Consider the following 72,089-nt stretch of genomic DNA (forward strand, 5'->3'; position numbering starts at 1 on the left):
TATATACATACATATATATATATATATATATAATTTATTTATTTATTATTTTATTTATTTATGTATTATTTTTTCCCAAAGGAGAGAGCCCAGTGGACTTCATTTTGGAGCAGGGTGGAATCAAGGAATCAAGGGGAGGATGTGCATTACTGGTCACTTTTTAATTGAATCTGGGCAATTTATGCCCTTTCCCAGGCCTCCGTTTCCTCATTTGTAGACAAGGGATCTCTCAGACATTATCACAAATGGATCTTGTACAGATAGGAAGCTGGTGGAGAGGGGTTGGTAAGTTGCAGGGTCTTGCCTTTGCTGTAGGGTCCTGGCTTAGCTATAGGAGAGACAGGGAGGTGTGAAGGCAGAACAGTCTGGAAGGGCTCTGAGAACTTCCTAGGGCCAGATTTGATTATGTTGTTGAGTAATAAAAAATATAAATCCAAAGTCACCCTTCTTTTGATGCACCCATACAGGACAAATCATATCTTGTTTCAAAATAACAGATGTTAAAATTTAGGAGGCTGAGTGTTTGGGCTTATGTGTTAATAACTTGAGGATCAATCATGTTTTTAAAAAATTGCTTATCATGGCCTATTTATTAAATATTGCAATTATTTCTATCTATCTATCTATCTATCTATCATCTAATCTTTCTAACCATGCCTGAGACACTTGGCAAACTGAGAAATCCCTACTGCTACCTTTTAATATGCAAGTTTGAGCTTATGAAGTGCAAGGAAAGTCAATTTTCTATCTGTCTTTAGTGCTACATTCAGACTCTGAAAGCCGCCATTGAAAAAAACCTTTCAGTAAATATTTGAAATATTCTAAAACTGACATTCTAAATGATATTCTGATACCACTTCAATAATGTTTTATAAAATTCAGAGGAAAAATAGAATTAAGTAAATTTGAACTTTCCCTTTTCTGAGGCAGTTAAAGGCCATACTATTTGCATATTCTAATGTAGGATCACTGTAGCTCAAGGTACAAAGCTTCAGAAGAAACTGTCCCTAGCAGGCCAACAGAGCAGGGGCCATTAACCTTCGGCCTTTCATCTGTGTAAGACAAAAATCAAAGTCTCTTCTTTTCAAAGTGGCTTCTGTGTAACCACTAGCACAGCCCCTGTGTCCAGAACTGTCTTTGGAAGCACAATTAGAAGGTTTAAGCAGCAGAAACACAAGCTCAATCCTATTTACACATTTAAAGTAAAGGTCACTTGCAGAAACTGGGCTTCCCAGACTTCTCCCCAGAAATCCCTTAAGATATGTAATACCAACATAAAGGGAATCACAAATCCAGTTTTCAGAAAATGGCATTAAATATAGATTTAAACTTTGACCTTTAGTCCCAAGTGAGAGGACAAAAAATTCTCTTTACAGTGAAGGGCATGTTGCTACTAAGCTTCAATGAGTAGAAGAGAACCTGCATGGTAGTAGCCAGGATTAAGAAGCACCAATCGATTTACCTCCAGTGCAGGTGTGCTGCAAATCCGCTGGGTCCAGATTCAGAGCATGATTGGGCCAGGCTCATCTATATTCTAGAGTTTGTAGAAGTAGCTTCTGGGAAACAGGGGTCTTCTTGGCTTGGGGAATTGATGTTTCCCTGGCAATATTTGAAATGCATTCAAAGTGAGCAGGAATGAGAGATGGAACACACCAGGTCTCCCACCCCACATTAGGGTCATGAGCAATAGAGGGAAATCCATGGGTAGCAGAGTGACGGACTGGGAAAACAGGGAAATCATGGAGACCCAGAGCATTCATATTTTTACGTCCCTTAGTAATCTGACTGTTCTGCAGGTGCTGACCAGGGCCCCAGGCTGATGACCCACTCGGCAGCTCATCTCCCTGCTACATCACTGATGAGTTGATATGGGGGCCCAGGTCGGGGAGGGGGTAGATGATGGGCAATGGGAAGTGGTGAAAGGGACTATTGGTTATATGCACACCTAAGGCATAAGAAAAAATTTTCCCTGACTGTGGCATTTGCTAGAACATTTAGGGAGGTAAGGACAAAGGCAGAAAAGGATTGGATGAGGAGTCAGTTTGTTTTGCTCTTAACTGGCTGGATGAGCTCGAGATTACTAAATGGTACAATTATTTGTTTGTCTCTGTCACTAGACAGCAACCTTTAGTACACATCTCATCTTGCTGATTTCACATTCATAGCTGCCTGCTCAGTGCCTGGCTCACACTCGGTGCTCATTGAGTATCTGTTGGTTCAACAAATGAGGGAAAGAAGAAAATGATTTGTTAGGAGAAACCCAGTACTCATCCACGTCAACTGTTTTGCTTTAAAGATAAAGAAATTAAAGCCGGGAGAGGTGAAATAACTTGATTGAGGTCCTACTCTTTGTCCATTGCAGAAATAACAGTAACAAGGATGATGATGGTGATGATGATGATGATGATAGTTAACATAATCAAGTGCTTAAATTTCAGTGTTTGTGTTGATGATTTCTAAGTCAATGCCTAGCTCCATATTCACTGTTCTATTTTCTTCTCTGTATTCAGGGGTTGGAAACCTGAAAGCTACATTTCCCAGACTTTTTTGGCCAGCTTAGACTAGGTTCTGCCACTGGGAAACAACAGAATATTGAGAAATAAGTACAAGGGAGAAGCCATTAGGTCTTATTTTAACTGAGTGTCTGGTCCAGAGTTCGGCGGTGGCAGCAGCAGGCAATGGAAGGTGACTATAGACCGCTGCCGCATGGTCAGTGAGTGACAGCACCTGTGGGCTTGCTGGGCTCCCAGGCCACTGCAGCTGCAGCTGAGAGCTTGGGCTCCTGGCTTCCTCATCATGGCCACGACAGTGGCTCCAGCAGGAAGGCAGCAGTGGCATCAGCAGCCTCGTGACATAGAGCTTGTGAGCTAGGGTCAACTCACATCCCATTTTGCTCCTCCTGTCCCAGAGGGTAGGTTCTTTCTGCAGTACCTGATCTCTCTGGGTAATGCTGCGTTCCTGGTTTTGCTCCAACAGCCCTTCCAAAACATTTGTAACTGATCACTTGTACCAAATCTCACTTGTTGAAACCCCCATGGTGCTTTATGTGCATTCTCTCATTGTGTTCTCAGAGAAACCTAGGAGATGTGAGCCATTAGAACTATGGTCCTATTTTACAGATGGGGAAACTGAGACTATGGGAGATTAACTGATTGCTCAAGGTCACACAGCGAGGTGGTGGCAGAGCAGAGACATATACTAGGTCTGTCTGATGCCTAATCTACGTCTTTAACTCTGCCCCTCAAGAGCAACTCTGCTTTCTCCATCTGATAGGTCATTGAGGTCATGTGGGTGTTCAGGGAGTGGGTCTTCCTCCCCTGGGCTGTGTGGGACTGATTGCAGTTGGCCCTCTTCTTAGAATGCTCCTTCACAAGGACCCTTGTTTTCTTGCCTCTTGACCTGAGCCTCATAGTTAAGTAATTTCCTCCATTAAAAACTTCATAGGAACTGGTACATCTTTTAACAACAGAAGTAGCTGAGGGCATGGTGTTTTTGGCAGGAGAAACAAGATTACTTCGAGTGAGGGTCTGAGGGAAGAAGAGGGAGTAGGAGGAACAGGCCCAGGGTTATCACACAGTGGAGGAGCCCCTGCCCCGTCAGAACAACCTTGAAGACCCTGGCTCCTGGCTGGGGGTGGAGATGAACCCAAGGACTGAGGATTAAAGGAGTGGGTTCCCATAAATAGCTTGTGGTACCTGGCTTACTGTGAGAACTCAGTAAATGTTAGCTGGGGGAAAAAAAAAAGGACACAAGGCACGAGGTGTGGCATGCAGGAGATACCGAGACAAATAAAAGCCAGGGCAGCCCTGGGAGTGTTCAGCCAGAAGAGGTTGTGATATGTGCATATCTGAGCTGGGGGAGAAGAGCTGTGAAGCCAGCACAGGCATCCTGTGGGAGTCCCGGGGAACGGAGGGGACCAGTATGGACCCCAGGCCTTGAGCAGGCTCTTAAAAGTGGGGTAACACATGAAGGAGTGGTTCTCGGGGAGCGAAGCACATGCCTGACAAAGAAACTGTAGTCAGAGGTTATCTTCAAGTTCAAGTTCAAACTCTCAGGGTAATTTTCATGACCCTCCCATCTTCCTGCTAAATGTCTGAAAGCAGTTTCTGTGGACTCCCAATGCCTCTAGGTGCTGCTCGAGGTGGACGCTTCCTCCACAAGAGACAGATTCAAGGAGAAATGTAACCTTTCCCTCATCCTTTCCGACCATTCTCCATCTCTCCTTAAGCACTGCTCACCACTTCCAGAACCCCCAACCCCCAGACCCCAGGACTCAGTCACTACTGTGACTCAGCAAGGACAGAATCCCTCCCTCCCATCAAAATCCATTTATCCCTTAGCCTATTCTGTTAGGCCTCTGCTGCGGACACGATAGTTATCCTGAAAAACTCACTTGAAGTAAGATGTCAGTACCTCGTTATAACTTAAAATGTTCCCCTCCCAAAGAGCATTTGTATTTTAACACTGGCCTTCAGCACTTCATTCAGAGGACTGAGTAATATGGAATTTCAAATGATACGACATAGAATTCATATCAGTTAAGACTGTGTCGGGCCGTAGCAGAAAGCATACATACATATATACATTATGGTAGCTTAAACAAGTAAAGGCGTTTATTTGTTCCAGGACTGTGTGTTTAAGCTTGCATACACACGCACGCGCACACAGCGTTGAGCTGTCCGTCCAGGGCTTACACAGAAGCTCTGTAATGTCCCCATGGGCCTAGGCTCCTTCTCTGTGTCCTCCCCACTGTTGCAAGGCATCGCCCCTACGCAGGGCTAAAGGGAAACGGTGCCGGGGGAGCCGCACCGAGGCTACGGGGCTGTCTCTCCAAGGACTTGGCCTACTTACTTCTCATCGGTCAGAACCAAGTCACACGGTGAGCCCCAGCCGCAAGGGAGGCTGGGAGGTGAGGTTCGCTTTTTATTTAATGGTTGAGCAGTGGCACTCGAAACCAAAACCCAGGTTCTGTTAGTGACTAGGAAAGGAGAACGAATGGGGACTTGGCAGCAGCAGTGTCTCCATGAAATGGACACGGGGTGGGGCTGGAGAGACTGTAGGGGACATTTTGTCCCACCCTTTGTCTATGCAGCATGACATGTGGAGAAGTGAAGGGGTTGCGCTGAGCAAACTCAGACCACGCACCCGGTTTTCTGACTCTCCGGCCTCTGAGTACTTCGCTCCGTTTCTTGTTTCCTCAGTTAGGGGTGCGCTTTAAAGAGAGGTGTAAGACGCCACCCTTTTCCCCACTGCCTCCTGCTCTGCGCATTGCATAACGTGTCCCCCTGCTTCCCTCTGGCACAATAAGTGGCTTTATTTTTCACCTTAAAAAAAAAAAAAAAAAAAAAAAACGTTTCAACCGTTTTTAAGCATACAGTTCAGTGCCATTAAGTACATTGACAACATTGTGCAGAAATCACTAATATCCCAATCTTCATTGCTAAAGTAATGTTATTGTTTCTCAGGTGGGGTTCATAGATGGGGTTTTGAGATATAGCGCAATTGAATTTTAATTTATTCAAAAATTCAAAGTATTTTTACTTCTCAGGGTGCATAACAGCTTAGAAACACCTGTATTTTCTGCCTGGAAACATGTGGCTTCTTATTTGGATTACTTATCCCCCTCTAAGAAATGTTGCTACATGTGACGCTCTTGCACGGAACGCCGACCTCAGGGCTGTGAGCTGCTCCATCTTTTATTCAAGGGCATCAACATCAATTCCCTTGTGTTTGTACTCCGATTCTACAAATAAATTATTTTCTTTGAATGTTCCTGGGGCCATTTTGTGATTTTGGACAGATGAACATTCCTCTGGATTCCTAATCCCTTCGAACTGAGCCACAACCAGAACAGTGAGATTTTTAGGGAGGTAAAGGCAACCCCCAGCCCACAAACAACCTTCCACTCTCGGAAAAATTCCCACAGAGTCTGAGAGGCAGCAAATGGAGTCCCGTGAATTCAGCAGACGGTGGAACTCTAGAGGGACAGGACTGGTGCAATTTCCATCTCTTGAAACATTTAAAATGTATCTGATCAAAGGAGGAGAAAATTAACCACAGTGTAGGAAGCTGGCAGGGGGACGGACAAGATGACCTAATTTGCCTTTCCCATTACTAATTTCACTAGGAGTCTTCTCTGGGAATTCCACACTGAAATTCCAAGGCAAGAGCAGCTCAGGGGGACCCCGATGGCTTCGAGAAGGACAATCAGGACTTGTGATATTCGAAGCCTCTACTGTTGCATCCTTTGGGGTTTAGCATGGAACTCAATTCTCCTCATATAGATACACTGGGCCTCATTCTTATCTACATAATAACTATGGAGAAATTTTCCCTTTGGATTTCAGAGGACTTGAGTTTGGTCTATCAAAGTTGGCGTTATGCAATGAATTTATTACTCGCTGAAATAAAAATCAACACAAATATGCCTTTGCCTTAAGAAAAAAAAAAGAGAAAAAAACCCACACCACTTAGTTGCTTTACCAACCTCTGGATTCAATTAATTTTTAACATGGAAGTAAAGTTCCCTTTTATTTTTTTTTCCTTTCAAGCCAGACATTTATTTTTAACAAGGGATGAAATCATCTGAGAACAAAACAGGACATCTGTTACTTTATATCTGTTTATTTTAAGTACTTAAATCTGAGTTTGATTTCACACAATTTTGACATTGTTGCTTCATTAATAATCCTTACGTAATTGCGACCTCAGAGTGTGCCCTGCGATTGCAGCATTCACTTCTCATTAGCGCAGAGTCTGATAGGAAAGCCAGAGCCATCCTGGGATGGGAGAGGCCTCCATGTTCAAAGCTGGTCCAAATGCTGACCTCGGCAACAGCAGGAAACCACCTCAAAAAGTGCAAGAAGAAGGCCTCTAATGGGGCCCAACATGAGTAAGTGATAGCCTGTTAGCCTGCTGTTAATGTTTGCACAGTCTTCTTTTGCAGGAGTTGTTATGTGAACAACCTAGAGTCAGCAGTTTTTGAAAAAGAAATAAAAGATTGCATACAAAACACATGCAATTAACTCATGCACATGTGTGCAGAACAACATGCTGGAGCCAAGTACCATTCTCCACCAGGTCAGCCGACTTGCCTTTCAAGGGCACTGGAATGCTGGTGGAGCAACTGAGAGGCAGGTGTGAATCATGAACAGAGACAGGAAGTGTGAGGGCATCACAGAGAGGGGGCTCTGTGGCCACAATTCAGCTGGCAGGAGGGATGAACTGGTACCTATGGCTATAATCAAGGTATGGAGCTGAGACATGGGGATTTAAAATCAGAGTGGTGGAATTCATTCGTTCATTCATTTATAAACCAAATACTTAAGGAGCTCTATGTCAGACATTGGACATACATTGGGAAATAAATGATCCTTCCCTTTCTGAAGGTGAACAGATTGGGGTGCCATGAGAGAGAACAACAAAGGGGCCAGAGATTTAAGGCATCACAGGAAGATATGCAAAGAAGCAAAATGTAACTTGAGAACTGAAGGATGGAAAGGAATTAAATGAGGGAAGAGGAAGGCAGAGAGAATTCAAGCTGGAAGAAACACCTTAATGCAGAGCCTAGAAGGGGAACGAGATTGGTTTGTTGGAGAAATGGATAGGAGGTCAGTGTGGCTGGAGTATAGTGAGAAAGAGAGGGGGAGTGGAGCAGGAGAGGAGGGAGAAAAAGGCGGGAAAGGAGATGGGAGTCATACCTGGTCTTGTAGGCTGAGGGGAGGCATTTGAATTTAACTATATGCATTATGGAAGTTACTGATAGTTTTAAGTAGGCAAGTGGTGTGATTTGATGTATGCTTTAAAGGTCATGCTGGCTATACAAGGAATGGATTACAAGGGGCAGGGAAATTAATTCATGGGTTGTTGTGGTCCAGGTAAGGGTGGCAGTAAAGATGGTGGGAAGGGGTGGATTGGGGAAATCTTCAGGGGACGATCAGTAAGGAGTGCTAATGGATTGGAAATGGGGAGTGAAGGTGGAAGGTGATCAGGATCATTCTGAAAGTTTTGCTCTAGCATCTGGATGAATAGTGATGCTATTTATGGAGACGGGAAAGATGGGGTGGGGCTGAGGAACCAGGTTGTTGGGATAGCTTTGGGCCATGCTAGCTTTGAGATGTCAAATAGCCTGCTGAATATTTGAGTTCCTAAGAGAGATCTGGCTTAGAGATATAAATTTGGAATTATTGACAAATAGATGGCTTTTAAAACCAGGACAATGAATGATGTTACCTAGACTTTGAATAAATGTGGTTATGTACTGTGCTGGCTGGAGGTTCTCCAGGGAAGAGAGAAGGGTGCCATATTTATTTCACAATACTTTTTGGAATATTTTAAAGTAAATCATAGATATACTATTTTACCACTAAATTCTCCAGTCTTTAAAAAATAAGAGCATTTTCTCATCTATGCAGATTCCAGGAAATGACGTTTATGGTCATCAACTCAGTGCCAGGCTCTTGCTCTGTGCTCGGAATTGTCCATTTATATTTTTTATTAATCCTCACAATAAGTCTATGAATAGAGTGTGATTGGCCCATTCTACCAACCAGGACACTATGAGTCAGAGAGTGTTAATAAACTATCCAAAATCAGATACCTAGAGACTTGTGAAGTCAGGATCCAAACCCAAGGCTGACCCTCTCTAAAGCTTTCCCACTATCTCTCTTTAGCTATACACAAAGGCCTAGACACCCATCTTCATGGAAGGCACATGATTCTTCTCCCTCTCTGAACCTTATCTTTGTCTTGGCCTCTCTTTCTTAGAGAATTATCCTCTCCTCTGAGGATTTGTCCCCTTGGTTCCCATTTCTTGCTGTGGTCATCCAGGCTGCAGTGGACCACTCCCTAAAGGCATTAGGGTCTAGGAGGAATCTGACTGCAGTTTATCAACCCAAATATAAGGTTGGTGCAAAAATAATGTCCGATTTCGAGGTCTATTTTAAAAATGAAAAAGCCCATGATTACAAAAATATTTACTCATTAACATAACCTCCTTTGCTTTCTAGAACCTCATTCCATCTGTCAACTAGCTTATAAATGCCACGCTTGTAAAATTCTTTAGGTTTTGAAGGAAAATATGAATCCAACTCATTTTCAGCCTCTTCTCTTGATGTCAACCTGAGACCATCAAAATGGTTCTGTAGTCCCCGAAACAGGTGATAATCAGAAGGAGCAAGGTCAGGAGAATATGGAGGATGAAGCAATATTTCCCAACCAAGCTCTTTCAAGAAATTTTTGGTGAGTCAAGCTGTGTGAGGACGAGCATTATTGTGATGGAAGATGACACCCTTTCTGTTGAATAAGGAGGGTCGCTTTTGGTTCAAAGCTGCTTTCAGATGACTAAGCTGTTCACAGTAAAGATTAGCAATAATTGTTTGACTATTGTCTAACAGTTTGTAATGGACAATTGCTTCCATATCCCACCATACACTCAACATGATCTTCTTTGGATGAAGTTCTCCTCTTGGTTGTTGAACTATTCTTCCTCCTCGACTGATCCACAATCGGTGGCATTTAATTTTATGGTAAAGGATCCACTTCTCAGCACCTGTAACAAGCCTACCTAAAAATGGTGCCTGAAGGTGTCACGAAAGCAATGATTCACAACAAGCAACACGCTGTTGCAGATTCTCTGGAGACAGTTTGTGTAGGAGCCATTTTCCAACTACTAAAACCTTTCCAATCCCTTTTAGGTGGTGTAGCATGGTTGTATGGGCTACGTTAAATTGTTCTGCAAGTTCCCTAGAGGTAATGGTGGGGTTTTCTGTGACAATAGCTTCCAACACTTCAGAATCAAGGTTTTTTGGATGACCCTCTTTTGGCTCATTTTTCAAACTGAAATCCCCACTTTGGAAATGGGAAAACCACCTCCTGCAACTTCTTTCAGTCACTGCAGAGTCCCCATAAGTGCTCTGAATAGACTTTGCTGCTGTACTTGCATTGGCACCTTTATGAAACTCATAGAGTAAAACATTTCTGCCCTGGCTGCTGTGGCTCAGTGGATTGAGAGTCGGCCTGCGAGCCAAGTCTCACTGGTTCGATTCCCAGTCAAGGCACATGACTAGGTTGCACGTCAGGTCCCCAGTTGGGGGCGTGAGTGAGAGGCAACCACACAGTGATGTTTCTCTCCCTCTCTTTCTCCTTTCTCCTCTCTCTAAAATAAATAAAATAAATAAACAAAACAACACAAATAAATAAGTAAATTATTTATAAAGAAATTTCTAATGTGGCCTTTAGATGTGATGAACATGGGTGCAAATATTGCGCACGATTATGAACAATACTTCAATAATCTAAAAAAATAAGGTATAAATTAGTCACTGTGACATCAAAAAATTATAAGAGGCACAAATTTAATAAATACTATCTAAAATTTTCTTTTAAAAAAGTCGGACATTACTTCTGCACCAAAGGTCTGACAAACCAACTTTTATTTAGTCCTAGGCTGCCCACAGGATGCAAGGATGGGGGGGGCAGCAATGGCCTTTCCCCAGAGCTTGACAAGCAAATGGGGACAAAGTGAGGGGTTATGATGGCAGGACATGATGGAGCAGGAGGCATCACCATTTTACTTTCTGTAGCCATATCAACGCTTTATCCTCCCAGCGCTGCACTCCAGAAGAAAGCTTGGGGTTGTGCTCCTAGGGGCACTGCCCCAGTGTCCCGCAGCTGTGACAGGGGAAGCAATGGGGCAGGGGCAGTTGACTCAGGTCCACTGCTAGCTCTACTCTCCCCTGGAAGGGTGGCCTTAGCTCACTTACACCATCATCCTTATTGTAGAATTTAAATGCAGAGAGGCCTTTATCATTCAAAGGAGGGTATATGTACACAAGAATACTCATGGGGTGAGGGGCTCCCCATCACTATCTAGCCCCTTACCCTGCTTTATTTTTCTTCATACTACAATTTACCATCATCTTCTATAAATGCATTTGCTTATTATTTCTCTCTCTCTCTGCCAGAATTTAAGCTTCATGAAAGCAGAACTTTTACTGGTTTGGCTCACAATTCATCCTAAGCACCTACAAGAGCACATGGTATATAGTAGGCACTTAATACATACTTATTGAATTAATGATTGGATGGATTAATCAATCATAAGCATTAAAATATTGAGTTCAAAATAGTTTATAATAGACATTTGTCCATTCACCCCCAATAAAGGTTTAAAGTACTTTCTTCTCCCACAGGTCTATACAACGAAAAGAAAAGAATGGTGAAATAAAAGAAGGGAAGAGAAGGAGGGAGGGAGAGAGGGAAACAGAGGAGAGCGAATACGGAGAACATCAGAGCACACTAGAGGGAGCCCCATTCAGACCAAAATGGCGACCCGGGAGGGTCTCCAAGGCCTCAGGGTAGCACCCGGGAAGGTTGTGTTTTTTCCTTAAAGCCAGAAACTTCGAGGAACCGTAGGTTTTGATCATCAACGTATTCCAGGCTGGCTTACAGGTCTGGGGAGGACATTCAAGCGCTCTGAAATACAGCGATAATCAAGAGAAAGAAGGAGTCTTAAATTGAGGATGGAGAGCAATATACTCAGGTTAATGGAAGCACTAGCAATATTAAATGAAATTGCTCTACCACTTCTTCCTAAGATGGCACTGGGGAGCCTGCTCTTTGCATAACCAGGGAGGGGCCTGGGATTTAGCGGAAGGGCGGAGGAGATGGGGAATCAGTCAGGCAGCAACCATTACAGTTCTTGGGAGCCCAGCCCACAGCCCCTTGGCGCACCTGCACAAATTTCCTCAGGCCGGGCAAATTTGGACAGGATTTCTAGGGAACCTGGAGCCAGGGGAGCCTGCTTTAGTCCAATTAAATGAAGCAGTATCAGGTGGAAAGTAATACTGAGTATTCACCATTATAGGGAGTTTTGTGTTTAAGCTCCTCTGTGGACCTTCTTTTAATGAAGAACTAAACTTAGGAGTCTAGAGGGGGAAACGAGGAATTGCTCCAACTCACAGAACTGAATCTCCCCCAGGGAAGGCAGACAAGGGCCTGCAAAGTTTCCTAAGGGCTGCACCTTCTGGCTTCTCCAGGCACTCCCACCCGGGCCCCTGCAGATATGTCACTTCCACTTTGTAAAGGTCGCAGGGAGACCTTGCCACACTGGGGGTAGGGCGGGGGGGCGGGGGGGGGGGGAGGCGTGGATGCTAAGAGCCTATATCTGAATGACTGTGGGTGAACCCAGTGCACCAAAATCTTTGGGGTCTTCTTTCCGCTTCCTGCCTTTCTTCCGCGAAGCTGGTCTTCCGAGGCCGCGAAGCCAAGCAGTGAGGCTGAGCTAATAGGGTTGCAGAGAATCAAGAGCCTTACATAACTGCGTTAGGGAAAAGCAAGCCCACTCGTGCAGTTAATAAAGGAACAAGGAAGAGGGTGCAGTTCATGAGTTCAAATAGCACAGACAGGATGAGTTGCTTTTAAACTGCTGAAGATACTAACTGGAGAAATCTCTCCATCACTACACTTTACAGAGGACTTAAACGCGAACCAGGCACTGTGCTATACACCCAGGGCACTAAGCAGAGGAAAGGGGCAATACAAGAGAAGCACAGCACCAGGTTTGGGCCCTTGAATGGCTCTTGGCAACAGTGCCCTGAAGATATTTGTAGAGCTAAAGACAAAGCATAAATATGTGAGATGCAATAGCCATGCATAATTTAACCCCACCAACAACATAGACCCCATTTGGGGCCCTCATGCTCCCTTGCCTGCAACAGTCCTCAGGGCAAATTTGAGTCTGCTACCCTGCTCACCCCTTTCATGACTGTCCTGCATGGCCACCAAGGACAGTGAGAGCAGAACATCTCAGGTACAGGTGTGTTGTTAGTCAGCTTTTTTTTTTTTTTACCGTGAGCCAGTGACTCTAAAAAATACCAATGATAAAATACGCATCCTCCCATCCCTGCAAAATCTTTTATGGGTCTAACTTAAGCAATTGTTGCAGTTATTGAGTTTTAATTAAATTGCTTATGATATAATAAATATTGTATTCTACATGGAAACTCATTTAGGAATTCTCAGCTATACAGTCTCTGATATAGGCAGACACATATTCATGTTCCTTTTGGGATTAAATTCATGCAGTTAGGGAGCCTTTGCGTTCACGTGGCTGCAGTTTGTCTTGAAGTCCTGTGACGAAGCATATTCCTGTGTTTGAACAATACATGAACAATCAGTAATAGTACCTGATGAAACAACAAAACTTGGACTACATCAATTCTGTTATTTTATGTGACCTCTTAGAGGTTTTGTTTTAAAAATTCAAGACAGTGAAACAGAGTGCAAACTGTGAGGTGAAATATTTTTGTTTAATATGTGTAAATTTTAGTGCACACGTGAATAATTCAGTGCACATATAAATTTTTAGTGCACACACTTTGAATAATATCTTCAAAATAGAGATTTCCTCTTTTTAAATTGATGATTGTTAGTTTTAAAACTAAATAACAAATAATGATTATTAAATACTACATGCTGATTCCTAGAAATTACTGCCGTGGCCCTGGCCGAGTGGTTCAGTAGGTTGGAGCGTCATTCCGTGCACCGAAAGGTTGCGGGTTTCATTTCTGGTCAGGGCACATACCCAGGTTGTAGGTTTGATCCCCGGTCTGAGCACATACAGATTGATATTGATGTTTCTCACATCGATTTTTTTTCTCTTTCTACCTCCTGTACTCTCTCTCTAAAATCAATACTCGTATCCTTGGGTGAAGATTAAAGTAAATAAATACATAAATAAATAATGTGGCAAGGAGGAGAGGGTGTTAAATAATGCCCCCCTCTGCATGTCAAATACGCCAGGGTTGTCAGTGCTTTCCAAATATTCCAGAACTTGACCTGGAAGGATTAGAGCCTGAATTCACGACCTGAGTGTTGTTTGGATTTGTAGAGTTATCTCATTTTTCTACATTAAGGCAAATCAGGTCTCTTCATAAATCTATATCTTCTCTACCTTTTCCTCTCCGTCCCGCAATGTTTTACACTGTGAGCTCCTTCTAGTTTCCCTGTCTCCTCACAAAACTAATTTGTGAAATTAGTTAACTGTTTTTTTGTTTTTTTCTTTAAGACTGCCACTTGTCTTACCCTATTTCCACTTTGATATCTATAAAGCAAGCTACCCCAGAAAGGGTGCCCTTGGAGAGAGTACAGTTCAGTAGGTTTATAAAGGAACCACGTTCCCACCCCCCACCCCCAAATTTAAAAACTGATTAAAACTTGCTTAAGAAGTCCACTTATTAAAGGACTGAAAAATATGAATCAGGATCAGGGGATTTATCAGAAGTATTAAAAGAAGATATGTGGGACCTATTTCCAAAATAGGAAAGCATTATTTCCTTGGAAATAATCCAGGGAAAACACAGAACTGGAAATTTCAATATTTTGCAAGAAAATGGAGTAAGTCTTAAGAGAGAAAGGCTCAGTGAGCAAGACAACAGGGTGATGAGAAGTTAATATAGCATGTTTATGAAAAACTGAGCTTGCCAAACAAACTTGATATGTTCTAACATTTCAGCTACAGGATTAGTAAATGAGGTGACTTCAAAGCACTTCATATATCTTCATTTTTGTGATGGTTTTGGTAGGAAGACTAGAAGAGTGTTTGCAGTAATGGAAATTTGAAATTGACTAAAAACCCCACAAATTGGTGGCACTGCCTCAGACCCAGACAGAATCTCTCTCTGGCCAGGGTTGTTTCATTGATGTTCTGGAAAGGGAATTAAATAGCGGCTTACTGGGTGGAAGAGTCCAGGTTTTAGAGCAATCCACATGACAGCAACCAGGGAGGATTAGCAGAGTCAGTGATCAACGTGAGCCACGTTCTGCACACCTCGGCAGCCCTGAGCATGAACAGGACCAGAGCTGACGTGGAGTCACAAGGCTGAGGGAGCAACTCCTCACAGCCCAGCTGGCGGGGTGCCGCCCTCACAGGCACTGACAGAGTGTGTTCAGAAGAGACTCCCAGGGCAGAAGAGGTTGGTAAACAGCTGGAGGTTGTTAAATCAGGAAAAAAAAAAAAAGAAGAAGAAGAAGAAGAAGCCTCAGGGATAGCACAAGTGCCCTCTTTATATGTCTGTAGGGCTGATTTGCAGAAGAGGGACTGTTGTAGATTGAATTGTATCCCCCTCGAACTGCTGTGTTCAAGTGTTAACCCCCCATCACCTCAGAATATAACCCTATTTGGAAACAGGGTCATTGCAGCTGTAATTAGTTAAGATGAGATCACACTGGAGCAGGGTGGGTCCGTAACCCAATATAATTGGTGTCCCTATAAAAAGAGAAATTTTGGAAACAGACATGTATACAGATGGAAAGCCAGGTGAAGATGAAAGCAAAGATCTAAAAGCCAAGGAATGCCAAGGATTGCCTGTGAGCCACCAGGAGCTACGAGAGAGGCATGTGCCAGACCCTCTCCCACAGCCCTCAGAAGGAATCAACCACGCTAACACTTTGATTTTAAACTTCTAGCCTCTAGAACTGAGAGACAATAAATTTCTGTTGTTTGCAACACCCAGTTTGTGGTACTTAGTTATAGCAGCCCCAGGAAACTAACTCAGAGCTGAAGTCATTCGGTGACAGATGGGACTCTTGCTTCTGAGTGGCTGGGTGTGTCAGGCAGGCAGAATCAATGCAGCCAGTGAAAGGAAGACCTTTCTAACAATTCACACTGTCCAAGTGTGGGCCAGGCTGCTGTCTTTGACGTAGTGTGCTTTCTAGCATTGAGGATGTTTAAGTAGAGATTAGATAACTAGCTGCCTGGGATAGTACATGGGAAATTACTGCCTTGGGAGCAAGGTGGGGATGAGTCATCTCCAAGGTTTCCTCCAGTGATAAAGATTTTTGGTTCTAACTCTAAAAGTATTCAATGACAAGAAAAACTTAACCTAAAATTGGAAATTCTTCTGTTTTTAGAAAGGATGAAATCTAAGCACAAAAAGAAAACCAGTAAAATAGAATTCCACACAAGAAAAAATGCAGGTATTAATAAAGGAGACCAAGAACCAGTAGGCAGGAAATCCATGAAGAAGAGTGATCCTAAAAGGGCATTAATTACATCAAAGATGTATCAATGTGATCTGCCTACAAACTGGTGTGGTTTAATACGAGCATTGTCTCCGTGGGTTAAAAGCATTGAGTTTTAAGTCAGGCTACTTGACTTTGTCACCTTGGCCTAGCTGCTCAACTTCTCTGAGCAAGAGTTTCCTCATTGGCCGACTAGGACAGTATCACCTGGCTCCTGGTGTTGGCAGGATGGCATGAGATAATTAATGAAAAGTGTGGGCACATAGTAAGAACTCAAGAAGGGGTTATTCTTATCATGAAATTATTGTCCCCAGAGTCCAAACAGAAGGCTAATTACACACAGAGAGGGAACAAGAGAGAGAGATTATAGAAATCAATGTTTTAAAGGAATTTTTTTCTCAGGTTCCATGACTTAATCATCTTTCTTATTAAATGTAAAAGTTTCACTTATTGATATTATATCTAAGTTAAATGAAATTACTGGCAATTATGGTTTGCTGCCTCTTCCCACATACAATCAAGTGGAATGGTAGACAAGTGTGAATGTGCAACCAGCTCATTAGGAAGCATGGACGCTGGCTCATGTCTGACACCTTGGTCTGACGTGTGGCCTTATATAAACTTCTCTCACTCTTATCGGTGAAATGGACACGTTGATTCCTTCTGAGCACTGTGGGAGAGCCTCTCTCTGAGCTTCTGGAACAGCCATCAGCAGGCTGGTGGGATGACCAGATGGGACCAGGCTTAGTTCAAGCGTCAGGTAGAGGGCAGTGAGCGCTAACTGTGTCAGCCCTGCAGCCTCGCAGCTACGGGATGGTGACTGTGGCGCTTACTCTCCCCGCAAATGTAAATGCCCTAAGTACCAGGGGAAGCACATGTCTATTTATCCTGATAGAATCTGTCAAAATGAGGAGTAATGTGGGAAATTAAGGGAGATGAGGCTTTAAGGAAAGGAAAAACTTCTGCTCAGCAGGATCTTTTAGGTAATGAAGTGGTCTCTGAGGGACCTTGAGGAAGCCCTGCACTGGGAGGGACACTAACGTGGGCAGCAGCCCCGCTCACAGAGACACGGGTGATGCAGAGCTTCAACCTCCTCTTGTCTGCACAGCCTCTCTTTTCTCCTTTAACTTGATTCGTTTCCCAGGTCTGTCCCTTGATCTGAATTGTTCCTTATTTGAGCCTCCAATCCATTCCTGATATCACTGGAATTTGTTCACATGGTAGTATCTGCTGATAGAAAAGTGGCTTATAAAGGCACCACCGTCTCTCCTTGGCCCGCCCTCGCTGTCTGCCTGTGCCCCGCTCCAGGTCTGCAGCAGCCTGGTCCCCGCAGCCTGGCTGACTCGCCCGCCTTGCCCCGGTGTCAGCCTCCTCATTAGCCATGCTCTGGAGCTGGCTGGTGTCAGCTGGCCGGTACATCAGGATGCAGGGCAGGCCTCAGGCTCCTAGGAAGCTGCACATTATGCATGAAATATGAAGGCAGCAGCCAACCCAAGGGAGACCCAGGGTGGATTTAATGGAATAGTAGCAAAGGTGGCTTTTGAGGGAGGGGGGCTCTGCAAGGAAAGGGATAAGATGGGGGCACCCATGACTTCTTTTAGTGGTGCCGTTTGGTGGGGGAAGGGGTACACGGAGGGAGCATCCAGTTTTGTTCCCCCTTGGCTGCTCCTGGTGTATATCCCCCCCTTACATTCTTTGTGCATATGCTCATGATATCCCCGTGATTATGGTGATGTGCCCTTTTGAGATAGGCAGCCAGTTCCCTCTCCCGCTGTGCTCGTCACCAGTTTTTGAGTTTCTCTTTTGGGACAACCTGAAATCATAAGAGCAGTCCATGTGGATTTCAGAGTACCTGACAGTAAGAATAATAATAAGCGTAAAGCTTGTCCAGTGGGCCCTGGGGATGTTTGTGGCACATCACCCTGGGCCTGCAGAGGTTAAGCTTGCTTAGCTGGCGGTGGCCTCCCATGGCTGTGAGGTCTAATGTAAACACCTGCCTCACCTTTCTCCCAGATCTCCCAGCTTCCAGCCAAGGCCCCTTGCTGGGGTTCTAGGCAGCCGTTTTGAGATGAGGCAAAACCATTTATCACCACTACAAGCATGAATGTCCACCACATGTGTCTTGGACACATTGTAGTGTCATGAGCTCACACGTCTCCCTTAGGACACTTACCCACTTGTTCTATGCTCAGTATGTGTATAGGCCTCTGCCCTAGACACTCTATCTATGAAGCAGAGGTGCTGTACTATTTGTTGTAATGTGTCCAGGGATCACCGGTGCATAGTAGGTACTCAATAAATACTGAAGAAATTACCTTTGGTGAGATCTTTCTCCTGCCTCATCACATATCTAAGTCATCAAGAAACACAAATCTACTGGTCTGTCCAAACACAGAAATTGTGAGAAGCCATTTTTTCTCCTTTAATTAAAAACCATTACAGTGCAAGCAAGGTACAGAATTGATTTCACTTCATACTGTTGATTATACAGCATCTGCCTTCTTTTGATCAGAGAACAAGTATTTATATGAGTAAACACACACACACACACACACACACACATATATATATATATATATACATATATATATATATATATATATATATATATATATATATATGTACATATTTTCCTCTTTAAAAAATTCTTGAGTTGTTAAGATCGTCCTGGGCTCCTCAGGCATAATCAACAACTCAGCAGCAGCTGCATCGTTCTTATCTCTGGAAACCTCCTGCAGCCAGGATCAGAAGTGCAGGTGCCAAGAGCTGCAGGGCTATTCTGCTTGCCCCTACTTGTGATTGAAACCATTTGCATTCCTTGTGAGAGTTTTCTGTAAGAAATCCCAAAGGTATGATGTCTCCTTAGAGCCCAATTCACTTTGGGTTGGCAGTACTGCTGCACACCTCTAGAGGGCACCATTCACACAGAGGCTGACCCGCTCTCTGGACCATGAAGAGACAACATGTATGCTTGCCTTATGTGTGGGAACTATCAGCACCATCAGTGTATTTGGTCAGTGTTAATCTTGTGAAGGAATTGACTCCTTTGTGAACTGAAAAGACTCCATCCTCTGGTTCCTGACCAAGAGTAGCAGGAGGCAACAGGATTCAACTAAAATGCTGGCTTCTCACAAGGCAGCAGGCTCCCTGGGGGCAGGGCATTATCTGTCCTGCTCACTGCTGGGTCTCAGTGGCTAGAAGAGTGCCCAGCACAGAGTTGGCTCTCCACAAACATTTTGCTTGGCTACCACAAAGGAAGTATAGTACCTATCCTCTAGCCAGGGGCAAGTTCAGGGCTAAGTCAGTTAGACTCTTTCCTGGCTTGGACATTCAGATGTTGAGAAAAATTCTCTCTCTGCTGGGGCTGCTAAGCTACGAGTAGGAACCTACCTAATCACAAAAAGGAAAGAGTCAGGTTATAAAACAAAATGAAAAAATGCAGGTGGTGGCATGGGGGAGAGGGAGAGAAGGAGTAAAATAAGCTAGTTCTAACACAGAATGTATTAGTTCGATGAACCAGTTAGTTCCTTATTTATTTATTTGCTTAAGGTAATATCAGAAGAGGTCTCCGTCATTTAAAATCTAAAGCGGTCTGACTCGTACACTTGTTTCATACCATCTCTATGTCCTTTCAGATTCACTCCATGCCAACAGCAGGCTCTGTCTTCACATATTATGCATGTGGACCTTCTAAATGTCTGCTCTCACACAGCCGTCATCTCACCCATCTCTTCTGCTGGTTGTAAGCAGACTGTGTTTGAGCCATGCGGTCAGGGCAGATGCATCTTTCTCATACAAAGAATCTAGACTGAGGGAATTCTTCGGATTCCCTGGGTAGCAGGCTTAGTTCCCACGGGGGGCAGATCCTCGGACCCCTAGAGTGCACAGCACCCCCTGCACAGCTCACACCAGCCGTAGCACACACAGTGAGGTGAGGGCGCCTGCCCTGGGCTCGGCTCTGCTGGCCTAGCACGCAGCATTTGCAGTGTATTTCATAGGAATAAAGTTTGTTTCCCCAGCTGAACAGGAGATGGGCAGTTTTCGGAGAACAGAGAAGAAGACGATCATTTCTTGGACTCGACTGCCACAAGCACCGTCTATGGTATTACATATCCCTGTGAGACAAATAGCTTTCCTTGTCCACGGTCACGGATGCAGAGCAACTTGCTCATGGGCTCAGCTGTTAAGTGACGGAGCAGGTCTGTCTGATCTGAGCAGCCACTGAGTTGTCTCTGGGGCCATGTGCAGCCCAGACCACTCAGCACCATGATGGCCACACTGTACGTCCAGCAATGACAGCCCTGTGTTTGTCGCCATTTCATTCTAACCTAACGAGGAGGGAATGTTACAGACCACCCCTCCGTGTTGTGAGAGAATTGCTTGACATGAAGATGCACAGAAACCAGAGAAGTTTGGAGTCCAGTTTCCTTTCTCTGTGGCCCACCCAGCCTCTGGGGTTGAGAGCACAGCTGGGGAAGGCGTTCTGTTCCCGCATGGAGAAGGATGCCTCTGGCTGGGTGTCAGCCACGGACCCACCTCGCTTTTGTTCTGCAGGTGTTGGAAGGAGAATGCAGCCAGCCCCAGCCCCCAACGGGGAGGGTTGAAAAGTGCTGCCCTGTGCCTGGGCCGTGCGCACATGTGTGTATGTGTGGTCCTTGGAGCGAGGGCCGGGCAGGGGCCAGTCTGCAAAACAACATTAAAAAACCGAAACATTTTCCACTGAGAAACAGAATTACTGCCCATGGAATTCTTACCCAGCCTGAGCAGCGAGCAGCAGCCCCTCCTTTTCATTAGTTAAACAAAGAGGGTTATTTTTCAAATGAAAACTTTCAGCGTGGAAAACAATCTAATTCCCGGGGCTTTTTTGAGAAGTGAGATTCTCAATGCTCGAACAAACATGTGTATGTGGATGTGCAGCTGCAAAGGGTGGTGCAGGTACCCTGACCAAACGAAGCACTACCCCCTGTGCCCCCCACCTCCACCTCCACCAGCCTGGCCAGTGGGGGCCCAGAACTCAGCTTCAGGCTTCTCGAAACACTCCCAGGTAGGAAGGCTGACAAAGGTAATGCACCCTGGCCTGGGAAGATTTGACCATTCTGTTAGGGGAAAGAAGGGTGAAAATATAAATATTTTCTCTATGTTCATTAAATGATCCCCTTTCTTCCTGCAAGTCAATGAACTCCCTCTGGTTGGAAAATAATCTGCAAACTCAAGCCCTGCTTGGTTTAACGAGGCGTGCTCAGTTCTACTGAACTCCCAGCCCTCAGATGTCTCTCAGGCACAAACTGGCCTCCAACCTCCACCTACGGGGTAACATCACTTTCTCATGTGGTGTTCCCTGCATGAAAGCTCTTGCATACCTGCATTTGTTTAAAGGGCAGCTAAGGATATGCAGGCGACTGTCAGAGTTCAGTGTGAGTAATTGGAGAGTAAGCAACACTTACTCTCTCAGGGCCCCAGCTTGCCCATCTGCAGAGGGGAATGGCAATGGTACCCACGTCACAGAGTTATCCGGAAGTTTAAATGAGACATGCTTATAACACACCTAGGCACAGTTTCTGGACAGAAGAAGACCAACCTTGCTAAAATTGTGGCCTTTCTTATGAAGTTGAAGGGACATGACTTATGGCCATAGGCCTAAGCTGTTTAAATTAATATGTATTGTGCTTTGAGCTTTTTACTTTTCCCATCTCACTTGTGGAGAGAGTGTTGTTTAAAAAAATAGAAGCAGGCCCATAACAGCCTCTCTTCAAACTGGAGCTTCCTTCTCTAATCAGTCCGCGAACGTTTCAGGGAGCGCTCTGTTTTACTTGGCCGGCCCCTGGTTTTGCCGTGAGTAATATGTTAGGCTTAATTTCAAACTCCACACAGCCAGGATCACTGGATACTTGAGCTTCCCCAAGTTGAGTTGATACAGCTGCTCTGCCCCAAGTCACTGGTGAGTTGTCCCTGTGGGTTCCAGAGGGTCTGAACACTGACAGGTCAAGGTGCAGGGGCCATCCCTGACAGTCAAGGACAAGGGCTCCCATAGAGAAGGTGCCCACATGAGACAAGACCCAGCAGGCCTGAGGAGCACTAACAGGGAGGGAGGGAAGGCTTAGAGAGAGAGCATGGGGAGAGGGCTCAGTCCAGGATGGGGTGGGGGAGCAGTGTTGCTTGGAGTGTGCGTGCTTCTATGAAGGGAATGCAGAAGGTGAGAAGACACCATCCTGAAGATGAAGTCACCACAGTGATAAAAGAAGGGAGCTAACACTCCCTGCATAAGGATTTATGAGACCAGTTAGATCAGGTTATGGATACTTGACTTAAAAAGGATTGAGTGGGGCTTTCTCTTAAACACAGGCTTCATTTCAAGTGGAACTGAATAAACTAAATTTAATTTAGATCTTTTTCCCCAGGAACTCAGCTCCGGCATGAAACAAGGCTTGCCTGCGGCCACTTGAGACCTCATTCGGTGAGACAACAATGCTGATGGACAAATAGAGCAGAGTGTTAATTTTGAGGCCAGTCCAACCTTAATGACATGCAGGCTGGTAAACAGATTGAAGAAGCTAATGACTATTTAGTGCTTTCTTTCCAGGCTGCAAATGTCTCTGGCTTCTGAGGTAGCAACACCCTTACCTTAAAATGTTTGGATTGATGATCTGGGCCTAATAAAATTCCCTCCCCAAGTCTGTTGGGACACCCAAGCATTTCAATTGTGAAAGATAATGAAGATGTTATAAAAGCAATATGTTTATGAGTTTACATTTTAAATGATAACTATGAATAATCATATTAAAATAGTCTCCCAATCTTATGACTCAACACTGGTTGATTCATCTTCTCCATGTGCTTTTGAAGAATTTGCCTCAAACTGAAAATGTTCCCCTTTGATCTCTGTCTCCTGAAGAAAGACATATGATGGGGAGTGAGGTTTGGGCACTATAGGAAGATGAGGATTTGTGACACTGTAAGTCCTAGAACTTTGTAATCTACACAGCCCCTGAATGAGTCACTAGAGCAACAGTTGTTGGTTACTTCAATCCATTTAGGCCCCTGCATTCAATCCATGGAGAGGTGTTCCCTGACCCCTCCCTGCTTATCTGAATTTGGCTCCTTCATTTATTCTGTCTCATAATTCCTTCTTCTAGACCCTGGCTGGTTTAGCTCAGTGGATCGAGCGTCGGCCTGCGAGCTAAGTGTCGCTGGTTCGATCTTCCAGTCAGGGTACATCAGAGAAGGAAAACTCTGACTCCAAAAAACCTCCGCTGCCTTGCGGCATACCTCTTCTGGGGAAAGGCTAAGGGAGTAAACCCCGACAGAAAATCCGGAGCCGGAGTCCCTAAGGCGGTTTGACGTTGTAGTCAACACCGGCAACTCCTGCGGCGCACCTGAAGCCAAGCTGTATCGACTCCGTCTTTCCCTTGGACCCTTCAGCTGCGAAGAGAGCGGGGGTCTGCTGCATGGGCAACAGCGGACCCTCCATATCACCCTGCCCAGGCTCTGTAGCTTCAGCTCCACTGGAGAGGACACTCCAGCGTCATCGCAAGATGTCGATTCAACACGGGAGGAGACAGATGCCGTGTCACTCCCGAGTCGGACTGCACAGCCATTCTCGGCGGTGCAGATGGACACTTAAGAAGCTACACCATCGTCTCTCGAGACGGACGGCTGCCGACGAATTCCTTCTTCTTTTGCCCCAAGCACCAATCATGGCTTTTAATTATTTATTTATATACAATATTTACTTGATGTTTAGTTCCTCCACTAGATGTAAGCTCAATAGGAGAGGGATCATGTCTCGTTTGTTCACTATATGATGAATACCTATATGGCACTTGACATATAGACATTGCCAGTAAGTAATTGCTGAATGAAAGCAAGAGTGAGTTGCATAGCCAGGAAAAGCATGCCCATCCAAATGAAGTTCTCTCTTCTCTTCCCACTGACACCAAACATTCAGGCTCTCCTTAAATACCACAAGCCAAGTCTTGTAGCTTTCTTGGTCCTTGTTACTCCCACTCTGGAGGCTGATGCAAATAATTCTCCCTAACTGGAGACCCTGCTTTCTTGGCTCTGTAACTCTATACTCCCCTCTCTCTCTCCTGTGCTCAGTGACTCCCTTCTCCTCTTACTCTTTGCAAAGAGCTGGTTGAGGGTTCTGGACTCAACCTGATGGTCTCCTTGTGCTGCTCCACCCCATGATAGCTCACTCATCCTTCAGCTTTGTGCTGCTACCTATGACATCTACATTTCTAAAGCCTGAAATTCTCTTTCTCCTGCCTTCTTTATTTTATTTTTTCTGGAAATGTCACCTTCCTTCCAATAACCATGCTAGAAAAGTTGGAATCTTTTCTGAGCATCATTTCTCATGTTTACCAAATATTCAAGGCAACAAAATATTGAAAATATTCACTGTGTCTTCTCATTGTACATGACTTGTTTCTTTGGATAGTCAAAACCTTTCCATCTTTCAGGCTTCTCATTTTCCCCAGTCCTCTGCTATTTTTTATCCAAATGATTATTTCAAAGTTGTCTTTTTTCCAACAATAACTTTACTTCTATTTACATTGCTCAAATGCTTTTCTTTAAGGCTTATCTCAAATACTTCCTACTTTTATAAGTCCCTCTTGAGCTTTCCGATCAAGTGTAATTTCTCTTGCTTTAAACCACCAAGTTGCTATATACATTTCAGCTGGCATTCTCTTAATTCTTTATTGTACAATGAGGTTCTGTATGTCTGTCTATATCCTTTAGAGATAGACTAATAAATAAATCCTTGGAAAGAATGAACTAGATAATGAACTAGAGAGTTGGCATAAATTACCAATACGCACCTACAGACATTAAAAAATATTAAGAGCTTATTATGAATAATTTTATTTTAATGAATTTTAAAATGTAAGTGAAATGGACAAATTCCTAGAAAAATGCAAAAAGACCAATAGGAGAAGAGATAGATAATTTGAATATTTATATATTTATTAAAGAGCCTGAATTCATAACTTTAAATTCCCCACAAGGAAATTTTGAGGCCTAGATGATTTGAGTGAAAAATTCTTTTAAACATTTGAGAAATATATAGTATGATTGTTATATAAACTTTCCAGGGAATAGAAAAAAGAGCAAAAACTTTACTATTGATTTTATGAGACCAAAAGAATCTCAATACTGAAACTTGTCAAGGATATTACAGGAGAGAAACATAGGTATAAAACTCCTAAGCAAAATATTAGCAAATCAAATCTAAAATATATTAAAAGAATCAACTATCATGACAAAGTAAAGTTTATTTCAGACACATAAGGTTGGCTGAATACTTAAAAATCATCAATATAATTCAATAATCACAGAATAAAGAAGAAAAACCACATGACTACCTCAATAGATGAATAAAAACCATTTGATACAACTTAGTATTTGTTAATGATTAAAAAGATAACTCTCATCAAATTAGAACTAGAAAGGAACTCCTTAATTTATAAAAGGTATATCTAATAAACCTATATTTAATTATCTTCAACTTGAGGTCAGAAAAAAGACAAGAATGTTTATTCTCACCACTGCTATCCAATATTGTACTGAAACTTGTAACCAGAGTAATTAGACAAGAAAAAGAAATTTTAAAACTTAAGAATTAGAAAAATTACATAAATCTATGTTATTTGTAGACATAATTGTATACATAAACTCTATAGATGAATTATTACAATAAACAAGTAAATTTAGCTAGACTAATTGAATATAAGGTTGACATAAAAAATCAATTATATTTTTATACTTGCAATAAATATTACAAAATAACATTTTTAATTTGCTATCATTTATAATAATACTTTAAAGTCATGTACCTTCATAAGAATAAGTTTAGCAAAATATGCATTTGACCTATGTATAAAAATGCAAACCATTATAGAAAATAGTTTTTAAAGATTTAAAATCAGTGATGAAATATAAAACATAAATTAGATTGGAGGACTCAATCTTGTAAAATCATTAATGTTCTCCAAATTGGCCTATGGCCTCAGGGCACTATCAGTCAAAATCACAGTATATTTCTTCCCTACCTTCTTTTCTTCCTTCCTTGCTTCCTTCCTTCCTTCCTTTCTTCTTCCCTTCCTCATTCCTTCCTTCTTTTTATTTCTTGTGAAAATTGATAAGCTAATTCTAAAGTTTACATGGAAATTCAAAGGGTAAAAAGTAGTCATGGTGAAATTGAAGAAGAAAGTTGAAGGACTTGCACTACCAGATATTAAATAGTAATTATGACAGTGTTAAATTGGTGTAAATAAGGACAAATAGACCCGTAGAACAAAGATGAGAATTCAGGAACAAAGCTGCATATATGTCACCTGATGTCCAGCAAAGGGGTCCTTGCAAGGCAGTGTGTAAAAATGGCCTTTAAAAACAAAAAGTTGGGTTAACTATATTTTCAAAAGAAAAAAAAATTACATTGACCCCTATCTCATTTCATAAACAAAAATCAATTACAGGTGGATTATAGACTAGTGTAAAAAAGTTGAACAATAAAAGTTCTAGAATGTAACACATGAGAATATCTTCATCACCCTGCTTTAGGTGAATATAAACAAGACATAAAATTCACTGACCATACAACAAAAGATTGATAACTTGGTTTTATTAAAATTAAGAACTTGTTATGAAAAAAAGAGAAAATATACAACCATACAATTAAGAGAATTAAAAAAAAAGTCGCAGAGTGGGAGAAATTATTTCCAAAAATATATCAGACCGAACACCTCTATCCAGAATATTAAAAAATTTCTTATACTACAATAAGACATACAGCACATTAAAAATGGGGAAAATAATTGAATAATCATGTCAGAAAAAAAGATATTTAAATTATTAACAAATCTATGAAAAGATGCAAAACTAGGGAGGCAAAATTAAACTCACAATTCAATATTAACCACTTATCCACTAAATGTGTAAAATTTAAGATAAGTTGACAATTCTGAATATTGGTGTGGATGTGAAGCAACAGGAATTCTTATATACTGTTAGGACTGTAACCAGGTACAAATGCTTTGAAAAATTGTTTTGCAGTGTCTACTAAAGCTAAACCTATGCATACCCTATGATGAAATCATTTTCCTAGATCTATACCCACAGAAATGTATATATAAGTGCCTCAGAAGGCTCACAGCAGTGTATTTTTACTAGGCAAAGACTGGAAACAACAGAAATGTCTATCAACAGTAAAGCAGTATCAATCATGGTGCATCTGTACAATAGTTGCTATATATCAATGAGAAGGAACAAACTACCACTACATGAAACATGGGCATGGGAGAAGTAAAAAAGAAGTTTTAAAGGTATTGTATGATGCTATGTGACCCTCAAACACAGGCACAACCAATCACTGTGAATGGATGCCTGAAGGGAGGTCCCACTTGGGGAGCAAGAGTAACGACAGTAGCTTTGGGGGGATGGCAGTGTTCCAGCCCAGATCTGAGTGGTGGTCAGATGGGTGTGTTCATGCTAAGAAACTCATCACACTGTACGCTAATGATAGGTATGTAAGTGATACTTCAAGTTACATTACTTAGCAAAACAGCAGCAACAAAAACCCTGGACCACATGGCCCGTGTATGTTCATTGAGCCCCGGCCCTCATCCTTTGCAGGTTGCTCCGTGTCTTTGCAGTGCTTGAGCTGTTTCCAGTCTCAGTTTTCATTGCCTCTTTCTGCTGATATGGTTCTATCACTTCCCTCTGTTCTGCCCTTGGTTTTCCATCTGAACTTGATGTATTGATCCCGATCCTTCATCTGGGTGTTTTGCCCTTGGGGCTGATTTCTCCTTCTCAACTTCTGTTTCAGTGTGTCTCTAAGAAGGTCCTATATCAGCTTAGTTCTATTTCTTGCATACATTTTGTTAATGACCTTGGTTTCCATTTATTGTTTAAATTTTTACTTCTTCCTTATTTAATTTTTTTGTGTTTTGCTTAATAATGTTTATGTTCTTGTTATATAACTTCATAATTACTATTAGATTATTTGCTTGGCCACCATCTTTCTCCTAAACCCATACTTAAACAAACAAACAAACAAACAAAAAAACAGCTTTTATCTCCACTTCTCTGCCTAGTAGGGTGGAGGTGGTGGTGGGGTGAAATCGGAGAAACTCCTTTTCTCATTCTTTACCGTCCAGCTCCAGCAATAGGAAGGGAGAGGGGAAGGATTCAAAAATATTAACTAAAACAAGTGCTTCCCAGTTGCCCAAAGTGGTTTAACAGATTACTTTCCTTACACATTTAGCTAAGAAGTCATCTGACCTGAGCCCTTTTTTGGAACTACTTGGCCTCGCTTTTATTTTTTCTTTTTCAGAATAAATCCTCTAGTCCTCAACTGGAGACACTGAAGAAACAAGGGAGATTGTACTTTTTTAAATCCGTATGAAGGTTTTGGCCAGGAATTTTTCAAACACTGGAATAAATTTTTAATTTGGACTTTGATATCCAGACAAGCCCAGCTCATGTTCTCTTGGGTCTCCTTCCCAAAGACCAGACTTCAAACAGCCCCTGCTCCGCGTCTCAGCAGAGGCAGAGAAAAGCACCACACTGGCTACAGCGGCCGCGGTCAACGGAAGCCCTGCACTCTCGGCCTGTCTGGGCTGGACCCAGTGTGCTGTCTCGCCCTGGAAACCAACACATCCTATTCCATGGACCAGAAGCAAAGTTCCTCAGAGGCGAATAAATGAGCATGTCGTCCATCAGGGCAGGAAATGCTGGGGATGTTGTGTTTCCACCTGAGGACCCTGCCTGGAGCATTTTCAATAACACAGGATTCACATCTTGAAGGGAAACAGGCAAATAAATGTTATTTTGTTTGGCTTTATTATTTGCTTCTTATTCTTTCGGTTTCCTATCTTCCCTTTTCGAATTTGGATTGTGGGAAATAAATGTGTTTCTTACAGATGAGACCCCAGAGAACCTTTGTTTTAACTCTTAGTTTAACTTCCTGAAAATTGACTAAACAGAATGGGAAGGAGTAAAAAAACCTAATTTTCTGCGACAACTACAGAAGCAGCTCATTTCCTTTTAGAGACCTAGATCAGAGACAATAAGTAGTTGAAATTTAATACTCAAAGTCCCTTGGAAAAGTGACCACCCTGGGGCCATTACCATCATTTTCCATTAATTGTCACCTGAAATAACCAGTTGTGGAAATGGCAGGGGGGCCTGAGTAAAGGAATGTAGTTTGGGGAACAGCTAGCCCACTCATGTCCCATAAAAAAATACAAATGATTTAACAGCAGTACTGACAAGGTCCTTGGAATAAATCATTTTCATTCCCGCCACTGCAAATCACTTACTGTGATTGCCTAGAGACAGATTTGGGGAGCTGGCTGTTGGTCACCCAGGCTCTGGGACAATTCCCCATAGTTTCCTATGAGGATAAATTGCAGTTCTGACCTAATTTACTGCTCTTCCCTAGGGCCAAAGTGCAAGTACTCTCCATTCCTTGGGAAGTCTAGAAGCTAAAGGTGACCAGAATAATTATGAAGTCTTTCCTAGAATCCCCTCTGCCCATCGAGTAGGGCCGGCTCTTGAAAGCCTGCAGGCTCACATGCGGAGCTGCTGTGCTGGCCTGGTTTTTCTACCAAGTCCAAGGCCCCATCAGACCCAGCTGCACTCACCTGTGTATGTTCCCCTCTTTCTCCCAATCTTTCTTTCATTCCATTGCAATGAATAAGGCCTGGAATCTCTTTTTACTTCTTCTCCTTTTTTTTTTTTTCTTGGAGAAGCCAAGTTCTTGTGTGCTCTTGACCTGTCCAGAGGTAACATGAATTGTGCTTCTCCTTTGAATTAGTCACGCTGTCCTATTGGACTCCTCAGCACTTTGGCCTTGTCTGTGTATCTGTTTGTCTGTCAGCTGTCAGCTGAGTGCACCTGGATAGAGGGACCTGGAGCTTTGCATCTTTGTATCCACACAGCCTGTCAGAGCATACATGGGATGAATATCTGAGGCAGGAAGAGAAGTAAAAGGATGATGGGGATGGGAAGAAGTCTTGGCTTAGTACTCTAGGTCTCTGGATCTGGTTGCAAACTGATAAAATGCACAGAAATAGAACTTTCAGGGAAGCTTCCTGGATAGTCTTTATTCCAAGATGGGAACTCTAACGTGAATGCCGGTATAATGCTGGTAGGATCAGGATGGCTGAGCAGCCTCCCCATGACCTGACAATACTATGTCTTTTCTTTATCTGGATACCCAGAGCCTTGGCCCTGAGCCTTGTTATTCTGTGCCAGAGTGGCCACCCTGGGATAGATCATGTGTCCTGACTCCCCGTGGCCCTGTCATCATCATTCTATTATGGCCAAGTAATCATTCCCAAAGGACAGATACTGCCGCACTCCTATTCGAGAATGCGACATCCACTCCCAGGCCCCACCTGGCATTCTAGGCTCCCTGGCACTGCCAGTGGCCCCATCCAACTCTCCATATGCTCTGAGGACCCTGAGGCCAACCTTCTTGTCACATCTTGATGAGTCATACCTTGAGCTAATCATTATTCAGCTGTCATTTCATAACCCAGTTAAAATACTGTTTCAAAAAGCCTTCCTAGGGAACCACAATCCAGCTGATCTTTCTGGTACTTTATATCTCCCCTTTGCTTGGGGACCCCCTCTGCACCACATCCTCACCATCCTCCTCTTCCTCATTTATTCCTTTTGTCAAGGCAAATACCACACATTTTCAGTAGCAGGGCAGGTGCAAATGCAGGTCTAAGCAACTCAGAGTCCAGTTCTCCACCCTGACGCCACATTGCCCCACCTGATACCGGGGACAGTCTTCTCCTTGCTCTTGGATTTGCTTCCTGCCTCAGGGAAGAGAGAGGTGGCATTGGCCATAAAGGCAGAGGCCTTCCCATTTGGGCTGCAGCCTTCAGGGTCCCTCTCTTTAATAGTTCCCACACACAACTTTAGAAATGAAATAGCCAGCAGGCCCCGGGGATACCCTTCTTGGAGGGCAAAACAGTAGCCTGGCTTCCAAAAGGGGTCTAGATTAGGATGGAAAGAAAAGAGTGTTCTTCCCTCTCCTCATCCAGCGCTGTCTTGCACACTTAGCGGAGAAACTCAGATTGCTGTGTGTTTGTCCCATTACTGGGTAAGGGAACAAAGGAAACAAATAAAGGAGCCGGAGGCAGTGGCTGGACAGAGAAGAGGATCTGGATTGGGACACAGGGGCCCTGCCTGCTTTCTCTTCTACAGCAGTGTCAGCTGGATCTGTTGCTGGCTGAGCCTGTGGAGAAGGAATCTTTGGACGTGGGCCTGAGGTTTTGAGTTCACTCCTAGTGGGCGACGAAAAAACGAGCTGGTTATTTGTTTTATGGTAATGACCTCCATGAGGCTCCCAACTCCTGGGCGCCGTCGGCATGCCACGCGGCAGGCCTTCCTCTGGGTGCGAGAGGATTTCCTTGGTTTGGTGGGATTCATTTGTTTTTTAAACGAGGCTGTTTATTTTCTCTTCTTTTAATGTTATGTTTTTTTTTTTTTCTCTGACTCACAAGAAGGATACATAATGTACAGCCGAATCGGCAATCTCCTATTTTGTCAGCTGCTTGTGTTGATTAAAACTTCAATAAAGATCCTGTGATAAAACAGAGCTATGTTCAAAGGATCTTGTTATGTTTTTAATAGCTGGAGCTTGGCAGAAAAGACTTGGAGTATAGGTTTGCTACCTTGATATTTTTTCCCCCTTTCTAGATTAGAAAGGGAGCAGACTGGGAGAGGAATGTACAGTGGTTTCTAGTGACTGGCATAGTGAGAGGGCACACGTTTAACTGATCCCAAATAATAAACAGGGTCCAATTTAAATGATGTGGAATTGTTTGTCAAATTGGAGTTAAATGTGTGACCCAAACACACTCTTCCCCAGAGGTCTGACTGACAGCCTATCTCTGCAAGAGGCCTCAGCCCAATGTGGGGTGGAAGGTGGGGAGAAGAGTCCCAGGCAAAGCGAGGTCACAGAACTCCAGGAATTCCATACCCAGTGATTCCCCCTGCTCACCTGAGGTGATCAATTCCAGAAAGATTCCACAGAACTGCCAGTAATGCATTGCTTTAAAGACCAGGAATCACTCAAGGATCCCATGGGACAGGTGTCAGCAGTGCCCACCTGTTCCCCACCCACCCCTCCCCACTTCCCTCTAGAAAGCCCATTCCTGGCAGCCGCCAAAATCTCTCAACTCTTGTTCTGAAAGAGGCCAAGAAATGACTGTGAGTGAAGATCAGGCTAGCTAAAGTCGCTGACTTTATGCAAAGCAGGCAACTGCAGTCAAAACACTTACAGCAATCAATTGCAGTTGTTGGGTAAAGTTTTTTCCCTGTCCCATACATTATTGAACAGTTAATTTCGTCTTTGTGCCTGCAAGACATTCCAGCTCTCAGATGACAGCTTTATCCATTAAGGAGCGCCCGGTGACAGCCGTACAGTGAGAGCTTTGCCAGCCCTGACTGCCGGGAGGCGAGCCTGCTTCACCACTGAGAAATCCTGGGACTTATCAACATCTTAATCAATATGCGAGAGTCAATTACCGGGGAAGCGAGGGCTTAAGCAGGAGCTGATGATGAGGTTCACGTGCAAATGGGCTTGATCAATATGCAGCTGAATCTCACACGTGGATTCCTATCAGGCCTTCTCCCCCATCACCCAGCTCCCCCACAGACAGGCCACCCACACCCTCTCCCAGCCTCATTTCCAACCTGCCAACTACTTGCTTTTATGGAGCTTTTTAAAATTCATTTCCTTGATGGGAACTGAGAAAGCAGGGTTGAGGAGAACCACCAAAGTCAGATTCTGTTGTAGGATAAACAAGCCAGACTCTCGGGATTGACTACTTGGATTCAAGAGTTCCTCCATTCCCACATCGAAGGGCATGATTAAACCCAGCCTGTCTAGCTGAGAACTGGGGTCCTGATAGGACCCCTCATTCGTGCTTGATCCCCTCTCACCTAGACAACTACAGTAACTTCTTAGCTGACCTCTGAGCATCTCATGTATTACTCCTCCAATCTGTCCTTCACTGGCTATCACACGTGTCCTCGAAAACCTTTAGTGTCTGCCTGGGTAATAGATCGCCCACCCCGTAGAGTGTTTCTAAGACTCCGACTGGCGTGGACCCCCATTCTTGATATGAGTCTCGTGATATTACTAAACCTTGCTCCCTTAAACACTAACATGCTCTTTTACACCTTCACGTATGGTCTTACCCTTCTCCACATATGTCATCTCTTAAAGCTCCTGAAGCCGCCTCTGATTTCCCTAGCCAGAAGTTAATAGCCCACCATTATTGGTTTGAGGTCATTGTGTTTGGATTCCAGTTGGGTGTTTGCTTATTTGTTTTTTCCATTAGATCATCTGCTCCACGAGAACAGGCACTATAATGTTTTTCATGACTGCCAGGAAGGTAGGTAGTTCTCCAAGCATGTTGAATTTATTATTGAACAGCCTTTAAGGGAATGCCATGTCTCTGACTCCTTGTTCTCATTATTATAGATGTTGTCACATTGGACGCCAGGTGCAGGTTCTCCTCTGTCCTCCAGCTTCTGCCTTTCCTCAGGTACTTTTCATTGTTGTCCTGCACTGACCCAGTAGCAGAATTCAGCTCCTATGGGAGTTCCCAAAAAAGTCCCTATTAGTATGAGTGTTTTGGTGACTGGCGTAGATTTTACGGAAAATTTTGGTAAGCATCTATACAGACTCCAGAGTAAACAAATCGCCATTCGTATTTCTGGTCTCTGTTGTCCCTCCTCAGTGCCACCACCGGCTTCCCAGGCACTGCTCCCCCAGGCAGCCAACATCCACCAGAGCACGTTCTTCAGGTTCCCATTCCTGTCTGCAAGTTGTCACCTTACTTATTCCACAACATCACTCCCCTCTTCAGGGCCCATAAAACTTATAAAAGAATGCAATGTTGCTGCATTACAATTAGTTGTCTATACCTTCCTCCATCAAGCTTCCCAGGACCTTAAGAGTCTCAAGGGCATACAGTAATAAATGCTGATGAGCCCCTAGAGAAACCAGAAATTAAAAAAAAAAAAAAAAAAAGTGGGAAAAGGAGGACAGTACTTCTACCCTTTCCCTTCTCCGCAGGCGAGGGGACCTGCCAGTGGGGCTCACGGGGGGCGCAGAGAAATGGGATTTTAGATTCAGAAAGCCTGAAGAAGAGGCACCAGTGGAGGTATTTCCAGTGCAGTGGGGGACTTGGGGACCTCTGGAGAGGGGTACTGTTGTCTCTCAGAGCCAGAAAGGGGTCTAGCAGGGTGCGGAGAGAACAGGTCAAGCAGTTCCTCCTGACTGAAAGCTCTAGGGGGCCAGGACCACCAGCCAGGCTTAAAGGGGAAGAAAGGAAGTTTGGACTTGGGGAGAAGGAGGACTGCACTTGTCTTCTTTGCCAATGGTCCAGAAAGCTGAGAGAATCCTCATAAGAAGGACCCTTTCAGCTCTCGTAGGATTCAGAAACTTAAAAGGACATTTGGACACTGCATGGCATTCTTAGATGAGGGTGAGAGAGAATCCCAGCAGGAACTCCCTACATAAGAAACTTCCCCTCCAAATAGGGGTAGCTGGGGGAGAGGTGTGGGCAGGGTATGAGGGAGAAGAAGATGTATTCAGAAGTGGAGGCAACTAACAGGTATCATATATCTACTTTACAAAGGGCCTTTTCACACATGCTATTTTATTTAGTTTAATCTTCACTGTAGTGCAATGAGATAAGTGTCATTAGCATCATTTCATAATCATGGTAATGGAAGCCAGAAAGGTGAAGAGGTAAAGGCTTTTCTAGGATCACATGGTTTGCCAGTTGGGGACTTAGAATTCCAGCTGGGCTCTAAAGGGTACGTACCAAATGGTAAGGTCTGTTCCTTTTCTATGGTGACTGTTGAACGTGACCCCACAAAATAAAGTTCAGGTTGCTGGGTTGGCTACACTTGAGCATGATGTGTATGAGGGCCCATATAATGAGGTGAGTGCTAGTCTCCTCCACCAGACTGCAAGCTCTTTGAGGCTGGAGCGATATTAGAAACCATTGCATCAGCAACATCTATCGTTTATTTGGATTACTGTACTCATATGCCAGGCTCTATACCAAAGACTTGACATGCATTATCATATTTACTACTTCTAATCATCCTGAAAGGTTAGGTTTATTATTTCCATTTTACAGATACCTTGATCCCTTTAAAAAAACAACCTCTCACCTGGAGTAAAAGTCTGAGAACCTAAAGGAAACAAGGGCTTAATGAATTTTATCTTTCAGGAGATGTAAAAATGTAGGCATAGTGAAATTTTAATAAGTATTGTCAATGAAACTTCTATATGAGTTCCATCCAAGAATATTCCATAGTTCATTAATTTTTCCTTAGAGCAAACATTTAGTGAGGGTCTGCTCTGAGCCAGGCTCCGTTTCAGGCCCTGGGACAAGATAGGAAAGGCAGGTTTCTTCATTTTGAAGCTGACCACCAGCTGGGCAGACAGTCCCTCAACCTGGGCATGTGGTAGTTGGGGCACTCCAAAGGAAACGATGAGGCACCACAGGAGCCCGACTGGAGCACCTACTCTGGTCTGAGGTGGCATCGGGGAAGGCTCCTCAGGAAGGCATGCAGAAAGCCTGTTCTTCATGCCCAAAGTCCTCTTTGCATGGTCCCTCTGATTCAGCCACGTTTATTGAGTCCCTCCTCTATACCATCCACAAAAAAAATAGAGATAAAAAAATTTCCATGCCATATGAGATAACCAGAAACACAGGATGAATAGAACAAAGGCAATAATGACATCTCAGCTGACTTTCCAGAGGCTTCATCTCAGTGGTCTTTATAGCAGTGCTAGAGGGTATGCTCTGCCCCCTGCCCTGAGGGCCTGCTAAGGTGAGAAGGTGATCAAGGGGTCCACTCAAAATCTGAGGCTGAGCATGGGAGCTGGTGGCATAGAGGAAGAGGAAGGGGTGGACATTATCCCCGGATGTGTTTTAGTGTAAGGTCAGGAAGAGTCAGCTTCTGGAAACAGCCCAATGAGTTTATTCAAGGACTGAGACAGAAGGTTCCTGCAAAGATGCCTTCTTTCCACATTTATGCTCCATTTCACCATTTCTTTAAAAAACAGATTCAGCTTCTGAGGGAAGAGTATTCCTTTTTTACAGGTGATAATATCGAGGCTTGGAAAATCCAAGTGCCCAGGATTGCACAGATAGTGAACTTGAAGCTAGAACTTGAACCAAGATTTTTAGATTCCAATATTGCTAAGGGCTAGAGACTTGGAAAATGAGAAAGCCACACAAACTGAGGAAGTAAAAAGAAAAAAAAGTATTTTTGGTTGCAACGGGGATTTCACATTGGACCCTGAATAGTGGCATGTGATTTGGTGATTGTTGCGTAAAGAAGACAGCATTTTCTAAGGGGGATGAACCTGCATGAATAAGGAACAGAGTGGAGCCATGTTAATAGCAAGTGCTGCATTAATGGTCAGAGGATGTAGATAGGTTGAACAGGGTGATATTTTTCAAGTCAAGTTAATAATTGTGTTTAAAACAGCAAGGCCGGGGTGAGAACTTTGAACTTTATCTTCTAGGGCAGACTTTTCTACAGTAGCATGAAAGATGCTTCACAAAATACAGGGTGCCATGACCAAGAAAATCTGGGAAATGATATATTACCAAATCACTACCTTAAAGGGTCACACTACATTTTAGTATATTGGCAGGCTTTGAGAAGACTTGGAATAAGGAAATGTATTTCGTTCCCTAAAAGAAGCTTCCCTGACCAGCTAGATTTAATCTTCAAGGGGCTCCCATAAGCATTCTGCACTTTTCTCAAAATATTCATCACTTCTATAACTTTTATTCAATAACCTTCTCTGTTAGATTGGAAGCTTTGTTAGTCTATCTTGTCCCCTTCCTGGCATAGCACAGACTCTTGCCCCACAGATGAGGGATGTGTGGAATATTCCAGAATAGATTTTGGGTAAGGCTGCTCTCATGGAGAACCATTAGAAATTGGTTCTTGTTTAATACAGTAAGCACAGTGTCTTAAAAGACGAGCTCTTAATGTTTCTGATGGGAAAGGGCAGAATCCAGGGAAATTATGGTGCTGAGAAATCATTTCAAGAGAAAAATGGTGAAGGCTTAGGTTGCCTGGGACTAGACCAGTACTGATGACCTTGAGAGACATTTCTTGGAAAGAATTGATCAGACTTCACCTGATCACCATAGAGTGTAGAGTTACATGTGGGCTCTGAAGGACAGACCAATCAGAACTGAAACCCATTACTTGTAGTTCCATACTCAGTAGTGTGACCTTGGCCCTATCACTTCCCATCTCTGAGACAGTTCCTCATCTGGAAAATGGGAATAATAATAGCTCCTTCATAGAATTATGATGCATGCTTAATGAGACCATGAAGCTAAATGAGGCAAAGCCCATAGGAAGAATCCAATAAAAGTTAGCTCTTATTATCAGTAAGTGGCAACTGTTGTTAATATTAAGGAAGACAGGAGAGTCGGAATAGTTCTAGTATTTCAAATCGGGTAATTGGGAAATAGGGAGCTCTGAGAGGCAAAGGGTTTGTTTCGGGTCATGCTGAGTTTGAGGAGAGGCTACCAGGTTTACACGCCTTACAGGCAGCGGGACTCAGAGGACCAAAGCCCTTGGAGAGGTGGGCATGAGGCAAAGAAATAAGCATGGAAGTCTTGAATGATATTGTAAGAACAGGTGAACAACTCTTAGAAGAAGAAGAGAAAGGAAGGGCGGAGAGCAGGGGCAGCCACAGGCAGCTGCCTTACTTTGGGAGTAAGAGAATGAAAAGAAAAAGTCCATGTCCTTGCTGTGGTGCTGCTGCTGATGTGGTTCCTCGCTGCTTTCCGCCTGTGAGTAACATCTGAGCAGCCTGGGCCAAGGAGAGGCTGCCACGTGGGCTAAAGCTTAAGTGGTACTCACAGGAGACACAGAAAGTTCCTGTGGCAACTTCTTTTTGAAAATCTTCACCCCAGTTATTTTCCATTCCTGCCAAGACATCCTAGTGTCCCTCAGGTTATGATATAAATATTTTACAAAGTACAGAGGGTTGAGATATTTTAACACTTTGACTGAAAATTCACTTTTCTGAAAGTTAAGGGATGAATTTTCCACTTGCAAAAATATGAAACTCTAGATCAGACAAAGAAATTAAAGTGTCACATTGCGATATTTTATACAGTGCTTCTTGGGTCTTCAAAGTACTTAAAATATTAATACTATTGCTTTTTCCATGAGGTGAATGATTTACCGTCCAAGTTTAAAATTGGGTAAGGGCTAAGCATAGTGCCCAAAACATAGTAGGTGTGCAACGAGCATGTGTCCTCTTCCTTTCTGATACGATGAGGGTTGAAATGTGGCCCACAGACTCAGGGACGTGAGTCATCCAAGACTGAACTTCCCTTAGCAGCATTAGGGGAGAGGAGAGAGAAGAAACATGATGAAAAGTGGTGGAGGAGAAAAAAATTCCTGCAAGGTAACTAGAAGACTATGTGATTGGGTAAAATTTCAGTAGCCCAGGAGAGAGACGGTGAGCTACTGTAGTTCATGAATGGAGTGTAGACGTTGATGCTAAAAACGGATCTTTTTTTGCTAACTGTGCATAAAGGGTTGAACAACCTTTGCCAAGCCAAGTTTCTGGCAAAGACATCTGAGGGACCATGGAGTTCCAATGTCCCTGTGGATCGCAGGCGCACTATAACGAACAAGGCTACGTGAACTGACTAAGGAGTGAATCGCCACCAGGCCCCTCCCGCTCAGCAGCTCCGTGGACTGCTGTAGGTCCAGAGTCCCATTCCTGCCTCTGCGTTATATCTGTGGCTTAGAAAACCAGGCAGCTTTTGGGAGACATGTTTTCTGATACCAAAAGAGCATCACCACGTTAACACACATAATAAGTCTGTGTCCTGGCCCTTGGTCTGCCTTCATTTTTATCAGAAAAGGGTGGGTAGGATATGGGGGAAAAATTGGCCCTGTAAACAGATCCCGAAAGAATGACATATTTTTCTGTTAAGTATAAATATGAACAGCCATGGAGATATGGTCCTGTGGTGCTAGGTTTTCACTCCAACAACATTCATCTAGTGCCAGGAAACACTAGATTTAGTACCTGAGGGACTGCAGTTTCAAATACCTTATACTTTTTTTTAATACTCTGCCAAGAATTTAAATTGGTAAAAGCTGGGGACTGACAAAACTTGGTCCCCAAGAGCTTTTCTGGCACTGGTTTATCAGGGAATATGGTGCCATTATTTTTATTATAATTATTTTTTTTTCCTTTGGTGGGGTGAGAGCTCATTTATAACCCAGAGACTTTCACTCCCAGATGCAGTTTTCTTTAAAAAAAAAAAAAAGAAAAATATCCCAAATGCTTAAATAAACAGAGGCTTTGCCTTTTGCAGTGGCTTAGAAGCTGTCATTGGACTTATAGGCAAGGAGGTTGCAAGCCTTTTCATGTTTTGAGATCAGATCAGAAAGAGTTGAAAGGAGAAAAGCTAATTTTAGGATCCAAGTTGCCACCAGCTTCCTCCCGCCCGCACCCCGCTCTGAGCTCCTCGGCTCCGCACCCGGTCCTTGCATCCAGATCGCTTAGCAGGGAACAGCCAGGAGGAGTGGCAGAGGACAGGAACGAGTCAGAAAGCCCGGGTCTGAGCCCGTAACGCCATCACTTTTTAGCCGTGTAATTTTGGACGATTTCGCCTTTCTTGGAGTTTTCATCTGTAAAATGATCATTGGATTTTCCACCGAGGGTTGTCAGGAGGATGACATGAAAAAAGATAAATTATGTGGAAGGCTTGGCACCATGGGTTTTTTAAACAACGATTTACAAAAGGAGAGAGACGGAAGGGAGAGACCGTCATGGAGCAGCTTCGTGGGTTTCTTTCCAGGGTGCGGTTCTTGACGGAGACGTTCGAGCTGAGAACACAACTCTGCCACCTCAGAGACACGTAAAACAAGAAGATGCTGTTCACAGTCCAGCGTCTTCGTGGTCCCTCGCTGCTCCCCGCACGCATTCCCAGCCCCCTTGAGCCCCCGTCTGGTTTTCCCCGCCAGCCATGTCCAGGCTCAGCCCCCCGGCTCTCCGGCCCGGGGCCGGGCCCGTGGCCGCAGCAGAGCCTTCTCCTATGGACCCAGCAGGCCCCATCCTGCTTGAAATGATTCGAGCTTTATTATACAATTAGATCAAGTCTCTTAGGTGTAGTAGCCCTCCTCATATTTAGAAGAATAGATTAGCCATTAGGACTTTGTATATTTTTCCCAGTAATTGACACCACATCCCATTTTCTTCACCGAAGGGAGAAAGAAGTGCATAAAACAATCATGATTTGGCGGGGGGGGGGGGGGGGGGGGGCCGAAACGGGGGGGGGGCGGGGTGTGTGTGCGGGCGGGGGCGGGAGGGGAGGCACTCGCAACGCAACAACCGCTGGGCCTTCGCCTCCATCTACAGCCCTTCCCAGTCTTGAACAGCTCAGAAGACAGGCAACACAAGCGTCGCGCCCTGTGGTTTGATGGTGGCTGTTCTCATTCCAGAGCCCCTCGGGCTCACACTCCCCCAGCACTTCACTGAGAATAAACCAGGCACTGCTCTGCCACGGAGAAGTGGCCTTCACCGCTGGCCGGGAGCCTGGGCGTTCTTAAAAAGCCCACAGAAACACGAGCAGGACATAACCTCTCCTCTTCCTTTTCCTTTTCCTTATATTTAGCGCCTCCGCTCAGGATAGCTTCAGTCAGCATCTGCTTTCTTGTCCTGGCCATGGAAAAAGGTGGGTGAAGGGGGGTGGGTACGTGTTGAGGGGGAGGGGAGTCCAAGCAGCAGTGATTTGAGGCCTGTTCAAGTATCCCAACTTGGAAAAAGGAGAGAAAAAAAAGGTTTTGAAGCCCAGAGGACAACTGGTGCCCCAAACACCCCAGGTTTGTTTTTATTCCCTCCCTTTAAACACTGAAAGTTTAGGTTTGGAATAAAATGGGAAGAAACTCCTGTTGCTGAGAGATTTAAATAGGAAACATGCAATCACCTAAGTTGGCTTGGCCCTTATTGGCATGGCCCGTGTTTGCAAATGGGCCCCCATTTTGCATCCCAGCCAAAAGCAGACACCTCAGGCCAGGCAGGCTGCATCCACACATGCAAAACAAAACAGATGTTCTCAGATGTCTGGTCAAACATTTGTTTCCTTTGGTCATGTCCTCGCAGCCCAAGCTCGGATTCCAGCTGCAAGGCCTGGTGGCACCAGCAGATGCTTCATAGGTGCCGCCCTTGCTGCAGAACATCTGCAAGCTAGAGGCTCTTCCCAACAGCAACAAGCTCTGTGCCAAGGCCCCGTGGGTCCCCGACAGCTTCTGAGACTGCCCGTAGGCCTCTCTGTGAGGTGCCTGGGTGCAGACACAGGCCACAGAAATCTGCAGCAAGAGGTGATCCTGTGCCCCTCACTCCTGTTCTTCCGGAATGGACCATCAACAATACAGCCAGTAGCACCAGAATCAGCAGACATGAAATGTTTTAAGGACGTTTTCTAGCCTCGGTCGATGTGTCCAAGGGACTCTGCTGACACATCCAGGCTGATTCCTCAGAGAGAAGCTGAAATGTTCATTTTCCAATAAGATCAATAAACCCACTCATCCCTGAAGACAGAACCTTCTTCAGGTACCCTCTGACCGAGTCAAGCCGCGCTGGACTCTCCTAATGGGAAAGGTGACCCAGGATGTCACCCAAGACTTATACTTCACCCAGAGTTTGCTTTCCTGGGGAAAAAAAGACCTAACGCTTTCAATGTGGCCCCAAAGGACTGTAGAAAATCACAAGATGGAAAATGACTTCTCTTTAGCCACAACTGGTGATGACTTGTGAACATATCTCTTTTGCCCAACTTGGCTTTAGCTAAAACCTACTGTTTTGAATAAAACTTAGGCCCCCACCCCCTTAATACCCTACCTCTAGGGGCCCCCTGCCAAGTCCTAGGAGGCCCTCCCTTTTTGTAACCAGGAATGCAAAATGAAACTAGAGTCATAGCCTCTCTTGCTGGTTCTGAAAACATACAGATTTAATTTTTTTTAACTGCTCAACATGCATATGTCCCTTCATTATTTTGTAAAATTTCTCTCACTGCTTCCCCAGCCCTGCCCTCCCCTTGATTAGCAGGGGTGTAGGTGGGGGGGCAGGTGAGCTGAGCTTTCCCTCTGTGCCCAGCAAGCACCTGAGGGCACTGTGCTGGGGTGCTGTCCCTCCTTGGCCTCTCCCTGGCTGCCAGAAAAAGCCCATCTGAGTCCCTCGGCCGACACAGGCCCCTAATTTAAGTTTAATAGTACGGCATTTTTATTGCTTTTGGCCAGGCCATTTGGGGAAAGGTTAAAATATGTGAAAAATACACACTAAAAAAATCTGTTTAGAAAACAATTCCAGTCTAAGTACTCCCTGCACTTAGCTGCTTGGTCCCCTTTCCAGGAAAGCAGCGAGGGCACCACATAACTGAGCTCCATTTGAGGGGTGGGGGGTTTCCATTTCCTTCCTACGGGATTTTTTTATTAGTTTTTTTTGAAACTGTTTTTCTTTCCCTATGCTGGTTTACTGCCTTGTATCTATCTACCCCCAAGGAGTTTAAAAACCTCAAATAAGTATTATTGGATTTTTCTGAGTGTATTTTCTGATTTTTTTTTTTTTTTTTTTTTTTTTTAGTGTGCAAGCATGTGGCCAGGACCCGGGGGTGTGTGTTGGTGAGGATAGAAGGCTGTGTGCCAAAGATGATGTCCAGAAAGGTCTTGGAAAGTGTCAGCTGAGCCTTCCAAGTGTGCACTGACAAATGAACTACCTGCTGTTCCATTGCCCTGCAAACCCTGCTGGTGGGACTCACGCACGTAGTAGGCATTGAACAGTATTCATTGTACAGATAAGGGAATGACAGAGTAGTAAATACCATTTATTGAACTTCTCCTCTGCTTACCATAATTGGTGCTTACTTCATCCAACCCTCACAACAGCACTATAACAATGATGAACTTCTGTCCAGAAGAAACTTCAAAAGTCACCTCCTCGGGTCACACGTGGAACAGGTCAAGCTTCTAATCCAGTTTTGCTTGTCCCCTGAAAATAACTTAAACTGAGTAAAGTGATACATATATTATGACCCCCACCACTCCCCAAAAGACAAAATGTATTGATAGAGAACCATGAGCAAATGGTTGGAACTGTTAGTAAAAGGCTGAATTATTGACTCAAAACATTTGAATGATTCCATTGACTTCTCTGGGCTTCTTCTTAATCTGAGAAAGGAGTGAGTTGGCTTGATCAAAGAGGCCTCACAAGTCACTGTTCGTTCCCCGCAAGCCTGCATGGGACCCCAAGGCAGACATCACTAATAGATCACACATGGAGCCTCAGAGTCCTTCTCAACACAAAACTTGAGGCAGCTACTGACAGCTCTCCTGCTCGTCTGCCCTTTGCGGCAGTGTGGCTGACGGCGGCATCCCCCACCTCCAATTGTTTGTCAGTCTCCTTTGTGATTGTTACCGTGTCAGTATCTCAGTCTAGTGTACGTAACGGTTTGCATTGCTGCTCTTTCTTTTTAACCTGAAAATAGCCACCCCCACCTCTAAGAATAACCTCCATGAAACAGGAGGTTTAAAGTGGTAGCAATATGATTTTTAATACTTGTTAAAAAGAACCATGTAATTACAGAATTTTGAAGGAGTTTGTCTAGGAGCCACACAAATTCACATTTCTTGTGATACTGGCATGGCGGGAAGTTCACAGACTTTGGGGTTAAAGAGATTCAATCATATACCAGCGCTGAGACCTTGGGAAAGTCATTTAACCTTTGTCTCCATTTCCTTTACCATAAAATGGGAATATTACGACTTTCTTTGTTATTCCTTCCAGAGGATTAGAATTAGTCAGTCTAATAATGTACACAAAACTCCTGGCACAGTCTCTGGTTCGTAGTCCCTGCTCACTGAATGGCAGCCACGGTGACTCTCTCTAGGCAAACACACTGTTTTACTCCTCCCTCCCTTCCCTAGAACACAAATTAGAGTGTGCCTGCCCAGGTGCCTGGAAATCCTGGAGCATAAGCAAGACTGAGAGGACTGCAAGATGCTATTCCTCGGGGGCAAAGATTTACCCAGAGAAGAGAGATCTTCAAAGAATTTGGTTCTTGCTGTCCTCTTGGAGGTGTACACTGTCCCTGCCACAGAGACACGGCTTCAGCCTTAGGACCTCCTGATAATTATGGAATCATTTTATTTTTGTAGTAATTCTCTTCTCCAGGGCTTAGAACACCTGATACCTTAAATTGTTTTTTCTTTCCCTTCTTGTCTGTTCTTACTTCCAATATGTTTCTTCTCCTGAGAGACAGGAAAAAGAAAGCACATTCGAACACTCAGAATTAGAATAGAAATGACCAAACAGTTTTGGCCTGTCCCCATGACCAACCAGAGGCTTGGGAGGCTCCACGTTTATTCTTTAAACCCAGCTAAACACACCTATTTCTCAGTTGACTTTATGTCAATTCAAAGCAGCAAGTGACATTTAAAAAGCCATATTTAGAGGCCCTTGTCACTTGAATTTGTCTGTGAAAAGCAGATGACAGAATGCTATGACACTGAATTCCCCTGCCCCATGTTTTAGTCTGAAAGAAAGATGTCTTTGTTTATTCACTTAGAGCAAGAAGGGACAGGGAGAAAATGGAGTGGCAAATCGCATGTGTTTTGAAAGATTTCAAGAGCTGTTCTGGTGCCAAAGCTTTTGTGAACTGTAGAGGTTGAGCTGACACTCAGGAGGAACAAGAAGGGAAGATGTGTTTCCTGAAAAAAAGCTGAAATGTGCTCTCTGTCCTGTATTTTGTTCTCTTTGGGGTCTAGCCTAGCTGTCCTCAGGACATGAGAGAGAGAGGCCCAGGCTTCACTCAGGGCCCTGGCATGAGACAGATATCTAAGGGGGAGCATTTCTGCCAGACGTATGGGAGGGAAATTCCTGATAAAAACAATATGACTCAAAGAGAAAGACAAGAACCAAAATCACGCCTGGAATGTAGGGAATTCACAGGGATGAAAAAGAAGATGGATAAAAATTTATGAAAAGGACACTGGAGGACAGACAAGCCACAAATGTCTGACTCTTGAAAACCAGAATGAGTCTGCTTACAGAAAATGGTAAATACTTGGGTAACACGCAGCTGCCTGGTTTCCTGACCATGAACTTATATGCTCACTTCATGTGCATGTGTGTGCATGTGTATGCAGAGCAATTAAAAAAGGAAGGCCGAAGACCAAACAAATCAATGTTACAGATTCATAATAAGTTCCTTTCTATATATTTATTTATTTTTCTCTTTAGCCACTCAAGAAGCAACAGCAAACTTGTAGGGAGCAGTTGTTACCAGAGGGTGAATCATGGCTATATTGATTTGATTATGTAAAAGCTCAGAGGAACCTAAAGCCAGATACAGAAATATCTCATAGCCCTGAACCCTATGGGACACACACTAGTAAAAAAGCAATCTTTATATTGTTCCTGATAAAAGCATCATTAGTTTCCCCACAGTGAAACCATTTCTCTGCTGATACAGTATATGGTTTTCTTTTTCTCTAGAATCCACTCAGACATAATTAACACTCAGTTACTAGACTTGACGTTCCCTGGGGTGATCCCTCAAGGTGGGGAGGGGATGGGGGCTAGAGATGGGAAGGAAGAAAGAAAGACTGAGAGAGGAGAGGGAAGGTAGGGACAGAGGAGGGGGGCAGGGAGGAGAAATGAGATAGGAGCAGGAGGGAGACAGAGGAGGGGGTGCAATATTGAATCAATCCATCTTTGGCCTTCCTGAGCATCTCCCCACTTGTCTGTACCTTGCGGAGATGAGAGTCAGCACGGTGGCGCCCTCTGCTGGTGCTGCTTATCATCCTGGCTGCCAAGCAATTCTGGTGGCCCTCTCTCTACCCAGTTCTTTGCTTTTTAAGGAATATCACCTGAGCCATCACTTTCCAGTGTGAGAAGCCTGGACTGACACTTCTGCACACAGACAAATGCCCACAGTTGTGCTCATAGGTTGTGCTAAAACTGCAGCAGCAATGATTTTGTTTCCTTTTTCCTGTTTGTAGGCAGCAGCTTCTTGAAAAGCTCTGTATAAACAGTGTTTCTAGGGACGACAGGTTTGGTCTTGAATGAGGGTCTTAAAATTTTAAAGGTTTGGGGGAATGGAACCTGGAGGGCCTTCCTGGGTCCCCACTTCATAGCATATAATTAGTGCCTATGAGCCCTAGGAATAGGTCATAGCTGCCCATAGGGATGGGGACCAGCATACCAGCCAAGTGTATCACTGAACCTATTGACTGCTGAGAAAATAATGGCTCTTCAGAAAGAAATAAAAAAGTGTTGGTGTTAGAATTCTCTCTTGTTCTCTCACCTTCATTTTCCTTTGGCTCAAGGAGAGGGGCAATCTGAATCATTCAGGAGACAGGGAGGACCAGGGTAGTCCTGAGGCAGAATAAACCCAGATGTGGATATAAGCTCACTATGCAGGCAAAAACCAAGTCACTATAGAAGGAATTTATTCTAGCACCTTCCCAGTACGTTAGCAAGCCCATGAGTGCACACACACCCATACATGCACAGTGGGCATAAAAACATGAATGCATAAACCTATTCACACACAACCAGAACCACATGTGCAGACTTACAAACACACATATACATGTATCTTAATGTAATCCCATATGGACTGCATCTGACATCCCAGCCTCGCCCTCACCCATTTTCTTCTCTCTGTTCCCAACAAAGCTGACATTTTTGTGTGTGGAAAAATCTCCTCTGGGCATCTTGTGTTGCTCTATTGTTCCATCCTGAGGAACCTTCCAGGGACCCCCTTCCCATCCAGCAAAGTCTTCATGCTCTCACAGCCCCAGATCTCTGCATGTTCATTCTTACTGGTGATTGAGGAGGGTCACGGGGGATGACAATAAAACCTTCTGGAAAACATTAAGATGCAGAGCTCTGAGGTTCAGCAGGCTTAGTGGTTCAGAGCACAAATTCTGAGCCAGACTGTCTGGGTGTGCCACTACTCAGCCATGTGCCAGCTACATGCCTCAGTTTCCCCATCTGTAAAATGAAGATAATAGTACCTGCCTCATGGGGTTGTTATGATCATAAAATGGATTTATGTTCACAATCTGCCTTTAACAATGCCTGGCACATAATAATAGCTACAAAAATATTTATCAAATAAAGGCATAGAATTCAGGCTGGTTGTGTTATTTTCACTAGTAATCCATGATCATCACAAGTGAGTAATTCCTTTTCCCTTATATCTTGTTAGAGAAAAAGAAGGCAAGAACACAAAGAAATGATGAGAGATACATTCATCCTACTCTGCCCTTCTTGCATTTCATTGATTACCTCTTAATTCTATGTTGTAGTCACATCAAAACCTGTGGTAAGTCACTCTGAACAGCAGTCTCCTCATCTACAAAGCCACTGTGATCATCTCTAAGATCCTTTCTAGTATAGATTATTTTAAAATGAGATATAGGCAAGTTTTAAACCTCATTTTAAATACCAGTTTCATCCGGCCAAGATGGAGGTGCAGGTAGACACTTTGCCTCCTTGCAAAACCATAAGAAGGATCACAACTAACCTTAAAACAAAAAACAACCAGAACTTCCAGAAAATAGAACTGTATGGAAGTCTGACAACCAAGGATTTAAAGAAGAAAGATTCACCCAGACAGGTAGTAGGGATGGAGATGAGGAGATATGGTGGAGAGAACACAGAGTGGTGATGATGAGGCGGTGGTGGCAAGACAGCGGCAGTGGCTGGCAGAGCAAGCTATCCCACATTCATGTGGGGCAGATAAAATCTGAGAGAAACACCTGAGGAGTGATCCCAGCCCCAGGCTGGACTGCACAGCCCAGGGTTCCAGCGTTGGGAAAATAAAGCCACATAGCTTCTGGCTGTGAAAACCAGTGGGAATTGGGGCAGTAGAAGAAACTGCACATCTCTTAGGAGAGTTCATTTGGAGAACGCCCATGGTCCTAGAACATACACAAGTTCACCCACTCTCAGAACCACCACCTGGGCAGCAGCTAGAGGGGCACTAGTTGCATAAAGAAAGTGAGTGAAGTGACTGGAAAAGGGGCGAGTGCCAGGCAAGCAGCATCATTCCCTCTCTGACCCCTCCCCAACATATAGTGCCACAAAGCGGTGAAAAGGGTTGCCCCGCACTTATGAATACCTAAGACTCTTGCACTTTACAATGTAACAGGTGCACCTGGGCAGGGAGTCACAGCAGTGCTACTTAATACATAGAAAGAAACACAGGAAGGCTGCCAAATTAAAAAGACAGAGAAATATGGCCCAAATGAAAGAACAGATCAAAACTACAGAAAAATAACTAAGCAAAATGGAAATAACCAACCTATCTAATAGAGAGTTCAAACCATTGGTAATAAGGATGCTCAGAGAAATCACCAAGTGATTGCATAAGAGAAGAAATGAAGGCTACAGTAAATGAAATTTTTAAAAAATCCACAGGAAACTAATACTGAAGGGAAAGAGGCCAGATTTAAATCAATAAATTGGAACATAAGGAAGAAATAAATAGTCAACCAGTACAGAGTGAAGAAACAAGAATTCCAAAAAATGAAGAGAGAATAAGAGGAGTCTGGAACATCTCCAAAACTGCCAACATCCAAATTATAGGAATGCCAGAAGGAGAAGAGGAAGAGCAAGAAATTGAAAAATTATTTGAAAAAATAATGAAAACAACTTCCCTAATTTGGCAAAGGAAATAAATATACAAGTCCAAGAAGCACAGAGAGTCCCAAACAAGTTGTACCCAAAGAGGACCACACCAAGACACATTATAATTAAAATGTCAAAGGTTAAAGATAAAGAGAGAATCTTAAAACCAGCAAGAGAAAAGAAGAGAGTTACCTATAAAAGAGTTCCCATAAGACCATCAGCTTATTTCTCAAAAGAAACTGTGTAGGCAAAAAGGGAACTGGTAAGAAGTACTCAATCTGATGAAAAGCAAGGGCCTACAACCAAGATTGCTCTATCCAGCAAAGCTCTCATTCAGAGTGGAAGGGCAGATAAAGTGCTTCCCAGACAAGGTAAAGCTAAATGAGTTTATTATCACCAAACTGTTATTATATAAAATGTTAAAGGGACTTATTTAATAAAAAAGAAGAGGATAAAAACTATGAACATTAAAATGACAACAAACTCACAGCTATCAACAACTGAATCTAAAAAAAAAAAACAAAACTAAGCAAACAACTAGAACAGAAGCAGAATCATAGATATGGAGAGCATATGGAGGGTTATCAGTGAGGCAGAGGAAGGGGGAGAATGGAGGAAAAGATACAGGGACTAAGAAGCATAAATGGTAGGTGCAAAATAGACAGGGGTATGTTAAGAACAGCAAAGGAAATGGGGAAGCCAAAGAACTTATATGCTTGACCCATGGACATGAACTGAGGGGAGGGAGGTTGCTGGGGGAAAGGGAGCTACCAGACAGTGGAGGACAAAGGGAAGAAAATTGGGACAACACTAATAGTTTAATCAATAAAATATACTAAAAAACATTGCCAGTTTCAACCTCTCCTTTTCCAATTCAGAGTTGTCAAAAAGTAGAATGCTTAACTGCTTTAGGCCCCCTTTCCTCTATTTTATTGTTTCCACTTTCTGATGGAAGTAGAATCAACTTCCTGAAATGGCAGAAAGTGGAGTGATGGGTCTCAAGTTAAGCTGACCAGTGAGCATTAGGAGCAAAGCCAGACAGAGATATGATGACCTTAGTAATAAGCCCAATTAATTTTGCATTCCTCCAAAATGACTTTCTTTAAACATCTGTTCAACATTTATGTAGAGGAGTATGCAAAGTCAGGGAGGAGAGCTGGCAAAAGGGCTGGGCCTCTCCTGTGCTCTCTGAACAGCTCTGCTCTGTTCCTAGTTGGCACACCCCACTCAGACAAACAAAAATTCAGCAGCCTTCTTTGAGACAAAATGACATGCAACTATTGTGAAACCCCAATCCACTGTGAACAATATTTTTAAGAAAATATTTTAACCATACATATATTTCTGATCCAACAAATTTTTCCATCTTGTTCTATTTTCCAATAAGGTCTGGCATCTCAGTGATGCTTTGGTACTCTGATGAAGCAATGTCACTAGATACTGCACCCTGACCCTCCTCTTAAGTTGACTTTGATTATCAAGGAAGTTTTTGACAGTTGCCTTTCTAGCCAATGGGCCAGGGGAGCTCTAACTGCAGTGGCATCTGTCCTCTGGCACAACCCTGTGTTCCTCTTTGAAGGTCATTCCAGAAACAGCATGCCTTCCTAGGTTGACCTCCACACTCAAACCCCAGTGCAAGTTTGGTGGTTCCCACAGGAAAATATTCTTTGCTCTTTTTCTTTTTTTTATCCACTGCATGTGCCTAATCTTATCATCATAATGTGGGCTTTAAGAATCCATAACATCAGCAGTGCCTTTGAATCTACAGAGAAATATTAAATTATGCTGTGGCAACAGTGAGCTGCACCATGTAGTGCCCTTCATGTAGAATGATGATTCCTGTCATGTCTGCATTGCTCTAAGACTTCCCATTCCTCTTAGTAAAGTGGAATGAGTTTATCCAGATTGAGTATGATCAGCCAGACACATGGCAGGGTCAGAGCTGTCCGTGGTCACTGTCTGTGGCAGGGGTCAAAGTAAAGCAAACCAGACCATGTGGAAAGCGAACTTAAGAAGGTAACCTTATTCCCTTTGTGCCCTGAACAACATAACTAACAAGACAGAGGCAAGACACAGACATTTTCCTCTTTCTCCACACCCACCACTGTTTCTTAAAGGTCTAGGTGGTGCATGAATTTCTGTTCAGGGATGGACTAAAATCAGACTATGGGCATGTCTTGCATAAAACTCAGATGTCAATACTACAAAAAGCTTGCTCACATCCTCTAGAACTTAAGAAAGCGCTGTGGGAAACTTTCAGCAGCTCTCCACACCGTGGCCTCAGTGTTGGCAATTTCTTACCCAGACTGTGTTCTTGCATCTCTTTTACCTTATCTGCTTAATGAACTTCAACTCAAATATCTCCTCTGTCAGGATAACTTTACAACTCTCACTGCCACCCAGGCAGAAGGAACCTCCTTTCTGGGTCCCTCAACACTCTTCTTCATACTCCTTTCATCCCAGCTCTGCCAATTACTAACTGTCCTCATAAACAGGTGTAGATAAAATCAGTACCTACCTTACAGGGTGATTGTAGGAGTTGTAACTTAAGAAAACCAGAGCCTTTCTGACAGTCATGGGTATATAGTAAGTGCTCGATAAACCTTGATCATGGTCGTTACAGCACTGGGAGTAATGTATTGTAATTACTTGCCTGCTGTATCTGTGGTGGTGTGCCTCTTCGAACGATCACTTTTTTGCAGAGCTCCATCAGAACAATTCTATAACCCACCTCTGACTTTGGCGCATGGCTAGGAGAACTGCTCGTCCTTCTGGTTCCATTACCTGAAAGATGTTAGAATCAGACACTCCTTGACTGTCCAGTGAACCTATGCGGTAATTGTAAAACCTGACCACAAATACTTCAAAATGTCTTCCTTCAAGAAATAGACTAATTTTCCTCTTAAATATAAGCTGTACTTGAAGACTTGCTTCTAATTCATGGAGTGTGGCAGAGTGACAGTGTGTCACTTCCCAGGTTAAAGCATAAAAGGCATCTGAAGTTCCTCTTTGCTCTTTCTTTTGGGTCACTCACTCTGGAGAAAGCCAGCTCCCACATCTCGGGGACACTCAAGAAGCCCTATGGAGAGGTCCACACGGTGAGGAAGTGAGGTCTCCTGCCAACAGCCATGTGAGTGAGCCGTTTCAGATTTAAATCCTCCAGCCCCAGTCAAATCTTCAGTTGGATGCAGCCTCTGAGAAACCCTGACACACAACTACCAAGCCTAGCTGCTCCTAAATTTCTGACCCACAGAAACAAGTATAATTAACGTTTATTTTTTTAATTGCTAAATTGGAGGATAGTTTGTTATTCGCCAATAGATAGATAATACAGATGGTGACTAACTAAACTATACACTTTGGGTGTCTCAAAGTGACTGGGCTTTTAGTAGAGAATGAGAAGGCAGAGATGAGGGGTGGTCATTTCTTGTCAAACTTTCTGTCTTGGGAACAGAAGCAGCTCACGTCCCCTCTCACTAAGGCTGGTCAGGCTGCCACTCGACTGGGGTGGAAGGTGGCATTGTGGCCTCCTAGGCCCTACCTTCTCTCAGGGAGAAGACTTGGCCTCCTCATGGTGATAAAAGGACCCCTGCCTGCTGTTGCCTTGAACCCTCCTGGTTGCTGGCCACTGGCTAAAAAGCTGACCTAGAAGAGTTGTACCTTCAGGCCCTGGAAAGTCCATCTAGTGTAGTCAGAAAGTACTCAGTCCAAGGACCTCAGTCACAGCTAGACTCTGCTCTTGTATATAGACCTTGGAAAAGTCATAGAATCTCTCAAAGTTCAATATTCTCATCTGAGAGATGGGAAAATAAGAACACCTACTTTTTGTGTGGGTATGAATACAATATATGAAGCATTTCTCAAACCACAGATTTATGGTGCTACATAAATATTAGAGTTTTGATTTTTTCCTGCAGCTCACATGGATGCCCAGAAATATCAAATTCACTAGTAACCCCCTCCACCCTAGAGAAGAAGTTATTTGGTAAGTTTATATAAAGATCAAAAGGGACTACTTAGAGATGCAGGTAGTCCAAAAAAATGAGTTCCAACTTGCAAAATTTTAGACAGTAAGGGAAGAGAGATTCAGAAGAAGGGCAATTACTTCATACCCCTTTCAAACAGACCCCACGTAGGCAACTCTTCTTGACTGAAGTGGTACCATGAGATGAACAGGGTGGAGGGGGTCGTCTAAATACAAATAATGACCTCATTGCACATTTGAAACAGGAGGCATTTCCCCCACCCAGTTTCAGGGCAGCCCAGCCTGCAAATGGGGGTTGCAGTGTCTGACCCCTTGAACTCCCTTCCAGTTTCATGCGTTTGTCTTCTCTACATCCTCTCCCTGCCTCCTCTCCCCACTTCCATCTCCACACGCTTCTACTTTCTCAGACAAAACCCAGAAATATTGAAATGTGGTTTGAGTATCACAGCAGCCAGGAAGTTGAGAGAACAAGTTAAAACTATTTTCTTAACTCACAGCTTCTTTCCAGGAAATATCGCACTTACAATATATAGAGATAAATAGCTTGAGCTATTTAGATAATTTCACTTGTCCTTTCCCACTTGTCAAAGCGTTCAGCTGCAGCGTGACAGGACCTATTTAAGTGAACAGATACCTCCCTCAGTTATAAACAGTGGCTGGTCTCAGAGGATTTGTTCGCAGAGTTAGGTCACAGGCAATTCAGAAGATTCCCAACCAAGTAAACTCTGAGTTTCTTCTTAAAGACCCCGAAACCCAAAATTCTGCTTTTCTGAATTAGACTCTGTTTAAGGTTACTAGATGTGCCCCTTCTCGGGACAATTAGTTCTTAGTAGTAATAGTTTTCAGACCACAGTTAAGATCATGCCAAGTGGGGCCAACTTCAATTTCCAGACTTCTGCGACACATTGCAGAGAGAGGCTTTCAAGGTCTCTGCTGCTACTGAAAATGCCTTCCCAGGGTGAAATATTTAGTACCCAAGCCCCTACAAGGGCTGAGATGCTAGGGTACGGCAGCTTCTGGCCAGAGTGGACCACAGAGCCTGCATCACAGAGGAAAGGACACAGAAAACTCTCCCAGCATTTGTGCTTACCTGGATTCATCATCAAGATGCAGCTAGACTTGCTAAACTCCCCTCCTTACTTGTCCATTTTGCGATTCAGACCATTTGGATTGCAGGGAAGAGACTAACTCTTTAAAAAATAGGTTGTATTGTGAAGATACACAGAGTCATACACAGACATTAGGTAACTGTTAGCATTAGACAGTTTAAGGACTAGGCACCCTGCCTCCCTTCCTCCCTCATTCTCTGTTCTTTCCTGAGCGCTCTTCTCTTCTTTGGAATGACCTATGTTCATGTCTTTTCTCTTCCTCTGAGTTCCTGCTTCCTTGTGGTATCTGCTTCCTCATCTCACGCGGACATTGTTTCCCCAAGACCTTGTCTAGCCTACTCTACTGCATGGTATCCTTTCTACTTGAGCTCCACTGGTGACACTTCATTCTCTCCTCTCAGCCCATAGAGAGATCTTGCTTGACTCAGCCCGTCTCTTGGGAGCCAAGCTGCGTCTTGTGTCTTTGACCATTTTTGGCTTGGCTTTCTTGGGTCAATGCCCATCCCTGGCCCAATCAGCTTTGACTGGGACAAGTCATATGATTTGGCTGTCTAGACTCGTCTTTTATCAGGAGCAGGAGGCAGAGAAGCATCTCTAAGAAAAGGAGGCATGTCAGGTGGTCTTATTGTATCAAGATAATCATGGTGAGGCAGGAGACTAAGGCAGGTGGCTGGCATCCAGACAGTCATTCAAGTTTCCTTCATTATTCCCAGGTTAAAAAGTAAAGGCCCTTAAGCTATCCCAAACTTGGCATCAGGCACTACTTACAGGTTTGTTTTAATTAAATGTATATCAGGACTGAACAAAAGAGACCAGGATTCTGGGCTGGTTAACCCCAGGCCTCAGGAATGTTCAGTCTATTCACAAGTAGGCACCTGAGTACCTCAGCACTCCAAGAAAATCCAAGAGCTCTCTGAAAATGCAGCTGCAGATCTGAGTATCTGTGAGGCCAGATTTACTAACTTGCTGAATCTGATTATCATATAGTTGGGACCAGGTTCCTTATGTGTCATATAATAAACCCATGGTTTAATTTGGAAACTCCTAGAAGCATAAGTATATACCAGTGATGTTCCAAAGAAAAACAATTTTGTAACTGTCAGAAACATGATGGAATGGTCAGAAGGACATGAAATCAGCTATGCAAATTGTGATACGTAAGTCACACTTCCATTTGTACAGTGACAGTGTGAAAATTGGAATTATTTTTTGTAATATAGAAACAAAGTCAGAGACTATGTGCGGTATCTTAAGAAGAAACTGCTGCACTATGTTCAAATTATCTGTAACATGGCCCAGAGCACCCCTGATTTTTTTCTCACTTAACCTGTAGCTCAGGAACCATCAGTGCTGTGTTTAATTTGATATTTAAGAATCTAACACAATAGAAGTATGCATGTTACTGTTTAATAAACACCATATTGGTTGATAATGAAGAGACAAGTTGTGCCATATTCTGTTGATAATCAACTGGTTTAATTTTTACCAATTTGATTTCAACGATGTAGGAAGGAATTTCTTAAAAAGCGAATCTGAAGTTCAAATATGTCTCCGTCAAATAGGCATGTTGGTAAAAAGATCCAGACCACCATGTTAAAATATAAGTTTGATGGACTGGGAGTGGCATTAACCTACTTTTTGAAAGAAAGCAAAATGTTGCATTAAGAATATAAACCCAGCAGATTAAAAGCTCTTCTGCCAATTACATAACCCTTCTAAGTTTTCCTTTTCTTGTATACAAAAACTGGATTGTGACATTTTATGCCAGAACTCTTGCAAGGACTTAATGATATAATGCCTATGAAATGTGTAGCACAGTGTCTGGCACATGATAATTACCTAGTAATATATAGCATTTATTATTATTTTCCCCAGTTTTCCTTTTGAAAAGAAAAGTTACTTAAAGAGCAACTAAACTCAGAAGTAAAATTCACACATGAATAAATAATACAAACTCCTAACTTTTAGTAACCACAGCCTCATTTAACTTCAATTCAATTGAAAAATACACTCATAATCCTCTCTTAGTCTGTACGGAAAGTCAGATCTTTCCAAGACTGACATATTTTGTGTCAAAATGTGAGACCAATATTAGGAAAATAATGATATAAACAATAGCAACAGTGGCAGAAATAGTGGCAGCAATAATCTACTTGACCATTGGTGTTTACTGAAGGGAAAACGATGGTTTGACCATCTAATCCAGCACTTTCCAACTGGTGTATTGCAGAACACTGGTGTACCACTAGAATTTTTAGAATATAAAATATCTGACTATTTAGTCAGGGGGCACTGATCTCTTTTCTCTTAGATTATCAAGTAAAATGAGAACAGCCAACACAACAACAGCTTTCTGGTGTGAATGTCCCGTCTTGAACCATAAATATATAGGTGTTACAATAGAGTTGCATCTTATTGGTCACATTGCATAATAAGGTTGCATCTGACTGGTTAATAATTCTTGGTACCAGAAATGCTTATATACAAGTATAGGCAACTAATTTTTTTAAAAGTCACTTTGGAGCAAAAAGGGTAGGTAATTACAACTTTTTCTGTATATCAGTCAGAATAATACCTAATTTTTGTCAGAACATCAAAAATATATTTTTTTGATGTGCTGAAGAATTTTAGTAATTAGTTTATGTGTGACATGAGGGGGAAAAAATGTTTGAAAATCACTGATCTAATCTCTTTCTGAAACTCCCCCCAAATTCCTAAAGACATAGGCCAAAAATCCCCACTGCCAGTCAAAATTTACTTTGATGCTTACTGTTTTATTTTTAAAATTCACATAAGTTGTGAATTCTACTTTATATTTGTATTTATTTTTTAAATAAAATAACATTCTTTTTCTGCATTTGCATAATTCCAATATGCCAACCCATATATCAGTGCATCAGTTAAAAAGGTCTTCAGCTGCAAGTAACAGAATACTCAAATGCAGTAGATTAAACAATAAGTACCCATATGATTATGTAACCTCTTTAGTGATTCATCTAAATCATCAGGGACCTGATTCTTTCCATCCTACATTAATCTGCTATCTTAAATGTGTTGGTTTTTTATGATTGTCCTGTCTTTTCATGATCACAAAATGATTGCCACAGCTCCAGGTATCACTTCTCATACCATCATCCCAGGAAGAATGAAAGGAAGGAGAAGAAACCCTCCAAAACACATATTTTTAAGTGTCTTTGGCCAGAACTTGTTATGACCCTCACTAACTATAAGGGAGGCTAAAAAGCAAGTCTGGAAAAGGCAAATAAAGTTTCAATGACTGGCTCAGACTAATCATAATTCTTCTCCTGGAGTATAGTTAACTGGAGATAAGGAAGTGGAAATGTCCACTGAACAGGCAAATAATAGTGTGTGCCACATTCATTTTGAAAAACAGATTCTAAAAGTTTTGCTTTTTCTGCCTCCTCTGAGTTCTCCCTTTTTAGGCATCAAAGAAGAGAGAAATTGCCTAGCTTTGTTTCTGAAATCTGTGTAATCTCAATCTCTCTTTCCACCAACCCACTCCCTTCAGATCAGAAAGGAATAATGTTCTAGTTTTTCTTTAAAAAGAAAGAAAAATAATTCCCTTCCCAACAGGATTTTCTAGCGCTAAATGGTGTCTTAGGAGTTCCTGAAGATTCAAATACATTTCCATTGGAAAACTTCTGCTTTAGGGCTATAACCTGCAGAGTAGGGAGGTCTGCTGCTGAAGCCTGGAGGGAATCCACTTACAATTGAGACTTGGGACTCTTGAGAAGAGGTGCAGATGGAGGTGGTCAGTGAAGGACAGATTTCAGCACTGTGGTTTGGTGGAGAGAGAGAGATGGAAGGTGGGATTTGAAGGGCTTTGAGGGGCTCTGGAGCAAATACCACCTCTTCCCGGGCTGGCTGATGAGCCAGACAGCTGGATCCATGGATGCCCTTAGCACAGGCAAAGGAACTGCTCCACCTGCAGCTCTGGGAAGGCCTCTCAGCTCACTGGTCTTGGCTGCCTTGGAGGGCAGCACCAATCTTAGAAGGAACAGCTTTTCTTCCATGGGCGTAGGGACAGTAATGGAAAATCCTCAGATCCTAGATCCATGCCCCAGGAAACAGGACTCAGTTTGATAGTCTGTTGATAACTTGTGGGGAAAATATTTCTGCTTTCTCTTCAGTTGTGTGCCAATCTTTCACCATTTGTGTGTGTGCACCCAGAAGACACTGGTAGCCCTACTTACACAAGTGTCAAGACAACTCACATACACTGATATAAGTAAGCAAAGAAAGATTGCAGGTGAAATCCATAGCTTCCAAAAGATGACCGAAGATGAAAATAGATTAAGTGGCACCCGTTGAGACTGATTTAATAAATAGAAGTAAATATGATATGACATAAAATAAACTACAAAACTAACATAAAAACCCTTAAAGTGACACAAGATAATGTTGCAAAAGAAGAATTCAAGAACATAAAAGTTTCTGAAAAAAATATAACTTCTAAATGTTAAAATGGAGCAAGGAAATTGAACAATAGACTGGACCATGATGAATATTTAAATAGTGATTTAGAAGATTAACTAGACAAGCTGCCTCACAATACAAAGCAAAAATACAAAGAAATGGTAGTAATGAGTGAAAAGATAAGAGATACAGAAGATAGACCCAGGAAACCTAATATGAAAATAATAAGAGTTCAGAAGGAGACAAATGAACAGTTTAGAAAGAGAATAATCAACTATATTTTAGAAGAAAATTAACCTGACCTAAAAAATGACTTGTATTTTCATATAAAAAAAGGCTTACTAAGTGTTAGGCAGATTTAATAAGAGAAAAAGAAAATCTAGAGATAGCTGAGTAAAGTTTCCAAAATCAGAGTTTAAAGAGAGAGCCATTTACTTACACAGAGAACAGAGTGAGGCTATCATTGATTTTTCTATCTGGAAGTAAAGGATGATAATTTTAAAATTATCCACCTTACCAAGACATTGGAAAGCCAGAAAAAGACATTTCCACAGATACAAAGACTTTTGTACTTTTTCTAAAGGAATTACTTAATAAAATGTGCAAGTCACATAAAAATAAAATTAGGATACAGATCTCAAGGTAGAAAATGATGACATACAAGAATTAGAAAAGACCAAATGCAATAAAGTTTACAATTGAATCTAAGTGGATAATAACAATACTATCTTACAGCTTTAGATGGCTTATCATGTGTCAGGATTTTTCTAAGTATATCATATATTATTTATTATTAATTTCCTCACATTGTAAAGAAATTAACATTTTACCATTATTTTTTCTTTGCTAACTTATCCAAGGTCATACAGTCAGGATTTGAACTCAGGCAGGTTGATTCTGAAGACTGAATAATTACCTCTACACTATCAGACCTCCATGAATAGCCTCCTAATAATGCAAGAATGAATAATAGTGCAAGTTCAAGAAAGAATATTTAAAAAGAGAGATATAGCATAATAAAAATTTAATAACTGGTTGAAAATAAAATTCCATATTAACTAAACAATATCCAGAACTGGGTAGTGAATAGACATAGGAATTTAGAGAGGGGAAGCAAAATTAAGAGTTGAAAAAGGGGTAGGAGTAAAATTATTATTTAATTTTAGTAGAGAGAAGTTTAAATGTGTCTGCTAAAAATATGAAGGTATCTATCAGTGAAATAAGATACATGCAAAACTTCATATTAAAGAATAAAAAAGCTATAAAATATTCAAAACAGAAAAAAATAGAAACAAGAATTTTAAAGAAAAAGAACACACGAAATAAAGTGGAATGCAGCAGAGCAAAAGGGCCAGATATCAAAAGTAATGCAAATGGCTTTACTTTTTCATAATAAACAAAGACTCACAGATTAGGTTAGAAAAACATACAAAAGAGAAAAAATATTTAGGTAGGTTTATAAGAGTTGTACCTAAAACAAAATAAAAACTAAAGTTTAAAAATAAAGGATAGCTACAGCTATATCTATCATTCAAATTCAAATCAAACAAAAAAATATTAATGTCAGATAAAGTGGATTTAGGTAAAGAGAAAATTGTTGGAACCAGTAAAATATATGATACACAAACTTATGGCTATATACGAGTAATTTGATAAGATCATAATCTACTGAGAGACGTTGGCCCTCACAGATTCCAATGGATGATTTTTGGGGGGGAAATAGGATGTAAAGAATTGGAATGATAATCAATAAATTTTATTTAGTATATATGTGTATGAATGTTTACATTGAATGTGTGATATGTGTATGCACACACATGTATCGGCAGCCGTCCGTCTCGAGAGACGATGATGTAGCTTCTTAAGAGTCTATCTGCACCGCCGAGAATGGCTGTGCAGTCCAACTCGGGAGTGACACGGTATCTGTCTCCTCCCGTGTTAAATCGACATCTTACGATGACGCTGGAGTGTCCTCTCCAGTGAAGCTGAAGCTACAGAGCCTGGGCAGGGTGATATGGAGGGTCTGCTGTTGCCCATGCAGCAGACCCCCCCTCTCTTCGCAGCTGAAGGATCCAAGGGAAAGACGGAGTCAATACAGCTTGGCTTCAGGTGCGCCGCAGGAGTTGCCGGTGTTGACTACAACGTCAAACCGCCTTAGGGACTCCGGCTCCGGATTTTCTGTCGGGGTTTACTCCCTTAGCCTTTCCCCTGAAGAGGTATGCCGCAAGGCAGCGGAGGTTTTTTGGAGTCAGAGTTTTCCTTCTCTGATGTGCCCTGACTGGAAGATCGAACCAGCGACACTTAGCTCGCAGGCCGACGCTCAATCCACTGAACCAAACCAGCCAGGGAAACACACATGTATACATACACACAAATATACTGTATGTTACAAAGAAAAGAATTACTCCTTCCTCTTATTTTCATTACACATTTACAAAAAGTTAACAGTGTGCTTGTCTACAAATAAAACTAGAAGTCCAAAATGTTGTGCTTATATAGGTCATATTCTCTTAGCATGATGAAAGAAAGCTAAAAATCAGCATCAACAACAACCAACAAAATGCATTCATTTGGTAATTTAAAATAGAACTTTGAACAATTCCCAAGTCAAAGCGGAAATCAAACTGAATAATAAACTAACTAGATGTTTTCAGGAAAATGACATTTTAATAAAAAAATTTATGAGCAGTGGCTAAAGCTGTATTCGAAAGAAAATGTGTAGCTTTATCAATTAAGAAAATAAACTAACCATGCAACTTAAGGAAAAAGAAAAAAAAGCAATGATAAACTAAAAGAAAATTGGGAAAGAATTGTATAAAAATAAAAGTTGAAACTGATTAATTTTAAAAATTAAAATAACAATTATAAATGACTAGTGAAGTCAAAGTAGATTCTTTGAAAAGGCAAAATTGATCAACTCCCAGCAAGCCCAACTAAGAGAGAAAACAAAAGCAAACAACATGAGAAGGAAAAGGCACAGTCACAGACCAAAAGGACTCTAAATTCATTTTAAGAGACAAATGCAATCACATCTCTTAGCTGCTGAGGTTGCCTTGGAAAATTTCAACCTAATAACTGCCTTAGATAAAGACTTCTTTGTCTCCAGTTCCACAAAATCAGTCTATAAATGGATTTGTATTTCTACCAGAACAAAACATTTTAAAACTGCACTAAAAGAAACCATAACAAGAGTTTAAATAGAGTGTTGTAGGGATTTTTATTACATATGTTCCTACAACTCTGTTTTAAGTGACATCTGTCTTCTCTGGAGTTCCAAGTGTAATTAAATGCCCTAGGCCTTACTTTGGAAGGAAAATCAACACATCATTTTTGTACTCAAAACACGATGGCCTAAGTCTTCCATCTAGTTAATTGCCAGAAACAGAGGCCCCTCCAAGTGTTTCTCAGTGATTTCTTGGAGTCCCTAAAGAGATGCCTTGCATGTCTCAGCTTGCGACAGCAGCTGCCACATGGAGTTGGCCCTTCCCTATCTCTCTGTTATCCTGCTCTAACTGAACTAAGCTTTCTGCTGGTCCTGCCATCCAGCTCTCAGCCACTTTGTTTTTGTTTTTCTCTGGAAAACCATCTGATCTTCAGCTCCCAATCCATGTACTTGGGTGGCTTTTGTTTTTCCTGGTTCCAAGCGGGGAGGGGCGGTGGTCTGTGACTCAGGCGGGGCCAGTAAGAGCACCCATTCTAGACCTAGCAATTAGTTCCAGGATGGTCAGGGGCCCTGACCAGAGACAAGGAGATACAATGGCATTTTGCTGGCCATGCTGGGAGAGAAGCTGGTATTCTTTCCACTGGCCATGACCTGCTGGCAGCCCTTTTGCTGCTACATGGAGCCTCATTATGAAACCAACTGGGACAGAACAGAGCCAAGAGAAGGAGGATTGTGACATCATTTTGGCCCCTAGGACAACGTTATAGCTGAAACCAGCCTATTCCTGAAGTTTTCTGTCTCATAAACCAATATGTTCTTTTTTTCTATTCCTTAAGCTAGTTGAATTGAGTTGTCACTGGAGCCAAGAATCGTAAGTAAATTATTTGCTTGGCAGAGCAGCAATGCTTGTTTCCAACAATTTGCCAAGTCTCTTTTGAGCTGTTCTAATGGCTTTTACCTCTTACCTATCTTTCCAAAGAAACTTACAACTTACAGCCCAAGGAAATGGCTACAACTCCATCCCCTCTCCCGTATTGCCCCCTGGATCCCACTTGCAACCAAGATGCCTCCCACCTTTCCCGTTTACATCAGCTCCTATCAGAGGATGCACACAGACGTGGAGGGCAGGGGAGTTGAGGAGGGGGCCTCTTTACAAGAGCAGCATCTAGGCTCTCTCAAAGTTAGCCAAGGCATCCTAATTCACCTTGTTCCCAACCTGGTGACAAGAAATCTGTCTCTTAAGCACAAAAATGCACATGCATAGAAAATGACCTTGAAGAGAAGAATGAAATAGATAGACAAGATCTTTCCAAGCAACCATTAAATATTATCATTTAAGCTGCACGTATACACCTTTAAGGCCTTTAAAAACTCTTCCTAACATTTAAACTTCTTCAACTCACTGAATCGGACTTTGTAAAGATTAATAAACCTTCACAAATGTGTTCTTGTCAACCATGTTAATAGATTTGTCCTGCAGCGCTCTATACCCACCCCCTCAAAATAAAACATGGGTAGGCTGGTGGTGTGGGGGGTGGGAAAGCAGGTTGATAAAGTTCCCTGGTTAGGAAATCATTCATAGATTCAGTTGGATACAAGAAGTGAAGGTTCACATTACAAACACAGTGTTCTCATCTCAAAGCAAACTACAGTTCCAAAAGGAGGAGTGTGTCAGGGTGAGCAGACAGAATACAGTTTTGTGTCAGGAATGTCCTTTCGCCCCTGAAATTAGGCTCCTCTCAGCCTCCCCAGGACTGATGCATAACAACGGCTGTTCTCAGCTGACCCGACTGAGACAATCTGAGAACTCTTTGCTCCTTGGGGAGGCTGCCCCCGACCCATGCACCCCAGCACTTAGGGAGAGATTCTGCTCCCCAGAAAAGGACCTCTCTCCTGAAGAGACAGAACCTGTTGCCTCCACCACAGCTTCCCTTTTGGCTATTTCAAGCTTGGCTGAACTGGGGAGAAATAATGAAGATTTCTCTGCATTCCCCTCTCCTCTGCCGCAGTATGTCTTTGTCAGGTCAGCTGGTGTCAAAGGGCAAGGGAAGCACACACACACCCAGAAATTTTTTGCTAGTCAGAGATTCCCTGAGTGTTTGTCCTCACCCGAGCCTGTTTCGTGTGTCTGTGTTGTGAAGCTTGGGACTCTGCAGAGAAATGGGGAGGGGGAGGTAAATGTCGCCCTAAGAGGGCGTGTTGTTCTTTTTTTGTTGGGATCTGTTCTTGGGGAGAGGAAGGTACAGCTTGACCTTGTGTCTTCCTTAATAAACTCTCATTTACACACACACACACACACACACACACACACACCGAACAATAAAACAAGACCACTGACATGAAATCCAGTCTCACATCACAGAGCAATGGCTTTATGTGTGCAATGTGTGCTTGCTAATTTCAAGAACAAATTATTGTGTTTTATTTAGTGAAGTTCAATTTACACACTTTTAGCTACAGGAAATTAAAAAATAAAGCCCACAGGCCAATTTTAATTTGGTCAATTTTTTCTTTCACAAGCATACCATGGTGAAAACTGGAGGACATCAAATCAGAAAACCGGGTCTGTTCTCTTGCCTAACAGGAAACACAGCTGCTAAAACGGAGACGTTATCTCACTGACGGCATCAGCAATGCTTAATAGACTTGCATTATTAACAGAATGACATTTCTGCCCGGCAAAACTGGAGTCAATATTTAATAGATTTAGGTCCTATTTAGCCACTGGATTTGGGGAAAACCTGACAAAACGAAACTCAGTATGTAAGCTAATAGATTCAAAGATTACAAAATGAGCATTCCTCATAAATATTTGAGGCAATGAATGGAAGGTGATCCAATATCCTTTAATCATTGCCTAATTAATATTTTTTTAGATAGGGCAATCCTGAGTAAATATTAGGCCTCTGTTAAAGAGTTCTGTTAAAAAAACAAAATATCAAACCAAATGTTTTGGGGGGAGGGGTTGTTGTTATTATTGTTAAGGAAATACCAGCAAGGCTTTTCTATATACAACAAGTTGTTTAGCCTTGCTGAGAAGAAATTCCTTTTTATATTCTAACCCCTGTTAAAGAAAAATGGGAGGAACCTTTGTTCTCATGGACAGGAGAGGTGGCTCTCCAATGCGCCGAGCCAGCCGAGCTCCGGAAGGAGCCTCAGGAAACTCCAGGCTGCGCATCTGCAGAGGCTCAGAGCTGAGGAATCTAAAGTTACCCAAAAGGAGCTGGGCTCTGGCCCCCACTCTGCCCTGGCCTGCTATTCCTGGGCTGCTCTTAAGTTCTGAGCATCAGTTTTCTGGCTGGTAAAATGGGAATAATCATTTCCCAGAGCTATATTGAGGAGCAGTCAGTGAAACAGGTTTTATGAAAGTCTTCGCAAACTGTCTAAGTCTAAAAAAAAGCCGCACTGCCTGGATCCAAAATCCAGCTGTATCTGCTGAGTAACTTTAGGTGAGTCATTTAAACACTCAGTTTCCTCAGCTGTGAAATGGGGGTAATACTAGTACTTGCACAGCAGGTTTCTTGAGAGATTTAGATGCGTTAATTCACACGAAGTACTTAGGTGGCAATAATGCCTGATGCATATTAAGAACACAAGAAATGTTAGCTCCTCATTATTATTATTATTACTATTATTAACCAAAATGAGGAACTTCAGTTCCAGAAGACTTCAGAGGCCTATTAAAGTGACAGTTCCACAGAGAAAGTGTGACGCCAGGTTACAGAGTGCTGCATAAGTGTTACTCTCTGTACCGTGATGCGCTGCTTCATCCTGGCAGGTTCTGGCAGGGCACCACCCAGAGTGACCATGATGGTGCCCTCCAAAGAGAAGGAACTTCTTACAAATGGGTAGTCACGGAGTAGTCATGGGGGTGTGAAGTACAGCGGAGGGGCTATAGCCAACAACATTGTAATGACTATGTTGGTGCCAGGTGAGGACTGGAAAGATGGGGTGGGGGGGGATCACTTTGTAAAGTATACGATTGTCTAACCATTATGGTGTACACCTGAAACCAATACAAAATCATATTTAATGCCAACTGTATTGAAAAATAAAATTTAAAAAAGAAGAGAAAGCATTTCTGATTGGAGACTATTATTGGTGAAACTAAAATGAGACCCAGGCACAAAAGCCCCAGGATGGGCCACCACCTTCACAGCATGGACTGGGCATTAATCATCAGCAGCACAGCCAAGAGTAAGCAGAAAAAATCCTTCAGGAGGCGTGGTGGGAAAGAATGCAGGAGGTCGCGTAACATTCTCAGAAGGAGGGAAAACAAGAGAAGCCCAACTGCCCTATCGCTGACCCTGGACTGGGAAGAGGACCATAAAAAATGTCATTCTGATTGATGAAGAGGTGATAAGGTGTGGAGTGATGAACCAACTCCATTTCAAGGTTGGTGTGTGTTCTTAGGAGCTTTCCTCCTAAGAGCCAGGCTTGTAAATCTCAGTCAGTGTTGGTCATTATAAATATGGGTCTGGTCTGGAGCATGACAGATACTTTATCTTCTAATGTGAATACTCCATGTGCAGGGACCCTCTGTGGAGGCTGAAGAACTTTCTTAAGAGAGCATGGGAGTGTCTAAGCCTACCTCCCAGCCCACCCACTTGGCCATGGTCTTTGACTCTCAGCTTTCCAAGCTCCATATACCACTCTCCCCACCCACTTGCAGTCAGACTCCCACTCCCTCTCCCTCTCCCTTCATAACAACAGCTGGGTGCCTATCGTTTTGCTTACTGGGGGAAAATGATCAGACATCACCCAGGGATGCCAAACGGTACATAGAGGGGCCTGAAACATCAGACGTTTCTTTGCCTGTGGGCTGATGGCTCTCACACAGTCAGTTCCTGGTCAGGGGGAGCCGTTCCCGGAGGCCAGCACCAAGCACTGTGATATTGGAGGCAGGTGGTGTGAGGACGGACATGCTGGTGTGGGAGTTGTCTTGTCGTTCCTGTCACTCTCTCCTCTCTCTCCTCTCCCCGTCCTCATGTCCTCTCTTCCAGTCATGCCTCTGACTTTTCCTCATTTTCTTTCATGTCGCATTTTCTCCGAAATGTGGGTATTCACACAGAGAAGGTATTTTTCTTTCTTTTCTCTTGTCACCCAGCTACACCCAAACAATGCAGCTGGAATGTCTGACCACCAGCAAACATTAAATTTTTTTTAACTAGCTTGATATTCAGCCCTTGTTTTTAGTTTGTACTGTGATCTGAAACTCCTTCTCGTTTACAGTGAAGGGAACAGACCAAATGATGCCTACCGTTTCTTCCAGCACTAATTTCCCAGGAGATGTTCAGAATCCTCTCATTCCTTTTCCTTCGTGTGAACCTCTCTGGACTTGCAGTCACTTTTCCAAAGGAAATTTACCCCAGACAATGTGAAATCAAGGAAAAGCACCAAGAAATACATGAAGGGATGTCAAGTCTTTTGGGGACAACCTGTTCTGATTTCTACCACAGCCTGCTTCTTAGGAAGTTGCACATCAAAACGATGTTGCTCAGGCCTTAAACAGAAGCCACCTCCTCCCTTACTCTTAAGATCTCTTACTCTGACCTCAAGCCCTTTTCCACAAGGTATTTCAAAGACAAGGGTGTGTTTCTACTGTTCACTTGGGCTCCATTTGAGGCCAGGGCAATAGCTCAGAGATCGCACAATTAGAATTGATTGAGTTGATCTAATAAGTCGTCTGCCTCTGAATTAACAGCCCATGGGAAATAGAATATTCCTTGGCTGATGTCCCCTGTATTAAATGTAGACCAGATTCCCCCCCCCCCCCAGCCATCCCCTTGACCTCAGGGGAAGTAGGTGAAAATGCCAATTGTCTTATTATGATGCTGGCAAATATAACCAGTAAATTTGCCCCTGTTGAAATGAAAACACGCACAGCAGGTACTATTATTGCTATTAATAATACACTAAGTGGATGCAAAAGTGCCTGCATACAAAAACCATAATCAGAGCCCAAACCAGTGAGAATTAACTTTGAAGTTTGCAGTGTGCGGTATATCACACTCACACAACCAATTAAAAAGGCATGTCATCTTGTTTGGAAAGTGTCTATCGATTTCCCAGTTCATCAGATGAGGCTGATGTGTCTTTCAATGGCCTCGATGACATCATCAATATTTTTCTATTTAGAATAATGACTTATTTTATATGCCAACAGCTATAAAAAACAACCCACCTATATATATTTCTACCGACACCAGCTTAAGAGCCATCTGGTTTTTTCTCCTTAACATATGATATTGGTAGTCTGTGGCAAAAGAAATGTTTTGGTCTTGTCATGAGACTCATTTAGAAACCACAGTAAATTTGTTTAGTTTAAAAACCAACCACTAAATCATATTTTCTCTATTAGAGGCCGATGCTCTCCACTGCATTCGGTGTCCAAATTACATTCATTTTAGAGTGAATTACATTCATTTCAGAAGCAGCCCCCAACTCCCTCCTCCCTCCTGTCCAAGAAGGTAATATACTCACCAGCTGTGTGATCTTTGGCAAGTGACTTAATCTCTCGGAAACTCATTCTTTTCATTTATTAAATGGAAAAAAAGTGCTAGGGTCTGTATGCATATTACTTCTTTTAACCCTCACAGTTACCCCCACAAGATCAGTACTGCTATTAGCCCCATTTTACAGATGGGAAGCTGTGGCACAGAGAAGCTAAGTAACTTGCTCCAAAGCAACACAGCTGGTATGTGATGAAGCCACAATATCTGACCACAAATGCTTGTAATCAATTACACCTGCCTCCTAGAGCTGCATGGGATTCAATAACACAGTCGAAACACCAAAACGCTAATTTGGGCACTTGGTAAGGGCTAAGGAGGCACTATGCTAGGGAGCTGGAAGTCACACCTCCCAAGTTCAAATCCCAGCTTTATCATTTAGTACCTATATGGCCTTGAGCAACTGATTAATCTCCATGTGCTTCAGCTGTCTCATAAAACAGTGGTGATAGGTGTGGCACCTGCCTTGTAAGGTAGTGGTGAGGATAAAGTAGCCTTTGGCACCTACAGTGCCTGACACAGTCAGTGCTCTATGATGGCATCTATAATTATTCACAGGCTCTCCTGAAATGCTCTGCTCCCTTCCCCACCAATTCTTAGTGTCACTCAAGTGCCTTCAACATCCACCCAATCTCAATCTATGACTTGTGGATCAAAAATTAAGTGTCATCATGGCCTTGCAAGAAGCTCTCTGCTAGAAGAATCTGTCTTTCTCCACCAAGAGATAGCAATGAAGAGCCAGGAAGGAGGAACTCGGCTGGTGGCTCCTTATATCTTCATTCTCATTCCTAAAGATCCATTATCAGTGTGTACAAAATTGAGTAACCAAGGAGGGCCCTGCTTGGTGCAGGGTCGGGACCTAACATGACTGTATGTGGAAAGAGTTGGAGTGAGACCAATGTGACTTGAGGTTGGTGCCACACAAATTAGCTGTGTGATTTCAGGTACTCACATCACTATGTTGAGTTTTAGTTTTATCCTCTTTAACCTATAATTCATTTGATTCAACTCACAGTGTGGCTGTGAGCAGAAATCAGGAGTTTTCACATAACAGGTTTTATGGCTTCCAGTGGAAGTAGATCTGGCAACACCGGGACCCATTTCTGCAAGGGGAAGCCATCTAGTGCCTGCCTCTGCAGATGGGGGAATGTCGTGTCCAGCCCACCAGAGCTGCACTCACCTCCAAGAGGTCTGACTGCTGTGACTCCAGCCTACAGGAAATTCCATTGTTATCTGTTTTCTCTGTTGAGTTGCGCATAAACCTCTGAGTTTGTATAAACCTCTCTAGTGCTTAAAAAGGAAAGTTTACACATGACTGGCTTAGACATATTCTTGCTCTTTCACATCTGGCTTACTCATTTAATGTCACATTTGACTTGAATCACTTCATAAACACTCTCTGAGTGGCACCTTCAAATTAGCCTGTTGTGCCTGGTCCAATCCATGTCATGGAGCGTGACACCTACATGAAGGTCACCACTGCATGCTGTTGTTCCAAGTGGAAGTGCTCCACACCAGCGTTTATTTGGTGTCACCTTCTACGTGGGGATGGGTGATAGAGTCACCTTATAAGGCAAAGTAATTTATACTCAAAGTTGCAAAAAATAGGCATCACTATGCATGATAATTTCCCTTGCCTGGGAAGATGCTCTCACATGAAGGAACATGAGAATCGAGAGCAGGAGGAAATAGCAGTTGGGAAAAGCATATTCCTCTCTCAGCTCACACTCCTTATGAAGCACTAACCTCTGCTCAAAACCTCCTGTGACAAATTCCTACCTGTTCCCAACATTTATTCTCTCTTTAATAACAGACCCTCCAAAATTTATCTGGGTAATGCCTGAAGACTGTCTTTTCCCAGCTCCATTGTAGTTGGTGTGTTCATGTGTCTAGGTTGGAGCATGTGACTAGGTTGGAGCCAATGGGCCATGCGCAGAAGCAACGTGCACAATGTCCAGACCAAGGACTTAAGGAAAGAAAGCCCCCTCCACTTCCTTTCCTCCCTACTGCTGGTGATCTCCTGCCCATCATCCCACCCTAGCAAAGGGTGGACCAGAGCCACCCCAAGAACACTGGACTTTCTACTTCTGTTTATTGCGTGAGAGAGAACTCAACTTTCATCTACTTACATTACTATGGCAGCTGAATGTGTGCCCTTGCTATACACCCTCTAATGCCTTGCTTTTGCAATAGAATAAAATCTAAGACCTTCCCACAAAGCCCTGTGTAATCTTGCCCTTGACGAGTCCTCTAACTTCATTTCTTTCACCCCTCTCTCTTGTTCGCTGTGCTCCAGCCAACAAGGATACCCCTTCTCAGAGCTCTGCTTACATGTCACCTTATCAGGGAGCTTTGCTCTGGCCACCCGATGGCACCTCACACCCCTGCTTTATTTTTCTTCATCATTCTTATTGCTACCTGACATGGAACTGTTGGTTGTCTGCCTCTGCCCTGTCCCACAGAATGTGACCTTCCTGAGAAAGAGATTTTATGGTTTTGTTCTCTGCTCTAAACTCCTGATAAACCCTCCAGAATGTTTATTGGCAGAATGAATGAAAAAGCTTCTGTCACTTCACCCATAAAATGGAGATAGTAATTTCTGCTATTTCAACTGGTGGTGAGAATAAGTGGATATAATGCCAATGGCTTCATGTGGTGTCTGGCTCTTTGTGGATGCTCAGGACTCATTAACTACCCAAACTGAGAGACTATCACTTGTGACTTGGTTCCAACAGAATGTTTTCCTACTTAAAGCTGGAAGGGTGTTTTTGGTTTTTGTTTTTGTTTTTGTTTTTTTCTGAATTAGAGAAGTTCCTTTCAATGGATAGTTTCTGTATAAGATCTCTCTGTTCATTTGCTGCTTCCTCTCAATCTCTCTCATATTTGTCTCTGCTCTCTGGCAATATCCATTTATTGACCCTGTCATTGATCCAGTCATCTCTGAAACTGGCGAAGCTGTTTCTCATCATCACTATAATCCCATCTGAGCCTGGAACTTTTAGAGACAAGAGACATCCCCAAGAAGGCAACCTCAGGGGATGCTCCCTGCTGATCATCTCTTTCATGTTGGCTGAGGGGAAGTGTATTGTGTCTTGTATTTCTCCAATTTGAGCAGAGCTGTGCTGACTTAGCACAAACTTCCCATAAAAAGCTGACCTCCAGGGAGCAGAGACTGAACTTGGAAAGTTTTATCCCCCAAGGAGAATCTGTTGTAAAGTTATGAGTGACTGAAGTGTGAGGAGCTGGAGCTGTTGGAGTAGGGTTGAATGGCAGTGGACTTACAACTCCTGCCGCTGGGTTTCCGCCCATTAACGCTCGACTCCTCCCCCATTTGCCACCCTTCCCCATGACCCTCTGCCAAAAGCACGATTACCCTGTTCACCTGCTGAAAAAGAGGATTAGGACTGTTACCAACAAAGCTACTTCCCGTGGTAAAAGAAGCTCTTGGGTCAAGTTTTCTCTCTATGGCCGCTGAAAATGACAACTCATTTCTTCCCCACCAGCCAAGTGCTGTCTCCAGATACACGCGTGTGGATTCCACTGAAGCCAGAGAGGCCCCAAACATGTTTGAGGTTCCTTCGTGGTGCCAAGAAAGTGGAGTTACTAACACAAGTTCTAGAGCATGAGTGTGTGTGTGTGGTGGGAGGGTATGTTCATGCATGTGTGTGCGCATGTATGTATGTGCATGCACATGGGGGTGGAGCATTCTTATCAAAGCCTAAAACCCATTTGTGAGCCTCACGGTTTAAAAACAACCAACCCTCTAATATCTGTGCTCCAAGGTAAGAGCAAAGAGGATGGAAAAATTCTGTTGGCAGGAATTGCCACACATCCAAAAACAGCAGGTCTGCAGGTCAGGAGGCAGAGGGCACAGCAGGTGACAGCCACAGCCCTGAATTCAAATCCCAGTCCTGTTACCTCCTAGCTCTGTTGCTCTAGAGCAGGTCCCTTCGCTTCTCTAAGCACTAACTCTCGTGACCTCCTGCCTTTTGAAGAATGGAGATTAATATATTGTAAATGCCAGGCTTGTAATAAGTGCTCAAATGGTGGTCATTATCATTTCAGTAATAGAAAGCTAGAGGACATCATGTGCGCTGGTCCCCCACCCTTCCCCCCA

General features: G+C 43.0%; 1 long non-coding RNA gene across 1 annotated transcript; it reads left to right on the forward strand.

The window, feature by feature from the left end:
* Positions 1 to 21,903: 21,903 nt before the first annotated feature.
* Positions 21,904 to 28,733, forward strand: LOC150012944 (uncharacterized). The gene is made up of 3 exons (XR_016510788.1): positions 21,904 to 21,961; positions 22,422 to 22,477; positions 28,355 to 28,733. It is a non-coding gene; the product is annotated as an uncharacterized LOC150012944 (long non-coding RNA).
* The last annotated feature ends 43,356 nt before the right edge of the window (positions 28,734 to 72,089 follow it).

This window comes from Furipterus horrens, unplaced genomic scaffold (assembly GCF_987537825.1).
Source record: "Furipterus horrens unplaced genomic scaffold, mFurHor1.1.pri manual_scaffold_4, whole genome shotgun sequence".
NCBI classification, from domain to species: domain Eukaryota; kingdom Metazoa; phylum Chordata; class Mammalia; order Chiroptera; family Furipteridae; genus Furipterus; species Furipterus horrens.